A 72089-nucleotide genomic window follows, 5' to 3' on the forward strand; every position below is an offset into this window, starting at 1 on the left:
CCAATTTCTGGTCTGAAGCGGAGATACCAAAAAAGATAAAATAGGTGACAAATCCCTGGGAGAGCAAGTTGACTGTTTTATGCCTTCAAAATGCTTCCAGCTAATGTTAGCCAAATATCACAAACAAGTAGTCTGTCAGGCCAGCACAGCCTAGCAGCAAGAAAGAAATGGAGAAATTAAATTCCTTCTCTAAACAGAGAACACAGAGCAAAGCTTTAGCAAAGATGTGCCTCTGACCAACTCCTGCCAAGACATATTGCTTGGGAGAGCAAAACCCAGTAATCAAGTCTGTTCCACTGTAGGATGAAAAGAACAAATGTTGATCTAGTTTCCAATCTGAGAGAAAGCTCTCCTTCCCTGAGGGCACAGTTTAGCTTATTAAGCAACTTTTCTTAGCACAAATAGTCAGCAGTTTGGGACTTCGCACCATCAGCCTGATCAAGACAGCTGGCAAATATCACCTGTCACCTGAGTGCACAGAGTCTGATATTATGCCATCATACCTTTCCTGTGCACCTGGAATCCTGCTACACTTTCTTTCCATTTGGAGACAGAATTAAATTAATATTATTTTAAAAAAACAGCTCACTATTAAAGCTGTCAAAATCTTCCCCAGAAGAAGATGTTTCATGACAACCCAAGATGTCCTCGTGTTTCTGTTGTTTTATCTGTTGAAGTTTTTTTTCTTCTTTTCACAGACTTTCAATAGTTGGGGGATGCTTCTCATCTTTTGCAAAAATAAATTAATACATTAAATGCACTGTATTTTTCAAGCAATGTTAAAAACTCGGTAGAGATTTATCTAGCTAAACAGTAAGTGTGTGCTACAATAATATTTATAAGTTTTTACACCATAAGAAACAACATCACACGAGGCAAAGCTTTTTCTGTAACATGACAGGGAAAAGGACAGTGGCATAATTTGTGGGAACACTGCAACAGCTATGATTATAATGCACTTTCTCTTCTTTTATGGTAGCAGTCAGATTTCTAAGCATACAGATAAGAGCAGAATGGCACAGGCACACCTTGCCTTCCTTGGAGTGGATTGGAAGTGAACATCACTATGGCATAATCTAAACCCCAATAGGCATCAAGGGTTGTGCTACCACTACACACACAACCTAGCCTGACTGGGAGTGGAGGTGTTTTCTTAGGCCACGTGGTTATGTCTGAACCGTATATTTGCTGCACGAGCTACCTGAAGAAAGTAGAAGAGCTCACTCCCTAAAGGCTGATTTCCTCTGCAGTAATGCGCCTCTAACAGATATGTGTTTATTTACATCATATCTGTAGGCCTTATGAAATCTTTGTCGGTTCCAAGGAAACCATCAAGTTTATGTAATTATGACATTATACTTCAGTACTCAGTGTAAACAAGGGTCAGAGATATCCCAGATCATGAAAATATTAGCTTCCAGATCCAGACTGGATCTTGCAGGCCTTGTTCAGATGTCTGTATTGTGCCTCCAATGCTTCCCAGGTCCAGGCAGGACCATCAGCACAGATGAGGCATGGTGCAACCCTGTTTCAAGTCTGCTTCAGAAGCAGTACTGATGCCTCTTTACCCAACATAATAAGCTTTTACAGATCCCTGAGCATGGTGCAGCACATGATGAGGCATCACATTAAACTTGCTAGGCAGACTGATTGCTGAGGTTGAATGAAAGCGCCCTGCTGAATCCACAAGGGTCTGTCACCCACAGGTATTGCTCTCTCCAACACTCTTGTTCTAAGCGTGCGGTACAAATACACCTAAGTGAGCTCCCTGTGGAACAGGCTCCAAACTCGGAAAGTTAGAAAATTCTTTCATTTTATGCTAAAGAAAGCTCGTCTTATTTAGCAGCAGGTAAGCTGATCACTGTTAGACCTTTAAGCTCACATCAGCCTGAATCCACATTTTGCTGGTCCAAACAGATTACCAGTCTGCAGTCAAAGAAGAAGAATATTTTGTACTTCTGTTCTTCTTACAACTGATAAAATTACACTTCTCAGCATTTAAAAAGTCTTGCTGCGTATTTCTGGTGCAAATGCACAGAGCACTAAAAAATATCAGTATCATAAATGGTACTTGTTCAAGTAGGATATGCAGTTACAAAAACATTATTTTAAACAGCCATGGAACATTATACTTCTGAACATGTGAATAGATACTCTGTCTTTTCTATCCTCTTTCAGAGGCTCGGCTGTCTGACAATCCTCTGTGTTTAAATGGCATTTAATATCTAAACTGCTGTGTTTCAAAACTATGTTCAGCTTTTCAATAACTGCCACTCTGAAGAAACAAATATTCTCCTGAACACCTCTGGTGATGAATTAAGATCCAGCTCTAATTCACATATTGTTCTTAATACCCAGAGAGCATTTATATTTTTCAATGCTGCGAAAGATACTCCTGATGGAAATACAATTGTTCGATTTCCATGTTGACACTACAGAAGGAGAAAAAAGAAAGGACATTATGGCTACAAAACAGTGAAGTCTAAGATCTCTAAAGGTGTTACCATGCTCACAGCTGTTCTTACATGCTTTGAGGCATCTTCTATCAAATACACTAAGCGCCTAGAAAGTAGGTACCCCTGATTCAAACCACATGTTGCAACTCCTAGCTGCTCTGATGATCTCATCTCTCAACCATCATGTGCCGTTGTGGATTGTGCAATCCTCCCCTTCATTCTCAGTCCTGGCTTGTTTAATAGAGCTCATTTGAACTGTGTTTTTCCACAATACATAGGAGTATAAATATTAATTTCTCACTTTCTGTACCTATAATTGAATTTCACTTCAGAAATAATATTTGCAGAGGTGTCTCCAAAAGATAGTTAAAAAATATGTGGTTCCCCAGTTGTAATAAATTGAACTCCCTGCATGTATTGAATATAGCACCCTGTAATTTTTGTTCATTAATTCTCCATAATTGTGTCTAATTGCATCTGTTATTTATGCAAACCTCCCAAAGCCTTGCACATAAATAACTCCCATTGACTTCAAGAGAAGTTACTCATATCCTGCAGTAGGAAGAGAGTCCTGTTTACATTTCATTGCAGATTTTGCTTCATAAACTCAAGAGTGTTTGGCCGCCTTTAACACAAATCCAAGAAATTCGCTTACGTATCTGAAGAATGAAAGAACCAGAAGAACTGAAATGTAAGAATAAATTGTTTCAAGGTAGTGCTTCACGCTTTCTTTCATGCTTTCTCTCAGGCTTGGGAGGAGCACGTAGCTTCATAACTGAAAATGTGTGAAAATATGTGATGAACAATCTCAGTATTTCTCTTCAAATCCTTTCTCTCTTCTTTGCCATTTCTATAAAATGTTAAAATGAATTACCCTGATCTGGCACTGATTCTGCTGCCTATTATATTAAAAAACATCTTTCATATTCCATTTTACAATATTCCCAGGCTTTGTCTCTCTGTATCTCCCTCTCTTTTTAGAATATATTTGGGACAATTTTATTTGTTGACCAACACCTGGTCAGTGAGATACTGGACAATGAAGCACTACAGCAGTGTAAAGATACATGTGTTGACATATATGATAGAAGAGGAATAACTTAGGTTAATGTGTATGTATTACTAACAGCATGAAGCCAGGTTCTTACTCATTTTCCCTACTCATGTGGGATGCCATCTCACTCCACAAGTATGTCTGTTAATTACAATAACTGAATATTCTAAATCTGTTTTCAATAGAAAATAGAGTTTATCTGAAAATGATAAAGTAGGGAGTATCTATTATGTCTACAAATATATTTGTGGATGACGAGAGGTATGTGCATTACCTGCCTAATCACTTTGCTGACGTCTTCCATCACTTTCCTCTATCTTTATTCCATCCTCTAATCAGTTAATTCCAGAGAGAGAAATCATGTCTTTGATCAGAAAGGACCACATACATTGCCTGTGCTTTGGAAATCTCAGTAAAGAATATATATGCAGTTAGGATTCTTATTATGAACAAGAAATCATTTAGTTTTAAATAGCAATAGGTGAATATTTCCACCTACAGACAGTAAATTATGATGAATGCAGGGGAAGAGTGAAAGACAAATCTTGACTTCATATTTCCTGAACAGTTGGCAATTACAGTTTTTGAATTTTATTATTTGAGTGGGCAATCTCTTCTTAGTAATAATTCTCTTTTGATTAAATCTTCTGGTGATTAGATCTGTATGCACTAAGCTGGATACCAATTTCAAAGACAGATGTCCCTTTTCTTTCACCCACAGTGAAATTTATCCATATACAGAAGGCCAGTCTGAGGCCAATTCACCATTTAAAAGTCACTGGATTTTGCAAAACAGAGTTAAAGTACAATTTAATTAGTGCCTAGGGCTACCTCTGGCTCCTTGCAAGGGGGGAATTTCACCCATAAATCTTTATACATCTTGTTCCACTGATAAATTAATACTGAACCTGAATTTTTTAATACAAGGAACAGGTAATAGTTGAGCCTGCTGAGTGAGGCTTTTTCAGCATCTTTGGACTGGAAATAAAGTGTTCCCCAAGTGGACATAAAATACATGGCAAGTTTAACAACCTTCTTACGTTGTCTCTTAAAATTCTCCCTGGCCCAATGTAAAAATCTATTTGAGTGATTTCAGATAGCTTAAAAGAGAGCTCCAGCCTCCTACTTAATATCTGTGCTAACATCATCATCCACCATGTTCAGGAAATAATTATTTTGCAAGGGGATACTTTCTTTTTATGGATAATAAAAATATTTGCTGGCTGGGATAATAAACCTTTATTAGGAGGAAGAAGATCAAATTATTTTTTATCAAAATATTCAGTAATTCTTCCACTTAGCTTGATTCTGCTTAGTTTAAATTCAAACAACAAGATTTGTCTGAATTCAGTGATGCTGGATCAAGTCTGTGAGAACTCCTTACAAAAATGGTGTTGACTCCCTAGACAAAACACTAGCAGCATCTTAGCCAGTTACTAGTGCATATCCGGAAAATCAATTACTTGGAAGAATTTTCCTGCCCAGATCTCCGCACCATCTACCCTGGACTTATGCAGTAACTGAAAGCATAGAGTGAAAACAGTTGCTAACCATTTGCTGAGAGCTTGTTATATATACATTTTGCTGGTATATTTCCTGCTGATATCAGAGTATATCCAAAAGCTATATTATTAAATGTGTGGTATTAGAGCTCTTCTGTGAGGGAAACCTAACACTTTGTTTTGATAGGGACTGTATACAGAGTTAAAGGAAGTGATCAGCATGAAAAGTATGTCATTTAATTTGGCTACCTAGGCCCCACAATGCAAATCACTGCTTCGCCCATGTGAAATACTACCACACTTCAGAGGGTCCCCTCTCCAGCCCAGGACAGTGACTAATATAAAAATGCACTAGCAGACCAATCTACTGCTTTTATGACTTGGGTGCCCAATCCTCATGAGCGGCAGAGAGCTGCTGCAAGATACGAGTTCCTTCAAAGCTTTTTGAAGCAAAGAAGTGCTCGACAGCATCAGTCTCTAGCAAAAATTGTACAAATCAGGCAGGGTGGGATCCTGACAAAAAAAGCATAGCCCATGTAAATTCTTATTAAAATCAGCAGTATGTGGTGAGGACTTGAGAGCAAGGCTTCACCCTTGGAAGCTATAAGCAACCAATAATTAGATTTCCAGGTCTCACTGTCCCTTTATGGGATTCTCAATTTGAAAGAGTGTAACTAACCAGTAAATGATCTGCTGTGGTCTCGGAAAGCAAACTGAATCAACATGTAGAGGATTTAGACCATTCCGATAAACACATTTAAAAACAAAATCAACAGGAGTTTTCAAATAGGCCTTGAGTGAAAAAATTTTGAGGGCCTGTATAATATCTCCAGCTGATATCTTCTCCATATGTGCCTGAACTGCAAAGCGGCCAAATAGCACTCTGAAAGCTCTAGCAGCTCTGACGGAATCTCACAGCGCACAGCTCCGCTGGAGCAAGAGTGCAGCGAAAATTCCTGGCGAGGAAATACATCACTTAAAAACAGACAAGGTCCAGGAAAAAAGTCATGGAAAACATTGAAAACAGTCATATGGCATTGCTAGATGTTAGCAAATGTCATTTTTTAACCAAAAAAGCTGAAAGTCAGCATGATAGAGTGTATCGTGCTTGTTTTCATATCAGAAGTATTTTTTTCTGCCCTCTTAAGTGAAAAAGCTACATATGAATTCTCTTTTTTTTTTTAAAAAAAAAAAAAGCCTTCTTACTGTGCTCAATCAACTGAAAATTAAGCACTGAATGCACTCCCAAGACAGAACCTTACCAAGTTTGTATGTTCACCAATCAGAGAGTCATACTGAACTGGGCATATCAAAAATGAGGGAGCTTTCATTTACTTAATTGGCTTGTTAACATTCCCCACATCCCAAGATAAGAATTCATAATTACTTACGCTTACCTACAACTCAAGAGGTTCATTACTGTATACAACTTCATCCGTGGCAAACACTACATTGCTACCCTTAATAAGAACAACCTCAAAATAGACTCACAGAAAGAACCGGAGAAGTGCATATTTCACAAATAATACATTTCCCTCCCCAAGACAAGCATTTTTCTCCATTCTTTAAAGCTGCTCTGCTGTCCACAAAGTATTACTTTGGCAGTCCAAAGGAACCTTCGCTAGATATGCAACAGGGGTTAGCTAAGATGAGCCTGGGTTTGCGTCAGCAGTTGTAGGTGGCTCCTATTCTGCTCTAACTCTGGAGAAAGCCTATCTTGAAGCACATGCTTAGAAAGGCAGATGGACATGTCCATCCGGAGGATGCGGTGCAGCAGGGTGTGGTACTGCAGAAACCCTACACTACTGCTGATCCAAGCCAGTCAGCACAGCTCAGAAGCTGCTCTGCAGGTCCTGCTAGCTTGGGAGCAGTTTTAGATAAAAACAATTATACTGCTTTCAGGGCTGAACTGGCTGGCATGAACCATATTTGGAAGTGTCTACACTGCACTCCCTGGCTCTTCTACCTTGTATTGCTACTTTTCCCTTTTATTTATTTATTTGAAGTTAACATTAAATGAGAATGGGTCCAGAATTTGAGAGATTTTTACATGAGGTGCAGTGCAACAAGCCAAATTGCTACCTAGAAAACATATAAAAGGCATGATGTATTAACATACTGGTCATGCAGCTCCAAAAGCAAGTAAAGAATACTACCAAATCTCTTTTACCATCTTTTAGGCAACATGAGAGTCTCCTTTTCACTTGTTAATTCATTCTGACTATTACACTATTCAACTATATTTAAACCAGATGCAGATTGCCAATTTTTTTCCTTTTTTTCTCTTTTTGTATTTGTTGGTAATCTGCTGCGCTTGGCTAACAAGAGCTGCTTTTGTTAAGAACTGCTGCTGCAATACATTTAAAGATCAGATGTCATCTAACTCTTTATCCCCAAAATCTCTCAGGTTTATCAGGATCTCTGTTTACATTATCAGATTACAGCTAGAGTGATTTTTGAAGAAGACAGCTGTTGTAAATAATACTATGCTCCTAAAAAAGATCTGTAATGTCTTATAATATCACTGAAGGGATAGCTTAAAGCTTACATGATTTGGGAGCGTATCACTCCCTGACAGTCAGTACCTGTGCCTTCATCTAAAGGAGTGACTCAAATTAAACAGTTCTGCTGAGTTCAACCCACATCCATGACTGATCTTTAGGAAACAAATGGTCACCGCACTAGGAAGTTTCAGAAGCCAGGCTATGATGCAGGCAGGTATAGATGTGGGGTCAGGAGGCAAAAAAAAGATTTTCTTCCCCAGAACTACTCAGGATCTGCTCTAAAGAGCACTAAGATGGACACTGTGTGATGTGTCTTCATTTCTGGATATGTGCATAGAAGACCCAAACATTGATGAATTTCTCTTTACTATTCCCTGAGCCTATTCCTAACTCCACCAGTCCTTGCTCTCCTCTGCTGTCATGCTTTGAAAGGGGTAGCAGCCTAGACACATATCCTGCCCCTAAAAATCCTACTCTTCCTTCCGTAGCAGGAACACAACAAAAGCCATAAGGCTGTTGAAAAGTTTAAGAATTTTAGCAAGATGCCCACCATGTACAACTCCAAGCCATGTATTTTTTCCCCTTTAATTTGGTCCTGCAAGGCATATACTGGCATGAGAAGTTTACATTGAGAAGTCCACAGAAATATTCATCTTGACTTAGAATGGGTTTCTCCTCTGATAACCACACAAACAAGGCTACAGCTGCTAGCTGCTTTTTCATCACAGCTGTAGAACTGCTCCCACAATTCCTGTCCCTTTAAAATACTAATAGCTCCCAAATCATATAAGACACACTGTTTCCATCTGCATAGCTGCATGCTAGATTTTAATTGCATTGTGCAATCTAATTTGTTGGGGTCCTTCTGAAAGAAAGCATAGCTGTCATTCTCATGCTACATTTTGAGTTGTAAATTTTCTGGAGAAAATGAGAGAGAACGTATTCCATTCCTTCAGCATAGTGGCTCACTTCAGAGTTAGAAAAATGTAGCTGCCTACAACAGGAAAAAAATTGAGATCCTACAAAATTATTCATGAAAAACAGAAAAAAAATCAATCCCTACACTAGTCAAGAACTGAATGGTCATGGCACAGAAGATTCAAGTCTTTGTTCTGCTTATACCTCAGTGGGGATGATAAGACCGCTTAGGGACAAAAAATTTCTCAGAAAAACTTTTGTCAAAACTAGTATATCTGCACAAAAAGTTTCATTTTTGAACCTTTTCCAAAAGAGAAATGTTTTAGCAAAAATAATCAGCTTCTGCTAGTGATGATATGTGTCACAAAAGCATTACTGAGTATCTGAAAGAGAAAAAGAGCTTTTGTCAAATATCCAAGCTTTGCAAGAGTCCTTTAAATTACAGGTAGACTGCTCCAATACGAAGATAACTTACTTTCCTGCTCATTACTGACCTATGGTCTGTGTGAGCTGTTCCAAACTGAATGCCTCTTGTCTTGTCAGATAAACATGGTCATGCTGAAAATGAGACTCTGTTCCTAAAAAGAATGGAAGTCTTAAGAAAAAGAAAAAAAAAGGTCTGTTGCACTCCTATGCTAGTGTCATTGCACTCCTATGTTAGTGTCATTAAAAAGGGTTTAAGTTACAGCTGTCAAAGCCAAAGTCATAACTAGCTACATGATAACTATAGTTTGATACCATTATTTCACTGAGTTTAATTCAAGCAAAAAGATTGGCTTGTTGCCTCTGGGTAGGCCATTAAGAAAGTAAATTATAAAGGTTTTTCTTGATCCAGAACTATTATTTAGTACTAATCATAAAGATGATCAAAAGATCAGAACCATTTTGGACCATTTTGTTAGATGTGCTTTTACAAACAGCTAGGAAGTGGGATTTTATCTTATGCTGCATAAAAAGGAAAAATAGCCTAAACAGAATAAGTGTAAGAACAAAAACAGCAACAATGCTAATAAAAGTAATGGACAATTAGTCTCCTGTTCAAATGGAAGCAGTGTTTTATTTGGTAGCAGATGAATTTAGTCCCCATGAGGGAAAGACCAGCGGAGTAGATGAGGTGCACATCCATTGCTTCAGGGGTTCAGCATGCCAGCCGCAGCGCTGCTGTGCTCTTCACACGTGCATTGCCTGGTGCCTTTCTCTCTGGACACAGAGAGTAAGCCCAAATCTCTGCAGTGAGCAGATGCCGCCAGACGGCTAAGTTATCTGAGTAAAGCTGATCAGGTTTGTTCTGGATATCAACTCAAAGAGAAAACTTACTCAAGATGCCCATGCATATGGAGGTACTATGCAGTCCCACATCCAGGTAAGCACGCCTGGAAGAGCTACACAACCACAACAAGTAGGAAACCCTGAGCTTGTGGATCTGCACCTGCACTTTCAGCAGATCAGAAAGACACACAGGAAAATCCCCACAACAACCAATGAAAATTAGCCAGAAATATTTGTCATGGAAAATTCTGGGAAGAAAATTTTTCCAGTTTTGACTTTCAGGTTTATTTGGATCAGAGTATTTTTAATTACTGGTGAGATTAGGCTTTTTGATAAAAAATTTGGAAGTTGGAATTGAAAGAAAGAAATTAAAGAGTTTTCATTTCCAAGGCAAAGCCATTTTTCATCCCCAAAATATTTGACTGAACTTATGCACTTCTTTATTCCCCTTTCTCTACATGAAAGAAACAATGACTGCCTTCAGAGAGCCCTCCCTGTGATTCTGGGTTGGCCCAGGAAGAAAGGTCAGCATGGGCACGGGTATGGGTGTAGGATAAAAACAACCAAGTGAAAAAAGAGATTATTTAGGGGAGGACACTGGAGCGTATTTCAGGAAAAGTACTCTTGTGTACTTCCCTGTTGTTCCTTACGCATTATTATTGCCCACTGTCCTGGCAGGATACTGGGCAGGATGAAGCGGCCCAGGGCAGCTGTTCTCATATCCTTCATCATAATAAATGCTACCTGTACATTGATCTCCAGAAAACAACACTGACTCCACTGTAAAGCCTATGTGCATTTCTATCAGATGCTTTACCGCTCCTTCAAATGTCCCATGGAGAAACGTTGGGTGAGAGAGTCCCAGGCATCAAAGGCTTCAGCACCGAAACACACAGATGCAACTTCACTGATTTGGTGTCACAGGTACATAAAGTCATTGTCAACAGCATGGAAATGAAGCCCCCAAGCCCTTCTCCAACATCATCGTTCTTCAGTAATGCCCCATGGGAGCACCATGCTCCCTTGCTTCCTTCTTCACCTTGCCTTCTTGTCACTCCAGTATAGAAATATCAGTGGTAAAACCATGTAACAGAGGGCAGCCTAATGTTGTAGGCTAGTTCTGAGTGATGGTAGTAACTATAGATCACTCCATAGCTAATGGTGCATTAGACAAGAGACTTAGGAGGGGTCATAGGCAAGTGGTCACTACCTGTGAAATTTCACACAGTGGTAGCTTTTAACGACCATGAGTTTTCTTTATCATTTCTACTTGGTTTCTCTTTAAAAAATTCTCAGAGGTTTTTCATTTTGAGCTCCAAAGGGAACTTGTGCTTAGAGGTCCTATCTTTTTACTATTAACTGGAAAAATCTATTTAAAAATTTGTCTACACAAAATGTAATAGGAAAGTGAAGTTTATTACTGCCCTCACAGCTGACTGATGGATAAGGACCAAATGCAAACACAGTTTTCTCATCAGAAGCCACACTATTTTCCTCTGTCATGAATAAAAAAGTGTTGATTTAGTGCCACTGGTCTATGGTAAACAGTTGGTGGATAAAATACATCTTACTAGCAACTGTACTTTTATTTCCCATTGGTCTATCTCTGTCCCTGTCCAATCCCTATTACCAGTTTATCATTAAAAAAAAGTAAATTAATACACACTCCAAAAAAAGTTATTAAGTATTTCACATTATGTTTCAGACAGAGTATCTCACAACTGCTAGGAAATTGAAAGCTAAAACATGTACTATTACATATGCTGCTCTTTCACCCTAAGTCCATACCTGATCATTCCCACATGTGCTATATACCCTTACACGTGTCCCAGAAAGCAGCCTGTGCCTCCTTTGTGGCTGTGCATACTACCAGGCACTACATACATGCACGGGACTAGAGCTAGCAACGTAGTGGATAAAGGAGGGCAAAAGGAAGCAGAATGAAGGTTGTAGGGAACAAGCCAAAGAAGATGGCACTTGTTATATGGTTATTTGTGTCAGTTAAGTTGTACAAGCAGCAGATTTTTCCAGCTTAATGTAATCATACAGTTGCAGAAGGTTGGGTTTTCTATCTATTTATTCTCTGCCTTTAACACTATTAGCAGGATAGCTGCAGTGTTTATAAAGGAAATTAAGATTGAGGAATGTTACATGACTGTGGAAGTACATGACTGTTGTTCTACAACTGGAACTTGCAGAAAAGAGTTCAACAGAGGTGATTTTTACAATACCATAATTACATTCTTGGGGGAAACGTACAGGCGCCCCAGTGGAGGTATATTGCTTTGCATGAGATTGTGATGTGCCTATAATTGTTTTCTAGAGTCCTAAGATACTCTGATAACTAGGACCCTTACAAATCTTTGTCATAGAGCTCAGGTTTAGCATAATCATTATATCAGTCACTTCAGATCATATTCTAATTATTATAAATGTTTCAGAGTGCTCCAAAAGAAAAAGATAACCACTTTTTGTTCTGATATAAAAGTTTGTTTGAAGTACTTTAGGATACAAACTTAAAAAAATTCTCACCACTGGAAAGTCATTTCATTATTTCTAACTGAGTATACAGAGTAACGACAGCATCAGTAGTGGAAACTTCAAGGTATGAGCTGTCTTTTCCTAACTTAACAGTTTTTTGATGTTTTAATTAATGTATTTGAATATGATGACTGAATATAACAATTCCAACAGAAAATTCCAGCAATCACTGCCTCATTCCTCACATGAGCAACCAGATCCCATGTCCAGTTGTCACCCACTAGCTTAAGGTGGTGGGAATAGTAGCCTTGGGTGAAGTAGATAGTTTCCTCCTCTTTCTAAAACCTGTTAAATCTGTCTAAACTTTAAAGCATTGTTCCTCTGCTCCTAGAAAATTCTTTTCTTTGGAAATTCTAACGAGATGGACAACTTGCAGCATCTAAAAACTATACTATGCTGTTTTCCCTATTCACAGATGCAGATACCGTGCTGGGGGACAGAGATGAACTTGCTATGACTAACCACACTCTGTATCTTTTAAAGCTGCTATAGTATAATGCTGAGGAGGAGGAAGGCTGATTCTTACTGGCTATCATAGACTGTTTCTAAATTAAAAAAGGCTACTGTGACAATTTTAATAGAAAATGAAGCAGCACTCTGGAATAAGAAAGAAAAAATATTCCAGGAAAAGTGAACAGGCCACTAGTTAAAACACACAGAAGATATTTATGCATGTGCCCCTCCAGAGATTAGGTGAGGTGTTCTAATGAAGTGTACTTTTGAAAAACACAAATTTTCCAATAAATGGGTGGAACTGGAAAACTGTTCAGTTCAAATCTGTGCAGGCAGAGGGAAGAGAGGACCACTTTATACCAAATGAATGGAGTGCATTTTATAGTTTCTTTCTGATTTCAGCTGATAATTATAATTGGCTTGTGATGTTCAAGACAATCACAGACATCTGCAACTTGTAATTGGTCCAGATGCATATTTTCCTTGGTGTGCATTATCATTTAGACAATCTGCTTGTATCTCATCTGTATATTTCTTTCACGTGAAATGAAAGATATGCATAGATACACAGTTTACCTGTAACATCATTTTCCTAATCCCACCTGTATATTTTTACTGTAAACTTTCTCCTACATAAAGACCCCTATATCTTGCCAACCATACTTTCCTGAGGTGTTTCTTGAAGGCAAAAAACTGTTTATCTTGTGTAAATCTGTAAGCGTAGCAGTACACATGTTTTCCAGTCTGGAAAAACCTTGAAGACAGCACACTACTGTACAGGTGTAATTAAGAAGGTGTCTTTTCCTCACAATAGAAAACTGATGCTACACAAAGATTCAAAGCTCTTTTGGTTCATTTTCCAACTTTTAAAATTGCAACCCTGGGAGAAGTGGAGATTGAATAGCCTGAACAGTGGGAGTAAAAACATGATCTTTTTAGCCCTCTAAGTCATTGGTCTGAGTCCAGATCTGGCCAGTAGTAACCCAAAGCCATCTAGTAGCTATTTAGAAATCTGTGTATCATGAAGCAGTGGCCGCATGCCAGGAACTGATTAGGCATTGCTAGCCTGTGCTCTGTGAAGGACAAAGTGATGGCACATTGATGAGGTAACGTGAGAAGTTTGTTCAACTGCTGCCCAGGCTGGACCTGCTCTGTGGATAAATAGAGGACTTCACACTCAAGAACTTGAAGTTTGGATCTTCTCACAAGCAGGCATTTTTAAAGATGTAGTAGTCAATGTCAATACTTGCATTTTTACCAAGACTATCTAAATATTTCATTTTACTCTGTTATCTAGCACATGGATCAGGGTGAGTTTAAAGCATACCCTTGATCCACCAACAGCACAGATTTTCCAGCTCCATCCCAGAGCTGAATGTAACTGTAACTCTAATGTAGCTTCTGAATTAAATTAAAATGGCCTAACAGAAATGCATCTCAACTTATTTCCAGTATAAGGGTACATGCACGTGTTGCTTGACTGCCTCAGTAATGTCTGCATCAACACCACCAGCCACTCCTGGGTGAGGTGGGGCAACACCTTTATTTCCACCTTATTGACAAGAAGTTGAGGCACAAAGAAATTAAGGCCTGGACCCACAAGGACTCTGAAGTAAATAGTAGATAGGTGCCTCCTACTTTTGACACACTAATCTGAGTTTCTTTCCACACCTCCCATCCTGGCTGAAGCTGTGCTAGGTGAAGGTATTCCTGTCCCCAGCAGTTTTCCTCTTCTCCTTGCCAAAGGTTAATACCCGCTCAGGTCTGGCAGAATAACTGTACATGTAACCCTCCCCTCGCACAGTTCAAAAAACTGGAAGGGGTAGCAAAGACACACCATTTACGATGTTGAAGATCCTGGACATCAACACAGACAGCAGTTATCCCAGCAGAGCTGAGATGGTGGGAGCCCCTGACAGAGGTGAGCAGGGAGTGCAGGAGGGGAGGCACAGGAGTAATGCAGAGCAGTAAGTTTCACCCAGCACAGTTACCCCAGAAGATCATAGCCTAAACATCAGCCCTGTCTCTAGATTTAGGCAAAGCAGAGAGATGTCTATAGCACAGGGGTAAAATGGTCCCGGCCTCCACTGCCTGCTTTACCTGTGCCAAAATGTATGGAGAAAAGTGCTGAGGTGTGTGGGTGACGCACCACTGTCCCTTCTCCTCCTAGCAGCCACATGTGCAGAAGGTGCAACCCCAAAGGGCTTGTGTGCCTCCTCTCACTCTCCTCCACGTGGGTGGCGGGGATGCCCTGCCATGTCTGACTTCGCCTGTACTCCAAGGAGGTGGCAGTGAAGTGCCTTGCCCCATGGCCACAGAAGAAAATGGGGAATAAAGTTGGACTTAGCCCCATCTCTCCTGAATCCCAACCTGATGTCCTTCTTCCTGCTCTTAACAGTAAGAGGAGGTGGAGAAATCTACTGATCTGCTGTTAATCCCTGAAGAGCCTCTTCCAAACCACACAAAATTGGCTTTCACTTCAGAACAATCTTCCAGCCCAGCAAAAGTGAGTCTTCTCTGAGCACCATTTACAGTCAGAAACTGTGCGGTTTCTTGTAGGTGGAGGCATAGTCAAAGACTTGGCTCAGCACACTTCATTTCTGTTCTTCCCAAGCGTTTGCAGTAAGCGCCACAGGAAATGGAGAGCACCCGTTATTAATGATGTAACACCACTAAGAGACAGACACAAACACACAATCTTTTTTTACAGGGGTGCAGAATCCCCCTTGTAGTTTCTTATGTTTTTATTTCAAACATGGCAGCTATGATATCTCCCCCTGTTTGCAGTGGCAGAACATCAGAAGTCGCACACAGATTCTTGGACAAAAAGTGATTTTATCTTTTGCTGCCAATCTCATCAAAAACAAATAATAAGAATTCCAAGACTTTAGCAGTTCCTGCAGCCTTTCGCCAAGAGACTTGCTTTCTGTTATAGATCAAGCTAAATGTCTTGTTCAAAGGTCACAGAGGGAAGTCTGTAAAACAACTGGAATTGAAATCCAGGTCTCTGAAATCCCAAACTGGCTATATTTCTATAATTAATTTATTCTATGTAGCAAAAATGTTATGCATCTTATTTTATTATTTGGAAGTAGGTCTTTCTGGGTTTTGTATTCCATCATAAGCATCAGTTCTACAAATACTTTTTGCATGTGACTAATCCTACGCAGTGTCTCAAGTCAGACTACTAAACCACATGGCTGCAAGGCCAGGGCCTAGACTTGTTTCCAGTCAGTCTTGTAAGACATGATTTAGCCTCAGCATAGCTAAGCGACATCTCAGAAGGTTTTCAGATAATTGCCAGAACCTGGGTACGTAGCTGCCCTCTGTTCTTTGAAAAATCTCCCAACATGTTCAAGTAAAGCAATGGTTCAAGTAAAGCCTTACAACAACAGAGAGAAAAATCATCAGACACATAAATCTATGGATCAGTGATATTGCAAAGGGCTAATTAAAAAAAATGAACATTTCTTTTTACATCTGCTACTAGACTACATCATTATTATCAGCTGTTACCATTCATTATACGTGCTGGAATAGGCTTAGAAGGAAGACTGCCACTTGAGGACAAATTAACTGCAATCCAGTCAGCAGAGTGAACACACCAGCAAGCCTTGATAATAACAGTGTAAAGTTTCATTGTAAATAATAATAGTAAATTCAGTATCTTCCACAGCTACAAAACAGCAAACTGAATCAAAAATGAGACCAATTTCTAAGATGAATCAAGTTGCACATCTAGCCACCAAACAACTATTTGCAGTCCTTTACTGCCATCTACAGCTTTCAGATATTAAAGGCTGCTGTATAGCCACCCTAGCAATGGCATGATCCCTGCTGACATTAGACAGATGGTTTTTTTCCACAAATATTATCGTATTTAAAAAGTCAAAATACTCCTCTTTTACATTAGAACATTTCTTCTCTTTCCAGCTGATTTCCTTTTCTATTTTATCTCACTTTTCTGTGGTCTTTGCTAATGGAAGTTGAATGTCAGACCCAAAGTGCAACCTATCTGATATCCCAGAAAGTTGTTAATATACTGATAAAAGAAAGTGCTTTAGGAATTGCACAGAATGTCTGTGCTACATGTTGAAAATATTTTCAATTTGTGTCATTATAGTTACTGCATTAAATTTGATGCTTTAAAGAACATATTGCCTAATATCTATAGCCAGAGAAATATGACCACCTTTTCTTATATGCAAAGGTGCCTGGACTTTAAAAACATATTATAAAAATATAATATGGTCTTACAGTGGAGATACCTATCTCTATCTATATCCTGTTGCAGGCTGCAGAAGCAGACCAGCTAAAAGGGCATTGTGCTATTGTGTTAATATGAGGTACAGGCTGAAGGTAACAAAGTCCAGTGGTGTAACAAGCTACCGCGTATTACCAGTCAGCAGCCATAACTGACCATGATCCTCCACGAAGCTTCCCCCAGTCTGCAAAGGAAAACACGTAACCCCACGGGTTGTTAGAACAAGTGAGCTTAACCCCAGCGTGCTCCGGGCGATACCTCCTGGCCAGGCACCACATCTCCTCTGACATGCAGTAATTTAGTAAGCTGCAGTACCAAGTTCACACGACTGATCCCTTCAGCTCTTCTTGGAACTAATTTATCTTTGTTGATGACTGTAAAGCAGAGAATTAGCATGGTGTTTGCAGGGACAGAGTCACTGATAGACAAGGAATGCTATAGTATAATCAAAATTGTCTTTCCCCAGTTAGGGAAAAAGGTCCTGGATTAAGAAGATAAAATATGGATGAAAACATTGTTTGTAAAGAATAGACCATTTTATAGTGATAAGATAAATCCAGAATATTCACTTGCTGTCAAAGAGCAAATCAGGCACCTCAGAACATCAAGTCTGACCTTGAACACAGCAGTTCAGCTATACCATTTATTATACTCCGTCTAAGACCTGGTGTAACTCAGGTGTAAATCAGACCTGCTAGAAGCTGAGTGACTGAGGGGAGGCTTGACACTGGGTTTGCACACATTGTCACTAGGCAGTGACACATCAGTCAGCAGATATTCAGCATGGCAGAAGCGCACACTTTGCCCCGGAGAAAGTGAGTGGCTCTAACACAGCACTGGCAGCACCAAGCCGGTGGGCAACACAGATGTCCTGCCCTGCCTCTGTCTGGCTTCTTGGTATTTAAAATGTACCCACATGCTGTCTTAGGAACTCATGTTTTTTGGCACTAATCCCTCCTCTACAACTATTCAAAGCCAATTGCTTCAGTAGTGCTGGTGTAATGTATGGCTTTGGTAGGCTTTGATCTGAAATAAAAAATGAGTCTGAAAAGACCCATAATCTCAGGATGCTCATTCAGGGTGATAACCATCTTCTGCAAGATTCGGCATAGTCTCACTAGCACCCTGTGGGCCAGACACAGCCTTCCAGACACTTGCAGCTATAGTCTTATTGATGCAGTTTGGAGATAGTAACTTGGTCGGTGTTGGCTGGTACCAGCCCCAGCAGTCTCTTACAAGGCAGGGGCTGACCTAGAGATATGTCTCACACATGCATGTGGCCAGAAAAAACCGTCACATCAATGAAATCAGCAGGAAAGATTCCAAAACTGGGCTCTAGCTGCATAGCAGATAAGGTTGGGCACCATTAACTGAGCATTTGCAGTGCCCCAGATACCAATGGCAACTGAAGATATACATTAATTGTTGGAGAAAAGTCTCAGGGATTGCATGTAGAAATTTAAACTGTACCACAGGTATCAAATAAGGGAACAGGGAAAGAAAGTAGTCCATGACTTGTCTAGTAGATAGTGGGCTTACTGCACAAATTGCTTCAAGAAAATGGTTTGTAGTACTACAACTGATCTCTGCTGACAGTGTGTATCATTGCAAGTCTTAGCATAGCAAAATGGTAGCCAAAACATAAAGATCAAGGGCACAGCAATATTAAAAATCATTTTAAAAAGGGATAAATTATACTCCCTAACATTGTTTTTTATCTGCCTTGTGTGAAGGAGACACTGCAAAGAGAAAGGAGATTTATAATTATGAGGGGAAAAGCGCAGGACAAATTCTGGAAGTAAATAAAGAGATTATATTACCAGAGATATTAGAGTTAAAAATCATACTGAATCAATCTGTGTGCAGAACTGATTAAATTTTCATGTAGCCACACTGACATCTTGTGGTTTGTGCAGAACATTTAAACATGCACGTGGTGGGAATTAACTTGTGAGTTATTACGGCATGGTAAGATATAACTCCTTTTTTCTGCAGAACAATATGTGGCTCTCCCAGTATATCAGAAGTTTCAAGGATGCAATTTATATATAAGCTAACTCTCATTCCAGGTTCTGGTTTTGCATGTACTTGTTAGCCATGTCACATTTTTAAGTCTCAGTCAAATGATGGAGCTGCATTTAAAGCCACTCACAAAAAAGAACGTGTCTAATGCAGTAAAAACTGTAAAACTGGCTCAGCACTCATGAAATTCTAAAGAGTACTAGTAAAAGTGAGTCCTTGTTATTTTTCTTCTTTTTTTAATTTCAGGGTCAAAGTTTATGAAACACAAGAATTGCCCCTTTAGGGCAGGTGACAGGTCACCTTACAGCAGTATCTAGTGACCAGCAGTAACTGCTTGAAGAAGAATAGAGTACAGAATATGAGTACAGTTTTGCCCAAATAAAATCGGAAGACCTGACAAACCTTTACTTCTCCAGTCTTAAGAGGTCACAACCCTCAGTTTTAATCCATCCTGACTGCCAAAAACATATGTTCTTTTCTCTTTTTTATCCTGTAAGCAAAGAGAGAGAGGAGATAGGGGACTGGGGCGGAAGGGGCAAGAAAAGATCTCCAAGAGGAAGGCTGGATAAAAAAGTGTGTACAGGGAGAACTGTGGGCACATCCGCGCTGTGCCATGGTAGCTGGCTCAGTGGGCACCCAAGCAACCAAGGCAGCTGCACAAAAAGCCACCAAACCCTGCAGTGCACGTGCTGCCTTGCAGGGCTGATGAGCTCAAGGGCTGCACCATGCTCGTCCAGCTACGCTGCTTTGGGCTTTGAGCTAGCAGCTCTGCAGAGTGCCAGCTGCCATCACATGGGCTCCATATGAGCTCTGAGATCTTCCTACCACCCTCCATTTCACTGTGTAGGCTTAGTCCAAGTCATCATTACATCAGGTTGCAGATGTCAAGTCCAGTAGATCTCTTCAAGGACAAGGGGCGAAGAAGATAAAGTAGAAAATGCTGTGGGTTGAAATAAAGGTGAAAAGGGAAGGCAGGGGAGAAAAAAACCTGCCTTAAGAGAGGTATTTCTGAGGGCAGAATGGGGCCACAATGCCCAAGCAGATCAAATGACTTTGGCTGAAGTGGCAGGGGAGAAGCAGCCGGAGCAGGATTTGAGCAATAGATTCAACTGAATCTCTCCCACACAGCTCTGCTCATGTACTTCAGACACAGCCTGAATGCAATGTCCTCGCTGTCCCAGCTGGGATCTGCTTTTCATCAACAGCTGACATTCACACCAAATTGTAGAGTTTAACATTTATCCCTAAACACATAAAGCCTGCTAATAAAAATGGACTGGGAACTATTTGGTTACAATTACTAGCGCACCAATAGGCAAGAGTAAATATCTTTGAGCTTCAGGCTGTTCCTGTCCTCCCTGACGCACTGTTCTCAAGCCATTTCACCTCTAGGCTTCTCAGCACTTCAGACAAACTCCCAACAGCCTCTGTCTCTAAAATGTCTAAAATTCTTTTGCAGAAAAGACAAAGGGTGGGACAGATGCTCTGTCAACCCATTCCCTTCTTTTTTTTCACAAGGTGATTCTACCTTCAGGCCTCGAAAGGGGAGAAATATTTAAAAGCAGGTTATATAAGAGCAGGTGGGAAGGGTTGCAGGGCCAGGAGGGTTTCCTTGCTGGGTAAGCTCTCCCAGCCCTGCCCCTAGACTTTCCATGGTCATCTCAAGCGAGACAGAGTACTGCATCTGAGACCTTCACAGCTAGGCATTTGTTTACCCACTGCCTTTATAAACAAGTATAATGGAGGGATGAAGACAAGCTAATTCAGTTTCTTATTTCCCACTTGTCTTGATAATAGACCCTTAAAATATAAGCATTATCTAAAGACTTAGAGATTTGCCTGCCTTTATTGCTAGGCAGCAGGCTGTGTTTGCAATACAGACGCCTGCATAGATGGGAAGTACTCAGTCTTCCAGTCTGTCAAGTCAACACACTTCATGGCTGGTAACAATCACATAAAATAATTATGAGCTGTGACAATGTAATTAATAATTAATTTCAGGACCACTTCATTCCGAAAATGACAGCTGGCACTCAGGTATGTAATTACACAAATCCTCCCTGTAGGCCTTCAAAACTCACCATAACCAGAGGTATCAAATAACTGTAAGCGACATCAGCTTATTGTTAACCATCACTGCTAGAAATTCTTGAGGCATTAACCAACCAGTATGGATTAAGATCTCTAAACTTCTTAAAATCAGACCAGCCATCCTGGCCACAGCTGTTAGAACTGTCATTTCTGAAGCAGAGATCAGGTCACACACACACAGTTTTCATCCATACTAGGTTTTGGAGCACACAGATCAGTTTAAAATGGGATAAATACTTCTGAAATATATAAGCAGATTATTTACTTAGGTCCTATTTCTGCTGTCTTGTATAAAAATTCTAATATCCTAACTTCTCTCTTGCTTTCTTACCAGTAACACTATTGAAGCTGCTATGAACCATGGATATAAGTACAGCAAGGTTTTTAGAGTGAGGTAGTATCTTTTATTAGACCAACTGATAAAACTGGAATAAACAGCCAAGCTACGAAGCACCCTAGCTCTTCTTTGGATTCAGTTACAGAGACCATCACAGCAGCAAGATTACTAGTTAGCTAGCAGTAGCACCACAACAACTCAAGACCTTCCTCATGTCTGAAAAAATAGACAAGTTGGCAGAAACACAAGCTCTTCTTCAGCCCATCACACTATGAAAAAGGCTTCTGCTGTTTCTTACAATGTTTTCAGCTATTGTAGTAGAGAAAAGGACCTCTCACCGCAGACCCCATCTTGCCTAACTAGGCCAGTTTGCGGTAAGGCTTTTTCTTCTCTTGCTCCCTTGATAAATATTACAGCACCCTGTGGGAGAGATCATCATTTTTAAACATCCAGACCCATATGACAATTATCTGTGAAAAGACAATGCTACTGGGATCTGGCATTGTCTGCAAAGTCAGTGTCTGTAACTTCTCCAGGAGGCAAAACTGTCTGGGGAAGCGAACAAAGCCTAGTAAATACGACTTTGGCAAACACTGACTCTCAGAGCTTCATGAAGATGCTATGATAGCATTTGCAGGCTCTGAGGAGTAAGCTTGTGGCTGCAGTTTCTAATATTTGTAATATGTGATTATTATATAGTAAATGTGCAATTGTCTAAGTAAACTATATATTTCTCTTAAGATTCCATAAACTGTACTTATCAGCCTAAAGAACAGCGTGCTGGATTTTTGAACAATTTGATAAATCTGATCAGGTGAGGCTATCCTCTTGCTTGTAGTATAAATGCATATAGATTGTCTACAGGGACTTGCAGAAGTTAAGCTCAGGTTTGCTCTGGAGAAGGGAAGAGGCAAAATTAGGATCTGCACCTTCCCGCTGCACCGAAACACTAGGTGTTTTGGGGGGAGATCCATCGGAAGTCAGAATCACCCCTGTGTAGTTGAAGGAAATCCTTTCAGGGCTGTATGCTTTACGAGCAAAGCTCCAGGGATCAGATCCCGTCTCCTCTACGCTCCCCAGGTAAGCGGCATTGGTATTTATTGGAGTAGGGTTTCAGCAGAATGCACATGGAGGTAATTAGGCAGCCCACATTACCATTAATGACAGCCAAGCACCTAATCCTCCACATGCAGCACGCTGAATATGTCACCCTATGAAACTGCAACTTCACAGTTATTGTACTTCAGTTTATGCAGTTTCCCTTATGCTGTGCTGAATGGATTTTCATTCTGTGTCCAGGAGCATTCCAGTCCCCCCAGTAGCAAACAATAAATGAATCTTAGGAGGCTCTGGTGTACTTAGGAGGCTCTGGTGAACCTATCAAAAGAGGCGATTTATTTCTGAACTTGGCTCTAAGCACGACATGCCTTGTAAATGTCAATTTGTGTATGTGTGAGCATCTGACACTACTCAGCAGCACATGGCAGGGGCCAAGAATTTGACTGATTCTGGCTGATTTGCAAGCCTAAAAATATTCTCTTTTATCAATATCCATTTTTGTGCTTATTTGCATGCTAAGAAAATTCTAAACAGGCAGTGGTTTCATGGATCAATCCGTAACAGCTTTACGGAGATGAAGCACATGATGACCTGCTATAAACTGTGTGATGACACAGTTAGAACCATTGCATAAGAAATAGCCCATATATAGGCATACTTTGATTTTCACTGTTTGTCTGTTCTAATCCTGCAGGAATCAGAGACATTTTAATCTCTTTTATTGTTTTGTATTCATTTACATGGAGTGTCCAAAGGCCTCTGGCAACCCGAGAAAGAGCTATATAAGTCAAACGTATTGTTATTACTACTGTAGTTCCTATCATGGGCCCAATTCTCTTCCCATTGACGTCAATGGCAAATCTTGCAATAACTTCAGTGGGAGCTAGATTAAGCCAAAAATCTATTATTACACCCTGTTATTTGTTATACCAACAGTTCTGTGGGCTCCAGCTGAAAATTTTAGCACTTATTACAGCATGGGAGACACAGGAGGACTGTAACAGAGGTCCCAACGATGAAGAGGTGCATTTACGCAGCAGGCTGCTCCATCTGTCATCAGAACGTGACAATGATTGTGGGTGTCAAAAAACAGCTTCAGAGATAGCAAGAAAAATACAAATTCCTAACATTTCTTAGACGATCTCAAGAAAGATATATGGATTTATAGGACTGTTTTGAACTCCAAGAATTAGCCTGATATTGCTATGCTGTGCTAAAGCAATACAGTACTCAAACTACGCTATAGATTTACAGCTTGGGTATGCTTTTTTTTTCCATTTTATCAATTCTTTTCATTTGGTGACTCTCACTATTGCCTACCCTATCACTTTCAGTTTTCACACTCCTTCATTTCTCTCTTCAGTATTTATTTCTTTCCTTACCTTCCCCAGTCCTTTTCCTAACATCCTTTTTCCTTTCTTTTTGCATCCTGTCTGCTCACAGGTTGCCTTCTGTGTTTGCCACCCCTCAGAGGCATTTCTCTCCATTACAAAGGAAATCGTAGCCACCTACTGCCATCCAGCTCCTCATACCTGATGAGCCTTTTCTTCCTATTGCCAGCTTCCTCCTCCAACACCAAAATATGCACATTGCTCGCAACTCTCACTTTGAGGACTCCTCCCTCACCCTCCATTTTCTTGATTCAGATTATGTTCCTCTTCCTCAGCACTTCAAAGTGTTCCTCCTAAATTCATTAGTTTTCGTAGTCTCCTTCTCCCACATGAAATTTCAGTCTGCCTTGTATGATGGACTCTTTGCTATCCATAGATCTATACTGACACCATTGATCTCTTTCAAAATCCAAAGGATAGATCAAAATGAGATGGGTCAAAACTGGCTGAAATGTTAAGCTCAAAGTGTGATGGTTAATTCGTGGCTCAAAATCAAATTGACAGCCAGTCACAAGTGGTATTCCTCAGAGTTCAGTATTGGGTCCAATACTTTTCAACATATTTGCAAATGATCTGGATGACAGGATCAAATGCCCTCACCAAGTCTGTGGATGACATCAAATTTGGGGAAGAGGCAGATAGGCTGGAAGGATGAGCCACCACACAGAGAGACCTAGGCAGGCTGAAAGACTGAGCCAACAAGATTGCTGTTTAATATGAGGTTAAAATGATAAATGTTTGAAGTGTAATGAAGATAAATGTGAAGTCCTGCAGCTGGGATGGAATAATCCCAAGCAGCAGGCCAGGCCGGGGACTGGCTGGCCAAGGAGCAGCTCTGCTGAAAAGGTGCTTGGGGTCTGGACAGACAGCAAGCAGAACATGAGCCAGCAGTGTGCCCTGGCAGCAAAAAAAGGCAAACTGTGTGCTGAGCAGTATCAGCAAGAGTACAGCCAGCAGATAAAGGGATGTGATTATTTCACTCTCCTTGGCACCTGTCAGGTCAGACTTGGAATACTTCATCCGGTTTTGGTTTCCCCCAGCTCAGGAGAGACATTGAAAAACTGGAGAGGGCCCAGTGGATGATAATCACCAAAATGATTAGAGTGTTGGAGAACTTAACACATAAAGAAAGGATGAAGGAGCTAGATTTGTTCAGCCTAGAGAAGAGAAGGCCCCAGAGGAATCTAATCAAAATTTTCCAACACCTGAAAGGTAGTTATAGAGAGGTAAAGAGAGGTACTCTCTTCACAAGGATGCACAAGTGGCAATGGGCACAAGTTGCTACAGGGGGTATGCCGTCTAGACATGAGAACAAAATTCTTCACTGTGAGAACAATCAAACATTGGAACTGGTTGTCCAGAGAAGTGGTGGAATGTCCTTCAGACAGGGCCCTGGGTAACCTAACCTAGGGCCCTGCTTTCGAAAGAAGGTTGGCCCAAATGAAGTCCAGGGGTCCCTTCAAGCCTAAGCTTTTCTGTGACTCTATGAAAGCATTGGGGTAGAGACGCATGTCAAATTCTGGATGTCTCCTCAGAATTAGAAATGTTCAGATGAGGCAGCCAGGTGATGTGATGGACTTAGGACAGATGCAGCAGATGGAGGTAGATGAGAAAGTACACATGAAGGGCTCTTCACTTTGGAGGGAACTTTGCAGGCTCTTCTCTCAAACAAAAGCAAAGTTGATCTCTGAAAGGAAAAGATGAAAAACAGGTGAGTTGTTTTTCATCTTATCCAAGTGCACAGGAAATTCAACTATGTAGCAAGACACTGCAGGCTAGCTATTGTACAAACAAACAAAAGTGATAGTTCCTATCTGAAAGAACTTGTCCAAGTATAAGACAGTATAAACCAAGAGGCAAATGAGACATACAGCCTTAAGGAGCGTGCTAGAGACTAATATAGTATTAGACAACTTGACAACACTGGTTGGGAACCAGTTCTGGAAAACAGCAGCTCTATAGCTCAGGGCCAGGATGGGAAGCCTTCAATCAGTAGCATATACCTCCAGATCCAAACTAAAGCCCTCTTACTCCCTGGAAGCTGTTGAGCTGGCTAACACTGACACAGGGACTAGAGCTGCTGACAGCCTTGCAGCTCTCACTGCACTGCGAAAAGCTTTCTGGAGCCCTTCATGGAGAAGCCTGGGGCTTCATGTCTGGTGGCTCCGAAACATCCCCACCACTTTACAACCTGCAAAGTCATCTTGTGGGTAACATATGGGTGCGGACTAGTATGCTCCATTTACTGGAGTTTCTGTAGCAGTGAGGTGTGTGCATAGGGAGGAGGCTCTCTCTACTTGAGAAAAAAATGGCATACTGGCTGTTTCTGAGAAATGCACACAAGCATTCAAGTTGTGTGGAAAGTTATTCTTTAAAATGTTATTTGGTATGCTTTTACTGTCAGAGTTATGTCTGATTCATCCTCTTTTTTCTTCTTTTCTTGTTTTTGGCCATGTATCCTCAGAGAAGTCAGGCAGCAATGCAGGAGAAAGGGAAATTGCAGTGTGGAGCCTCAGACATCTACTGTAGATGTCTCAGGCTCCACACTGCAGCAGGCTCTTTGGTCCCCATAATAGTCCTTTAAGGGATACACCTTAACAAGCAAACTAAGCCTACAGAAATGTTAGTTGTACCAAGAGAGTTCAAATTGCTGGTTAGAGAGGACAAGAACTATATCAAATTAATTGTGCTCAAATATACTGAGTGCAAAGTGTAGGAGACAGTCAGCAAGGTGTTTGCCAGAGTGTAGGCATTTTCCCATACCCCACTTCTCTGACAGACTGCCCTGTGTCTGCCACCAAGGAAAACTCGTATCTCTCCAGGAGAAGCTACAGGAGCCACCTTCATATGTTCTACCAAAACATCTGTAAATGTTGGCACAAGGTTTGATGGCAACCACAGCTAGTGCAAGTCAGTGTTTCAGACGTCTGGGCAGGCTGCTCCTTTCAACTTTCTGTATTACTTTTTTGTGCTGTGAAAGAGGCAATGGCTCCTCTGAAATAATCACACAACATCCACCAACACTGAACAGCATGAACTATTCACCCCCGAGGTATTTTGAAAAGCCCAGGGTTTCAGGAAACATGCCATCTGAGATATCAAGTAATCTCCCTTACTGTTAGAAATATATTTAAAATAAACCACCAAGAGTAACCTACCACACACAGGGCCACGGTGTCTTTTGAGAAGAAACATCCGTCGTCTTAAGAAAAATCATGATATGCACACAGGCTGACCTGGAAGAAAACATTTTCAGGACAAACAGCTTCAAGTCACTGTATTAATGAATTTAGCAATTTGTACATTATCATTATCATGGTTTTAATAGACTCTTCTGGAAAACTCAACAGAATAAAAATTATTTGGTATTACATAGATGTATAAGGAGATTAACAAGCCTAATTATTGCAATCCATTTTAGACATGTATTTTCTCCAGATATTACTTGGATTTGTTTTCATAACATTTCTGAGAAGCAGGCAAGTGACTCACAAAGATGTTAAGTGATTTGCTTTAGCTGAACTTACAGCAAAGGAGAGACCTAAACCCCTCTGAGCATCATACCAACCACTGGGCCATCTTACCTTACCCTCTAAAATATATGTGATGTCAACTCTACCACATGCAAGAGTTAGTTCCGGCTCTGGAACGCAGCTCTGTCAAAATGAATATTTTTATTCAATAGGTTACTGCTGATATTCAGAATCATAATACCTTTTCTTTTTTCCTGAAGTATATATTCATTCTAATTTCTATCTCTTCTAAGTACTGCAGAGCCACCTACATTAGGAGAAAATGAGTCAGATTCTGTTCTGCACCATGTATCAATATGTTTTTATGTTGTTCCAAAGGCAAGGCCATAATCATTTGTCTCTCTAGACAGCCTGGCCAAGGAATGAAAAAAATTAACTAGGGACAGAATCTGAAGAACGTCTGCTTGCATAAATGCAACGCAAGACAGTCTGGCTAGTGGAAAGTTGTGGTGATAATGAAGAAGACAAAGTGAATGCAGCTTCAAATTCAAGAATATCAGAAGTCTGTGGAGCTGGCAGGTGGACAAATATGTCTTGTAAGCGTAACAAAATTCCATAATTGCTGCTCTTACACAGACATGAGACTATATCATGCCATCTTTTCTGTGCCATCATCCAAAATATGACCTCACTGGTATAAAAGGCCTTTTGATGTGTATTTTGCACTCATTTCTTTTTTTTTTTTCCTGGTAAAAAAAGGAAAAAAGGAGAAAATATAATCTGACTGGGCATGTAAACATTTAATTTGTCCTTTCTATGCTAGGGGATAAATTCACACTTTCACAGCTGCAAGTTTCTGTCCAGACCTTTTCTTCTGCATGGCTGAGCTTTTAGGACAGCAGCACATCTGAAAGCACAGCAGAGATGGATAGTAATCATGTGCAGAGGTCGTGACAATTGCATTTGAATGGGTCATACAGTCTTCCAACTGTCACAGCAGCAGACCCACAGGAAAGTCAGAAAAATAAACAAAGATGCTAAAAAGAAGTATAAAAATCATAGGAGAATGCAAATAAGCACAATCCCCAACTCTGTATTGTCCCCGGGGCCAACTCCTCTTTCTAGGGCCCTTCAGTTTTATGTCAGTGAGGACAGGAAAGGGGTGGAAGAAACAAGTATTTATTTGTATTAACATGCACAGTATAGCAATGCTATCTATATCCTCTTTCCTTCACACCCACTTGGATGCCCACTCAAATGGTATGAAACTGGAATGTACTCACTCTTCTGTTCATGGTAATAGTATGCAGAATATAAACTGCCATCAGCAGGCTTGGTTACAGGATTTTATGGCAAATGCCCAAAGCAAGAGACATTTTGAATACTTTGCAAGTAGTCTTGGAGACATGGAGTTCCCAGGTCCCAATCCAAAGGTATAGATTCTCTGTTTCTACCAGCTAATCAAGTCATGGTATTTTCTGTAAAGGTAGCACAGCAAAATGGTACTTTATGTGGTGGGTTTCTTTGGCAAGTTACTGCAAATTGCTATTGGAAGTACCATTGTATGTACTAACAGTACCAGTAAGTTCCTGAGTCTAAAGAATCCTGAAATTATTAAGTCATATAAGCTCAGAAACCATCTATCTTTTGAGAAGAAGGAAGAGCAGTCACTGGATGCAGCCTACAGAAACTTAATGTTTTATTGTACTTTAATCAAAGCCCAATTAGTCACAAGATAAATTTAAACAGACTTCAGCAATAAAATGTATGTCTCAGGCTTGTCTTGCGCAACTGAAGAGCAAGAGAAAAATGTTTTTTTTAATGGAAAACATTTTTGTTTGAGTTAAGGAACATTTACAAAATTAACTGCCAAATCACACTATCTGCAAAGGAAAAATATTTTAATTGGCTTTTAAAGTTTCCTGATGAGGCAAATGTGTTATCTTTTCCATCCACACATGTAAAATCGTCCTCTGACTGAGAGGGGTTCTTCCGGGTACTGTGTTAGCATTGTCATTATTATTCTTAGTATAATATCTGGACTATTGTGGTAGGTTTATAAAATGTTTTCCTGATGGCACACAGATCTTGTCAGCAACTTTACTTTAGTCTGCTCTTAGCTCATGCATATTAAAGACAAATATCTAGTGAATTATACATATGACTTCATTTAATATTCTTGGTAAACTATTTATTATGTCTGTGGCTACACACTGGTCTCGTTCTTTCTCCTGCTCTTGATTTTGCACAATTTAGTGATTAATGGTTAAAAAGGACAAAGCCTTTGCCAATTTGAACAAATAGTTCTAGGGACTTGATACAGCTGGGCATGATTCCAAATTCAAGAAGGCTCCAGTAAACTAATGAAAAATGTTACTGATCTGTTCAAGCCACACCAAATCAGGATTTCATCTTGTACAAACTGAGCAGGGTCAAAAATAGTCAACATTTAGTTAGGAGTCCTCAGAGTGTTCCTAGGTGTTGGTGATTCATCAGGTTTAATTTAGCGACCCAGCTTGTTCCTAGGAAGCAGTGTGCTGGTAAGTGAGACAGCAAAGTCACTTTTTTTTTGAGTCCTCAAGGCCAATAAGGATTCCTATGGCACCTTTTTTTGTGAGACAAGCTCTGTTAAGCTGTCCTGGACAAATTCCAGCTGTGAGTAATTTATGCCAGCCTAAGTGACCTATAAAGAATTAAGTGCATATGTTTTTCTTCTTTGCTTCCAGTACTGGAGCTGGATCCAGTAGCTACGGTAAAGACTACTGAGAGTCACAGAGACTTACCAACAAGCTGCTAAATACAGTGTTTTGTGAATGAAAGCAAGAGATCTGTCCTGCAGCCTAGCTGTCTTAGTAGGCTTGCAAAGATTAGGGACTCCCACTGCTGCAGCCAACAGTACATGCAGGAATCACAGGGCTAGGGTTAAATGTTGCCATCCTTGGCCAAAAAAGCACAGTAAGGATGGTCAAAGGTATGGAACAGTTTCTGTTCCAGTAAACTGGGTCTCTTTAGTCTGGAAAAGAGATGTCTGAAAGTGAATATGATAGAGGTCTATGAAATTATGGTATGGCATGGAGAGGTTGCACAGAGATCAAGTGACTTTTTTATCTTCCAGTATAAGAACTACAGGGCACAAAAAGAAACCTGAAGGGTCTAGGTTCAAAACAAATCAGTGGAGGTGTTTCCTCATGCAATTGACAGTTAACTTGTGGACCTGCTTCCTGCAGGATGCTGTGGATGTTAAAAGTTTGCGTGACCAAAAGGCAGATACGACAAGTTCACAGAAGAGAAATCCGTGGTTACATGTTCTTAAGTGCACAGAAACCTCATACAATTCATGCAGCTAGAGGGTGGGAAAATAGAAGTACCGTATGTGTACACCCCACTTTCATATTCTTCTTTCCAGGCATCTGGTCTACACTCTGCCAGAGGCAGAAAACTGGGATAGCTGGGCTTTTGGTTTTACAGTATGGCCACTGCTACAGCTATCACTACTTCCCTGGCAAAATAAAGCACCCCTTTGCAGCTAGGTTGTCTGGTTGCAGTGACTGGCACAGGTCAGCACAAGGTTCAGACTCCTCTCTGCCACCTTACGTTGCTGATCTGAATTTAATAAAAGTAAGTAAAATAAGGAGCAGATAGTGAGGAATGGTGCTGAAAACTTCTAATGTTAATATTCATGATATTTATAATATTCATAAGATTCTTCACCTTTTTGGTTGCAGACATAATTGGATATCTAAACAATCATTGGTACAAATATCTGCTTCCCTTGATGTGCAGTTGAGGCCTCCAGTAACATCTGCCACACAGCTTTTTACGCAGCCAGGAAAACCAGACAGGCACCTACTTAGAGAAGGAGACACCTACCTCTTTAGCTAGAGAAGCTAACACACTTCTCCGTAAGACACATCTTATTATAGAGGCCTTGAGCAAACTGTGGGATTTCTTTTTTTCAATAATAGTATGATTTTAAGGAGATATTAATGAAGAATGTTATTTAATGGCATTAGGAAACTAAAAGGTACACATCTTCTGAACCAAGTTTGAGCTAGTAAATCTTGTTATAGATGCTGTAGGCATATCAAACCCTTGATTAGACATCTAAAAAATTTTTGGTTTGATTTATCCTAATACCTCCACAATACTGCAGTAAAAGTCAAACCAGAAACAAATTTTTGGAAGACAAACAACAAAGAGACAAGCTCAAATGCAATGGAAAAGAGGGCTGTGAAAAGATGTTGAAAATGAACATTGGCAATGACCTATGGAAATAGATTAATCAAAATTTATGGATGTCTTTTATTTAATGCAAAAAGGAAACCTCTCCACCTCAAAATCATCAGCAGAAGCTATTTTGAAAAGAAAAGATACCAAGGCAGACATCATTTGCTGGGGCCTCAATTCAGCAAAAAGGTTTAGGCTTTTTGTAATACAAGGGAAAGCTACTAGGCTGGGACAACCAATAAACCATCTCTTTAGTAGGACACAAGATGAGAAACAGCAGGCAAAATCTCTCTGTAGGATACTATTACACTTGTAGGATACTGTTACTGCTTTTTTTTAATCTATGTCAGATGAACATTTAATTTGCAAAAGCAAACCCTCTTCTTTTGTACAATTAAGTCAAATATGGAACTGCTTTGCAGTCTTTCATGCACTCTAAATGAGACAGGGGCCTTTGGAAAAAAAGCAAAATGTGGCCATATACTTGCAGAACTGAATCATAACTCAGAGGCATTGAGGTTGGCCAGAAAATCTTACTACTGGCACTTCCTAAATCAGGTGCTTAATTTTGCAACTTAATGTCTTAGGACTTTTGTAAATAACAGGAAATGGTTTAGGGAGCTTGATTTGGATTTGCTTGCCTTTCTCATAAGAAATATTGCTATAGGCTGCTTTCTTGTCTCCCTGCACAGATTCCTGCCTATGCAGCTACTGCTGAATTCCTGCTCCACCTAGAAATATCTTGGTTTCTAATTTTTTTCACTTACTGATCTTCAAACCATGAGTGTTTCTTCACGCTGAGCCTTGCGTTATGGAACTCAGCCTGGGGAGCTGCAGCACCCTCCCTGGGCAATTACAAGAGCAAAACACTCTTTCATACTTCTCTGGAACATGTTCAATATGTCTTAAGAAATACATACTCTCACCACATCCCTACTGAATGTTGTCTTTCTTTATGAACTGGTACCCACTTAACCTCACCACACGAAACACGCAGCTCAACACATTGTGGGAAGCAATGCAGCGCAACATGCAGGTAAAGAGAGGCAGGGAGAAAAGAGCATCATGTTCAAAGACAGGACAAAATGTAAGTGAAAAAAAAAAAACAGATGTAAGTGTGCAGTATTTCACAGAAGAAATAACTGAAAAAAAGAATGAGCAAGGGCCTTTTAAATGAGTTTAAATGCATGGAGGTGAAGGATTTTATGTTTGGAAAATCACAGTCTGAGTAATTCCTGTTCTGACTCGATGATCTGCCATTCACAGGTTATTTGTCATTCACTTGTTTTGGTGCAGGAGGACAGGGATTAACCCAAGAAGTAGAAGGCAGTTAGAAATACTTAAGGAAAAAATCAGAATAAAGGATAGGCCAGTCCAAAGAACAGGGTATGTAAGACTATGTCTACATTACCAAGTGAAGTAGCAGAGGAGGAACAGACTGACAGATGAAAGTAATTGATAGTTAGGCCCTCCTTACCCTGTTCTGTGCCATATTCCCTCTTATCCATGTAGTTTGAAGCTATCCAAGGGACAAATCTCTGGTTCAGAGCCATATGTCCACAGGAGGTGTTGAAAAACATCTGTGCAAACTTAGAGCAGGCTTCTGTTTTCATTTTGTCCAAAAATATATAGTCTGTGCACAACAAAACCGCTCTGCAAACCAAGCCAAAGCCAGGTACGTGGGCATAACTGGAGCCATTCACTTCAAAATTGTATTGCTTTTCAAACAAAACTGCTCATGTGGATGCAGCCTAGCAGTCTTTTTAGTGGGGAGAGGTGGGAAGCTAGGTGTCCATCATGTCTCCCTCCAACCTTCACACCACCAGCTCTACCCAGCCCAGCAGTCGTGATCATGTAGCTGAATTTCCCTCCTCATTCTCCCCACAGTCAGATCCGGGCTGTATCTATCCCTGTAAGGAAGGGCTATGTTGAAAAGTAGTACGTTGAAAGAGGAAAAAGAGAGGAAGTACAGACATAGTAAACGCATCCCTGTTCTTTCTTTCTTTCTTTCTTTTAAGTCACTAAAAGAATGAGCTATTTCTAGAGCCGAGAGAAAGATACAGTGGGAAGCAAGCATAACAAGCACTCACTGGAAGAAAAAACAAAACTTTGAGGCAAGCAACAGCCTCAGCTCTTTGGCTTCGCTGCATTGAAGAGAGAAACCCCACAAAGGCAATCTGGAGAAACGCTTATAAAGATGAATGACCATAGAGTCATTAAGGCCAAGGGAATTTACAGGTTTTGAGCTTCCTCTATTGTCATTCTTCTAATGTAAAGTGTCATCAGTCTTGAAAAGGAGAGTTTCAAGACTTCAGAACTTAATCTGGCCTATTATGTGTAGCAAAAGAGATGGGACTACCATGCTTTAAAAGGACTATGAGATGGCTGAGCTTTGTTAAACAGTGAAATCATTTCCTAAGCAGCATGGTCTAGAGCAGAGTCTGTGCATGATTCCTGTCAAGGAATTTTTGTGGAGGAAGTGGGGGGGCGGGGGGAGAGGCAGAGGGGGAGGTCAAACCTGCATGTGCCCTAGTTATCTAGACTGGATAGATCGGAGATGCTACTGCCACAGTCATCAACTCCATCCCCATGACTGCAAGCCTGCTCCTTTGTTTCCTTAGTTCCTGTTAGAAATTATCCAGATGGGAATATTTTGCTCTTATTCAGCTGATTTTTCTGCAAAACTCTTCCAGAGGTTTAAAAGTTTGGAAAACAAATGAAAGAACTAAATATTCAGCACAACCCAAACTAGGCCTGTTTCTGACTTTTCCATTTGGATGGTCAAACTGTACACTAAGATATAATCCCTTTAATATGGTAGGAAACACTCTTAGAACGAGGTTAGTACTCTTTGTTGTATGGCTACCCCAGTACCCATCCATGGAGGCTGAGTTCATACTCCTGTGGAAATGTAAAAGCATTAGCTCTTCTTCACTACTTGGTTCAGGAGACTATAACTTTGCCTTCTGTCTTCTCTGTGCATCTGCACTGAGATGGATGTGGGTTAGCCTTTATCAATATCTGATGAGAACCTTTTCTTTTAGCAGAAACACAAATCAGTTGTATTTAGAAATATGTGGGATTAATTACTTCAAGTGCTGTATAAACAAAAACCTTCTTCCTGCTGATTTGAGGCAGGACAACTCAGTGACATATTTTGGTAGGAATTTAAATCTTCAGTTATTTCAGGAATTCTTACAGTTCTGCCAATTAAGTCTGCAATTCAATAAATACCGAATTGTGTCTATTAATTAAAGACTACAGGTCACTCACTTTGTAACCACAATCTAAAGAGCACAATCTAAAGAGCAAAAGCATTTGCTTTGGATATCTTTCTGATGCTTGTTTTCCAAGATAAGCGATCAACTGTTAATAAATCAGAACTACATGTTTAAACAGAATTTAACATACAAAATAAACTGATTTTTACAAAATAATAGAGGGCCTGAACATAGAAAGCAAAGTCTCTACTTTAAGTAAATACAGTAATTACAATAACTAGCATAAATCCTGACTACAGAGCATTTAGAAAAAGAAGAGGAAAAGCATTATTTCACCACATCCTTTGGAGCAGGCAGGGTAACAAAGTGCTGCATCTATTTTGCAGACGAGGACAGTAATGCACAAGGCACCTCTGTGCCTTTCCAAAATCCACATGGAACCGTCAGAGCCAAGGTGAACATCCAGAGTGGCCTCACTCCTCATCTCGGGCTGAGCTTGCTTGCCTTTAAGATTCATGATACTGATAGAGGTCCTTGGGGAAAGAGCCCGTCATGGCAACTACAGGCAGAGCATTAGGAACTGCACTGCTGCCCACCAGCAGCCCATTCCTGACCACATCCCGGCACAGCACTCACTGTGCATTTAGCCAGTACAACATCTTCCAAAACCACTGCATGGCATCATAAGCATGAAGGAAAGTTGCTGATGCAAACACATCTTCTAAAAATCTTCCCCATAAATGACTAACGGATAGCAGTAGTAACTGCTATTAAATCTGTACTAATTTGGGACCTAGATATAACTTCTCCTAAGTATTAAACCTAACATCTATACATCAACAATGTGTTTCATGTGATTTCAAGGCATTTCTGTCTCTCCCACAAAAGTTACTGCTAGTTTATAACAGATTACATGTTGATGTTTATTGGGTAGCAGTGACAGTATCTGTGCTGACTTTGTTTCAGAGAAAGACCAAAATATCTTCTAATTATTGCCCTGTGACTATGTAGGGGACACATGCAAAATGTATTTCCAAAACAGTCCCTAAAATGCAGGTACACTTTTAAGAGCCTACATACATAAGGACATAGAACAACAGCACGGGGTTCAGCTACTCCAGTATCCTGTCTCCCACCATGGCCAAAAACAGATGTTTAGCAAAGAGCACTAGAATACAGGAACCACAGAGTTATTCTTCTGCCATAGATTCTCCTAATCTGCTGCAACTTGTATCCCACAAATGTCCTGATTCTTATGAAGCCTCCCAATGGCGTTCTCATACATGAACTTGTCCAGTCTCTCCTTCAGCCTGTGTAACCTTACAGCATATGCTTCAACTCAGCTAGGAAAATTGATGTAAATGAAAAATGTAAGTCAAATATGGTGTTCATATGATGTACTTGAGGCACCTAACAGAGCTGAGTGCAACCCCTGTGACAGACCATAAGACGGAAGAACAGCTCTGGGCATGTCTCCCTCTTCTTGCTTCCATTCATTACCATGCTCTAACCTCTAGCGCAGCACTGTCATTCTTCCCACCTCCTTAAACCTCCTGTGAAGCTCGGGATTCAGGGAAGAAAATGGAGAGAGGTTCTAAAAATACAAATGGTGCTGATATCTGCAATGTAGTGGGAAACAGCAGCTTATGGAAGCACTCAAATCTTAATGCCCGCTGGATAACCTGTCCTTGTAATGTAGGTACCCTTAAAAAGCCCCTGGCAGATGTGTATGTTTATCTGTAATCTTTTACTTTGATCTTCTGAACTGTATCTAAACAAGATTTCTAAAACACATGGTATGCACAGATGTCGAAATGTCAGAAACATAAAAGAATTAAAGCAGGAAGGTAAGTCAGATAGACTTCACAAATGGTTGTTTTTTGCAGGAGGAGGAGGAGGTGGAGACCTCAAGGTCAACAAAGGGAAAAATGTTCAAGGTCTTAGCTGCTTGAGTCCTTCTTTGGGTGGGTACTAATATTGCAAACAAGCTGTCCAGAAGAAAGCTGAAAAAAGTGTTCCAGTTTCGCTTTACGGTCTCATAGGTATAGCTACAGGAATTCATTGCACTGAAAGTAGGAGCCAGTGAGGCCCATATTCATGGTGCTCTGCAGGACACAGAAACACAATTGCAGCACACTAGTTTAAGCCAAAGAGCTCTTAGCTATGACTGGCTCCTCCAAGGAAGAAGCTTATAGCAGGATCAGCAAGTAGTAGCTTCGCTCTCTCGGTGCTCCTGTGCTGCTGCCAGGATGCAACCGACTACAGCACAGCCTCTGCTACGATGAGGTGTTTTCCCCTCCATTTTTGCCAGAGAACTTTTACAGTCAAAGTCCATGTTAACCTTATCACTCCTGGGCTCAAGCTGTACCAGGACCCTCACCTTCGCAGTGAACCAGGGACCACTTCCACTCCACTGCAGCTCAGACAAGTCAAAGGGCAAGCCTGTACTTCAGTTAAAATCAAGAGTATGACAGGAGCCTGTGGTAACATACCCAGTTAGCTTCCTCCTGGAAGGAGGAGGTCCTCAGAATGGTCTGGCTGTAGCACAAGACATAGGACAACCTCCAGACGGGAGTGTGCAGCCTGTACTGAGTCCTACAGAGCCACAGCTAGACTCTTTTAAAGCTAGCTGGAGTTCACAGTGACAAAAAAGTCCCCTTAAGGCAGTCATTAGTAGAGGAAGAAGAGAATCTTCCTCTGTTGGGTCTGCCTTTTGTGTGGAGACTTTAACAGGGAAGCAGTCTCCATTAGATAGGTCTAGACTATCTTCCCTTTATAGCATGAAGAGTTGGCTTGTAACAAAGGGTTGGAAAGGTTTTTGGTGACACATTAATTTTTTTCTGACTGTCCTGGTCTATGTATATTCATAGCAGAGTGATTTTGAAGGCTTTATCATATTTTGTTAAATGCATGAGTGCATTATAGATTTTAACTTATGATAACTGCAATTCAGCTTTCAAAAAATTAAGACATGATTTACTAGAAAAAGTGCAAATATATAAGTTATCCATTCTGCTTTAACAGTACATTTTTAAGACAAAGAAAGGAATCAATTTGTTTTAAATGCAGGTGATTACTTTAGCTTCTTTATAAATTCTTGGGTTTTCTTCTGAGTTTATTGAGCTTAACAGGACTTTTACAGAGCAAGTTTTTAACATGTGTTGACCATACAACCAGCAGGGTGAGTTCAAAACACTCACAAAACACTTGAACAACCTTTAATGTCCAGGTTAGAAATAAAATTACTGGACTTCTTACAGACTGTCAGCCACTTTCCTATAGCAGTGGGAAAAAAATGTATGTCAGAGAGGTATACAGAAGACTGCTGGGACTCCAAGAGGGTCATGAAGAATGTTTCTTGCACTGCTAAAATAAAATGAAACATAAATGCATACATTAAAATTAAAAATCTGCTGAAGCAGCATAACATAACAGGAGTAGGTGCAACCACTCAGCTTATAGCAATTATTGTTGGTACATTAGCACCTGAAAGCCTAATCAGAAGTTAAACCCCAAACTCCAGATAAGCATGTTTACAGTATGAGCAGAATATATCTGTGGCTTCATACTAGGAGCATGGTGGAGAAATAAATCTCCTTGGGCTTGCAGGTGTTCAAAATCAAACTAACATCCAGCTTCCAATACTTTTGTCTGGAACTCTGTAATGAGCTGAGGTTTCACATTTTTTACAGGTTAATTTGTTACTCATTTTGCAATCACTTGCTGCACGCTGCATGCAGTGTTCTGTGAAGTAAGCTAATTACAAAGTCCTGAACTAGATTCATACCCATGTTCAGCATAAAATAAACTTCCTCCTGTTCTGTTCTCTTTAAAGCGAAGTTTGGAAAGGAGAGCTGGGGTACAGTGAAACTGGATTTCTGCAAGACATCAGAAGACTTTCATGCACACATCTAGCACTTCCAGATGTGAAGGTTTTAAGTTTGCCCAGTTTTTGAGATAAAGTAATCTTAATGATGTCATCCATGTCCTCAGAGGTCATACTGCACATTGCAAAAGCACTGTCCAATGCAACATGACTGGCAGCTTATATTCAAATGAAAGTTGAATATGAGGTTTAAGGGGTGTTGGAGATCAGGATCCGACTGTGACATAAATGCATGTGCAGCTTATACAATGCCTGCATTACTCCTGGCTCTTGACTGCCTCTGACCAGTGCCATTACTTATGTCTGTTCGTACAAAACATTGCGCTTAGTTTACAAAGTCTAATGAATCTTCCTTAAAATTCTCTCTCTGGTGCTCCCTCCCTTCTTTGTTGCTGGGGCTAGAACAGACTGTAGACTCAAAGTGCCAAAACTACACTGGTCACCCGGATACCAGGATGATGAGAAATCATTTTCCAAACTAGAAGGAAGCTGGAAACACAGGCAAAACCTAACAGCTACAATATGGCAAAGATGACAGTGTGAGTGACATGGCTCTTGAGGACAGAGATCATGAGATAACTGCACAAAAACCTCTGTATCAGATGGGTTTGAAAGGAGCAAGATGACCAGGAAAAAGGGAATGCCTTGTGACTTGGCTATTGCACTCTGTCACATTTATGTTCTAAACTGTCTGCTCATTTGCCAAAAATCCATCTAAGAACAAAGACCACACTGGCTATTTTCCGTTTATGATGATCTGTCCTCTGACGGATATCTGTTGTGGGAAATGAGATGGCTCATGGAATGTGAGATCCACTTAAGGAGTGAATTGTGTGAAGAATATGCATGGCAAAGAACAAAAGGAAACTACTGTGAGCTTGGGGATGCCCTGGTCTCTACCAGTCCTGTGTCAAAAGCAGGAGAGGCGAATGCACTGTTCATATTGATGTCTATCATTTGCATAAACACAAGTCAATTTAGGCATGATCATAGTTTCAACCACTATAAGATGCTAAGGCAATGACTACACTTGTAATGATTTGGTTTGCCTGTTAGGAGACAGGAATGATTTTTCCAGTGAATTTATCATTTTACTTGTCATATTTTCTGTTCAAATGTTCTGCCAAGCAAAGAATTTTAGGATGTCTGGTGCTACACTGTGTGGGCTAGTATGCCACCTTAAAGTCCAAAGCTATTAAAGGGATAATGTCTCTATATTATCCAGCAGTATGTGGTAGTTCATTTAGGAAAATATCCATTAAATCTGGAATTCTGTGCTTTGCAATCTAGCAACCTTTGCTTCAGTTGAGAAACAACTGACTGTTGATGATGTGATCATCTCATTTTAAATTTCCTTTAAAAAAAAAAATCTTCTACGGAAGCTTGTTGGCACACTTTTTCAGTCTGTAATACACACCACGGCCAAAGATCACATTTAGAACACCAGTGCAAACGGACTCACTCTTCCTCCCTCCCTCCATCAAAACTACAAAGTAGGACTAGACCCCAAAAACACTGTTGCTTCCATTGATTCATCTGTTAAGTGCCTTTGAGGGGGTGGCAATAAATATGGCAGCATTGGATGGGCAAAAAAGCATGCATATTGAAAGAAAGAGCTGCTCTCGACTCCTCGCAAACAGGAGAGTGGGCACGCTCTTTGGCTCTGAAAATTCTTCTCCCAAGGCATGCTAAACTCTCAGGTTTTTCGAAAGTCTTTTTCCCATATCTAACTGCCATGTTACTCACCTTCCCCTCAGCTGTGTCTTCTCTGATGTTGCAGAGTACTTTTCTGACCCCAAACAGTCATTTTTCTTGCTACACCAAATTGGCAGAGGCTGGTGTTTTGCTCACCTTTCTTGCAGCTTACGGCAGATAGGACTGGGTTACAGCAAAAGGATTTTCACAGTGATGCTATAAACATGTTTGCTTGTTATAGCTTGCAGGCAGTCTTCAAAGTGAAAAACATAGAGTATTGACATTGTAATACACCACTATCAACACAGGCAATAGATCTCATGGATCCTTCTGTAAACTGGCTATAGGAGACAAAAAAAAAAAATAAAAGCATAGAGAACAGACCTTAGATTGAAGATTCTTGACTAGAAAATTAGGCGGATCAGCACAGATGAGCTAAAATGTTGAATGCTGTTTTTACAGATTGTTCTGAGCTTCCAAATGTAGAATCCTGTTTAACGTAGATGAGGTAAATTCTATGTTTAAAATAAAGTACTGTTGCAAACATAGTACTTAAAGCACTGCCTGAGATCAGGCTCTTCTTATATTCTTCTCTACTGATTCAAAGAGGAATAGTCTTAGGTGTGGCTATCAAGATCCCATTTTTCTCCCTAGAAGGAATAATGGTTTCAGTCTATTTCTGTGCTTAATTACATGGCTTTTAGCATGCCACTATTCAGTGCTTTGACAATACAGCTGGTAGTATTTCCTAAAAATATATAACTGAAGAAAATCTGATTGCTTTCTGTTTCATGGAAATGGCTGGTTTCGATCAAAGTTACTTAGGAAATACTTTCATCTTGTAGTCATGATGGAAAATCAGTATAGATTACTTTTTAAATATAATTGGTGCTGCACTAGTCATTGACAATGACCTGCACATTCTGCATCAGAACCTTCCAAGGTATTCACGTGATGGACTGAGGTTTTTAATATCTATTCACAGATATTTTTTCCTTATTCCTAGGTCTGAAGAAAAATCAATCATCATACAACTATAAGAAGGTAGGTAAAATTTTCTTTGTTAAAATGTTCTTTCATATAAAAGTAATTTCATTAAAAGCTAGCACAATTTCTGTGTTTGTTTTTTGATGAGTTTTCTTTGTGCAAAAGATAGATAGCAAGAGTGTATAGGAAGCCTAAAACAGGAGAGAAAATCAGTGAATTTAGAGAGTATGCATGTTTCCCTGATTATGTGCTGCTCTGTGATCTGAAGTGAGTTTCCTCCCTGCTTTGTCACAAACTTCTTCAGCAAGGCAAACCAAGGTCATTCAACTCTTTGGGCCTGAATTTCCCGACCATTATAATTGAGTAATAGTCCTTTCCTGCCTTATGAGTACATTGGGAAATCATACACACTAAAGATTGGGAGAGGTTAAGTACTATGTTAATGAAGACTAAGTAAGGATTTAAGAGAACGGAAGTACTTTGTATGCTTGGAATTACCCTTCCCACTCTCCACACAAAAGGAGAAGTATGCCTTGCATGTTTTACTCTTTAGTGCAGATGGATGGTAGCCCTCAGGATATTTTTTTGATTCTGATAAAAATGTGTTCTATAAGACACCATTTTTAAATAAAACAGTGACAATACAAAAAGCCAAGTTAATGTTTTCCATTTAATTGTGTATGGTTACATTTATCATTTAATTTTAAATCCCTCCGAAAAATCCTAAAGAAAAAGGCTAGAGAAGTGTATTCATGCTCTTTCATTATATCCAGAGATAATAGATGTCATGTATTTTGACTGCACAAACTGTGACACTTTCACAAGTGTTTATTAGACAGTGCCTGAAGATACTAGACATTTAGACTGTCTCTAGTTGATTATATGCAGAAACTGCAGCCCCAAAGCCACCGATTATTTTTGAAAACATTGACTTCAAAACATATCTTTGTCTTCTGTTTCCATAATGTCATTAACAAATCCTTATATATTAATTAATATTTACAATGTTTGAGAGGGGTAGGGTTTTTTAAAGCATGTATCCTTTCAATTTCTCTCGCTGACAATTAGTGCTGTAATCAATCAGGATTTGTAGAAGATATTCAAGGTATTTTGATCTCAGCTGTAAGGGACAGATCTAAGGGCAAGATTATTCCTGACCAAGTAAGTGACCTTGAGATAGATTCTGTGATGGTGCCACTCAAACAGGAAAGAAAATCAGTTTTAAAAGTGTAATTGAGTGCAAACTAAAATTATTTCACATGGTTCAGAATATATAGTTTTTAAACTCTGGGAAAAAATAGCCCAGGATTTGCTCCTTCAATGATTCTTCTGTCATTTTGCAAAGTTTGTAAGACTGCTTTGAAGTCACAAGAAAAGGAAGCTCTATCACTTTATATTTACTAAGAGATGAAAATGAAAGGAGGCAAGGTAAGCAAGTGAAATATATAGAGTAACAGTCCTATGCAGCCTAGGTAAGATACCAAAGGTCTGCCATAGATTTCTGGGCCAGATTCAGCACTGCAGTTACATGATGGAAGTCCCTGATAAAATATTATTCCAGCTGGCACTGGCCACCAGTCCAGAGAAAGTCCGGGATTTCAATACACTGGCTAAAATTTACCTATTGCTGATCTCCTCATTCAATTTTTTTTCTAAACTGTTTTGACCCATTTGTGCTGCTAATTGTGTGATTCTCTTTGGTGGCCCATTTTCAAGTCTACCTCATTCAAATGCCTTAGCTTAGAACTAAATATGATAAAAAGCCAATATAGGATCATGTTGTTAGTATAATCTCACTTTCACTTACTGATATTGCCAGAAATTCAGCAGACTTTTTCAACAAGTGGGTTAAAACATAATAGGAAGATTATCTTCTTTTTAAAATGGATTTTCTCAGAAAGGGCCACAAGTTGTTTGGAAGGCGAGCTCCATTCTGGAGGCAGATATTAAAACATCATGCAAATAATCTTCTAACTAAGCTATGTTTCTAATCAATTGCACTCAAAAAGTCACCTCCAGCCAAAAATGAAAAGTAGCTGCCAAAGTTTTCATAGGCATCTGCACTCACCATAAAATGGGCAGGTTTTCAGGCTTACTGATTCCCTGCTGCTTCACATCACTGTGGGTACTTAACCTCCCTGAAAATGAGGCTGCTTTTATTTTGGTACTTGAATTCAGATGTAGCCACCCAAACTGGTACACCTTAGTCCTAAAACTCTGGGTCCTTTCACAACTTACAATTGCATTTTTCAGTATTTTCTTACTTTTGTTACATAAGTAGTAAATTTTCATTTTATCTTGAACTTAATGTGTATCAAACTGACATACCTTCTGGCAGACTGAAGCTTCATAAAATTTCACTGCGCTTTCTTCACACAGGGAAGCATCATGAACTGTAAAAATCCATAAAAGGGACTTATTTACTACAGCAGAATAAGAGAATAAAACTAATGATAATTGCTGGTATACTCATACTAAGATGGGATTGAAAGTATAAAAGCATTTCCAGGGCATTCTCAGAATTAAAATAGCAGAGGCATCTTCCTTTGGAAAGTAACAGCTGTAATTTGTTTTATATCTTGGAGGGATGAATTGAAACTCATCCATTAATGTCTAAGGAAAATGTTAACATTTTTTAAATGTTCTGGCTAACTTGTCATGTGTTACTTATCTCTTTTTCTTCCATAAACCTCATTCTCTGAGGGCCAAGAACCATGTCCTAACCACTGGAACTAAAAGTCTCAACAACTGCTCAGTCACAAGCCTTTTTCACAATTGCGCACTTCATTTTACCTACAGACATAAAAGGGGATGGAAAGCTCCATTTTTTATTTTATTTTATTTTTTTTTTGTATAACTGAAGCAATGCTCTGATATTTATATGCTCACAGCTATCAGATACGGTGTTAAACAACTGAAAAACGGCTGAGTTTCCCTCCATCACTGTTAACTATAAAAAGCACAGCTCCTATTCCTGAAGTCAGTAGCCTTAAATTTCAGAATAGTTATAGCTGACATTCATCTATTCTGATCTCCTAGAAGAACTAAGCATAGAGGAAATTAGCTTTTTCACTCTATTTAAAAGAGAAATATTCTGCACTATCAGAGTTGTCAGAACTCTCTCCAGCATGTGGGACAAGCCAGTTGCTAGAGATACAGGACTTGTGAAAGTGAGCAAAAGCAATCATGAAGCTCTTCTGATGAAGAATTTATGGGAGGCTTGAATTTGCAGGAGAGTCAAGGTAAGGTGGAAAAGCCAGAAGTGGTTACGTTCCAGAGTCAGACCTTATGAGGATATTGGATAGTGCTTAAGGAGAAGGGCTGAACAAGTGATTAAGTCTTATGGAAAGACCTATGTGAGGCTAAGACCAGGAATAAGCTTATGGAAAACTATTATCCAATAACTTGTTGTCCCAAGCAATATTGAGGAAATCATACAAAACTTGTCTCTCATATGTACTTAGAACGTAGGCGCTATGACAATACTGGTATTGCATGCAATTATGTATATGATATTGACATTTATTTCCTTGTTCCCAGCCAAACCCCTCACACCATTTCTTATATGTAAAAACACATGCAATCCTGACAACAATAGGATATATTTATACAATTTATAAATGTTCCACTGAAGACACCCAAGAGATCAACTGAAATTGTTTGACAAATACAGCTATATATATAATTGGAATGTAATTAAAACTGGCCTTGCTTGATTAAAAGCAATAAGGTTGTGCAATCATTTGGCTCCATTGATTTTGAAATACAAGATGCTGGGCTAGATGAGGGGCAGTATGATTTTTTGTGTTCCAACCCGTCAAATGAAGGAACATCTTTTGCTGATACAAGAGCACCTTCTACTGCCTGGGTAATGACATTGTGTTATGAGTGCTAAACATTACAAAATGAAGTCCTTCAGAACCGTAAGTCCTATCAGACCTTCCCAAGAAATTATAAAGGGTGATTGCAATTATAATATGGCAAAGGCAATTACACATAGATTTCAGATTGCAACTTGCATTTTTAGAAACAAAGATTCTTGGAGCTTCAATTCAAAATGCCATATATCTCCATGCTTATACTCCCAAGGTGGGGAGAAGTGTCTATATGGATTAGAATATTTCATGGAGTCTACTTCTTCTGTTGAATTTCTTGGTACTGTTTTAGTTCATGAAGTATGTCTGTTTTGTACTATTTCTAGCTTTGCTGAGGGGGAAAAATTACATAGCTCACAAAACCACCTATTAATAAAGCAGTAATTTTAATTACAATATGTTTCCAATATTTGCACATATGAATTTTATGTTCTCAAGGGATAACCATGTGCTGTAAATCTGTGCATTAAAGGAACTCTAAATACTGTTTAGCAGAACACTACTACAACTACATGTTTTGCCATTACAAACTGATCTACCAGGGAATACTGAAACTTTTTTCTACTTTTTTTATTTGCCCTTGCAGTAGTAATACAACATAGTAGGGGATAATGCCCTGTCCTTTTGCTAAACCTGCCCAAGTTAATACTGAGAATCCTCACCTATGTATCTTTTTGAGGGAAAAGTATCCATTAATGAGCTGTATATTAGCATTGAAATGCAAATCAAGTGCAACCTGACACCAGAAAAAAATTCTGACCCTAATAAAGGTCAGGGACACCAAAAGGGAGGACTAAGCAATTGGAGGCAAAACAATAGCCTATAGAAATCATCCATTAATCCATTCGGTGGTGAGACATCTTTTGTGGCCTGCAAAAGACTTGTGCACACCATGCAATTTCTAGCCCCTCCATGAGTTAGTTAGCTGTTTGTGTTAATATCAGAGATACTTATCCCAAAAAACCTACTGCATTGTACGCACTTGTGCAAATGCTTAACTCACGCTCGCCACTCTTTCAATCACCAAATGAAGGCCATTATGGAAAAGAGAAGCTGTATCCTCTTCAAAATCTGTTTAAACTTTCTACTGTACCACTCAATCTCACCGTGATGAGTGTCTTGCTCTGCTCTCTGCATTTCCACTGCAAGAGCATGCCCCTGCACACACTCGCGCAGAGCATCTCCTCAGTTATGCTCCCATTATCCACGTTCATCTGCTACTTCAGCATCCCCTCCCCAAGTAACGCAGTGTCATATCTTCCCAGGGAAGGAGGTTAGTTTCACGCCAAAGGTCCTGACGGGGTGATTTCTCCATCTGCCCAGCCTAAGCTCCTTTCTGAGCAGGTCTGCAGAAAATTGCCAGCACTCAATACTGAGCATGAACTGTAGAAAGAATAAGGGGATGTAGATATTTTTAAAAAGAGCCTGTCCTCCTGAGTTGGTAGGAGACTTTATGGACCATCCTGAAGTTAAACTTCCAGTTATAGGAAGGAATAGTTTTAAAGATAGTGGATTCTAAATATTTCTTCAAAAAACTCTCATAATTTCAGATTCTCCTCTCTGTCAGTTTGTATGAAGTTAACTGATGCTTTTTTTAAGGATAAATATAAGAAATCTTGAAAAACCTAATCCTTTATAATCTATTCCAGGTGCTTCCTATTTCAGACACACTATGCAAAAAATAGCTTACACAAAAAGTCAAAAGCCCTAAAAACTAGTACAGTCATTCAGTGTGCATGGCCACCTGCAAACAGATAAAGAAAATAAGACATCTGCGTTCTTTTAGAATACCAGCTTTGGATCAGCACTGCAGTAGGACTGCCCGTTTCTCGTGCAATAGGACTGCCTGTTTCTCATTTAATTCTGTCATCTTTGGAGTTAAGGTTCCAGGAGCTGTGCCATGAGCATCATCTCTAATCATGTGCATAACCTTTCAGAGCTTGTTGCGTGTTGCTTCAGACCTGTTCAGTTAGGATGCAATAACATGGCCTTGTGTACGTTAGTGCCATCCCTTTGCACAACGGCCCACCAGTGCACCTAAGCACTGAATGGGAAGACTAACGAAATAAATTTCAGAGCTGAAAATTCAGCAGAACTCTTAGCATCTCATTTTTGCATAATATTTTCCTTAATCAAAATTCAGCCCAGTTTAGCTTTTCCACGTTTTCTAAGAGCGTCTGGATAATATCAAATGTTTGCAGTTCAGCTAATTCTGCTCTTGTGTGAGTGAATTCATTTTGACATCATGCTAGACTTGGAATCATTTTCGGGTACATACCACTGGGGACAGGTGGAATTTCAATAACTCTTGTTTCCTGGGTTGTGTTATAAATCTAACCTGTGGAATCCAAGTAGATGAGGCAAAAGTGTGTTGAGGTAAATTGTCTTTTATAGAGATTGAGCTTTCTATTGAAGTTTTTTATTGAGTATATATCTTAAACCCTATAGACAACACTAGTTTTACCACACTTTACATAGTGAATCATACGGAATAGTGATTTGTTTTAATAACATTTATTTCCCTTGCCAACTTTTAAAATTATTTTGTAAGAGCCTGGATATAACAAGAATTTTATAGAACATTTGTGGAATAAAAAGTTTGAGGAATTACTGCAGTTTATTTATTTCTTTAAATAAAGCTAGCTACGCTGCACTTAAAAAATATTTCCCCATATGCTCTTAATAAGTAGTGCTGCTGCACTACACTAGTATGAAATGGATGAGGATGACCATCTGGGGCCACTTCTTACACAAACGGAAATGGCTGAATAATTTAATTATTTAACATGACCGCTGTAATTAGCCAAGATGTAACACAGTCATATAATTAGTCCAAATATAGACTTTTTGAGACCTTTTGTTTATAAAAATAGTTTCATCCTCCCTCCCACAAGCAGTTTAGCAGTAAGGGCTAATGTCCATTCCATTCTGCCTATTTTTGCCCCTGTGTGTTTGTGCATTGTGTGTTGACAACTGTAGCATGTTTGTACTACAAACAGTGCTTTGAATGAGGGCTTAAATCTGTTCAAGTTTTCTAATGTCAAAGGAATGTTGGCATTGCTAGAGAGAAAAAGAATCCCTTTTAAAAATCCTCCTGCAGAAAGAAAGAAACTTTTTTTCTCCGCAGTAACTGTGATTTGAATAGAACAGAAAGACTAATTGTTTTTCTCTTGTTCTGGCACATATGTTGTGAATAGGGTGCGACCATATTTAACTGCAGCATCTATTCAAACTGGTAGCAAATAATCAGGCACTAAATAATAGTTTTATTTGTGAAGGAACCTTTGTACAGTCCTTGCTGTAGATTTTAACACGTACTCCTCAAGTGGAATACTATTCAGTGATTATATCTTAAAAGGCATTTAATCCTGAACAGATAACTCAAAAGTAAGCAGCATGAGTGACAGATATGATAAAAATCTTTCAGTACTGATTACTGCAAAGAGAAATCTTTCTTCTCTTTGTTGTTGATGGAGACAACCAGGAGGCACAGGCTTAAACAGAAATGAAAGATATTTAGGATAGGCATTTTGAAAAGCACCTTCTAATTTCAAGGAAAATGTAGAAGTGTAATAGATTGCCTAGAAAATGATGTAGTCTACTTCAGAGATCTTTAACAACAGACCACATAGATATCTGCAAGGAATGACCAAGGTGTAGCTGTCCCACTGTAGTCCATGGGGATGGACTACCTAATCGCCTCACGTCTCCGTTGTCAAAAGTGTCTGAGTGGCTTAGAAAGTGAAGGCCTTGGATTGCAGTGGATTGCAGCTCTCAATTCAACTGGGCTGAATGAATACTTTCTCCCAGATCCGTATTTTGTTCACCTGACTTCTGCATTTGCCCTGATGTGAGAGGAAAGAACGCTCAGTTGCACTCTATTATTTGCCTTTACTAACCGGGTTCTTTTATGGTGTAAATTTAGAGGGTACAGCACAAATCTTTTAGCTAGAGGCGAGTGGGAGCAATGGTAGATTTAAGCACTATTTCTATTTCCTCACCAGAGAAGGGACCAGAGAAGACCCTTAGACAGGTGCTAACACCACAGGCCTGTCCAGGACTAGAAGAGTCTCTAGGCTGTGCCAAGGGCTTCATAGAGCTTTGAACCACCTCAGAGGCCTGCTTAACCCTCCCCTCATTACACTTCTTCCTCCAAAGAGCCCCAAAGCTGTCTTCTCCTGTGCCAGGGCGAGGAAGATCCTTCTCCTCTCATCAAGAGAAGGCAAAGGCTAGTTACTGTGCTCTGGATGGATGCCGCTCAGGCCTTCAGCATCTTTGATGTAACCCTTGGACGCACAGAAAAGCTCTCCTGCAGCTCAAATCTCCAGGGAAACTACTTCTAAAGGCAAGGCAGTCCTTGCTGTCAGGCTAGTGATATATATCACTTCTCTGCAGCTATCAGCCAAATGTCCTAATTTCTCCATAGCTCTCAAGCACTCCTCTCTCTCCATGTCACTGTGGCAGGTGAAGCGTGCAAGATGCACAAAAGCAGCACATTTACCAGAAGCACTGGCACATGGAAGTAGTGGATATAAGAGGCTGTGGCAGGGACTGGGCAAAGGAGAGGTCCCTTCCAGGTTCCCCACAAGGATCTCCCTTCACAGAGGGATACAGTCTACATGTTGACCCAAAAGTTTATATCCCCATCCAGTACAGAACTACAGCTGATGAGGAGCTTCCAGTTTGGTTTCCTCTAAAGGGACTTTAGTTCACACATACCAGAACCACTCTGTAAACTGAATCAACGCGCAGTAACTGGAGACAAGCAGGTCATTTTAAAGCCACACTACAGCTCCAAAATAAATTGCTAAAGTGGGCAGCCTTCCTGCACAGAGATTCTCCTTTATTGCTTTGAATCTTTGAATGTTTCTTATCCTACTTCCGCTTTTTCCTTCCATGAACTCCTCATAGCATAGCATATTATAACATAATAAGAGTAACAGAAAATTTATGTTTGCTGTGTGGAGCAGCTTTTCAGAGGCTGGAAAACATTATCATTAACAATGAAGATCTCTAGACAAATTGCTGTTATGACAGGGGTATCCATTACTTTTATAGTGGGGGTTTGGTGATTTTAAAATATATTGATTTAGTACACCTTCTTCTTCATTTACATTTCTTTTTTTACATATAATTTTCATCATATATTTTAACTACATTAAAACAAAATTAAGATTAGAAAGCATTCAAAAGTTAAGGAATATCAAATTTAAATTCACCTAGGTAATTTTATATGTTTTACATTTGCATTATCTATTTGCATGATCATTTAATATATTTTCTCAAAGGAAAATGTGTTTTGTTAACCTCTTGAAAGGATAGTTATTCTGTCTTCTGTGTCTTCTTCCTTCAGTGTGCTTTTTAATGAAAAACATCAGTTTGCTGCCATTAAAACAAAATTATACAAAGCAATCCTTTAAACAAGGCTTTGTAGGGACTTTTGAAAATCTCAGCTGGCACTAAACTGCTTTGTCAGTACTAAATGTATGTACATGTATAGGTATCTATTACTCTGGGCTCTTAATTAACATATTCCTTTCCTGTCACAAGAGGAAAGGAAGAAAAGAAAACTGGGGTGAGATACCAAAGCCGTATATTAGATTATCTGTTTGTCTAATTAGCTCTCCATTTCTAGAAGTCTTTTCAAGCTAGCTGGTGTTAATCAATGGCTTAATATTTGAGGATGTTTGTTTCAGGCATTAGATATTAAGACATAGTTGAAAAAAACATTGCAAGAGTGACAAGCCTTGCACAATTCTTGCCTTTTAGTTAAATCATTAATGTTTACATACCTGTATTGCTGACATTTCTAAAAATATCAGTCATATACCAACATCAATGTGACATAAAAAAGAATTTTTAGGTAAACTTCATATTACTGAAATGCCCTAAGTTCAGAAAATAAATAATAGACATTTCAGATGATGTTACAGAATGGCAGGACCAATGAAGTAGTTACTTGCACATTTTCTTACCAAATTCTTTCATCTCCCTTAAAAAAAGTAAAAATCTGCATTGCAGCTGGTAATCTAGTATGGGTATCAAGCTGCCTAATATATTAAGAGAGTGTTGGGTCTGTCTGAGATGGAAAATGCATATTCCCTGCTTCATTGATTTATATACTCACTCCCCTCCTCCTTTTTCCAGTTCCACACTGACTGAGCCCTGGAAATCTTCAGCAACTTGTCCCTTGTTATGTCAACCAACTGCCACCTAGTCGGCCCTCCATCAACCACTACTATCCTTAGCAGAATTCAGCTATTTTCTGAATATGCTCCCTCTGACTGCAGGTTTTTATCCCCATCTAATCAGACCACAAGCTTGAAGGGATAAACTCCCTGCCAGTTCCTGATCTTTTTCCTTCCTTCCTCCTCTCCACCACAAGAAATTACACCTGCACTAAAAACAGACTTTTGACCAATTCCTGGATTTCTTTTTGTTTCACTTCAGTAAAATCTACTCAGACCTAGAGAAAAGTCGAATTTTTGCTTTTACTTCTGTATTATGAAAATGTTTTCATTAAAAAGTTAACTTCTTTGAAAAGACTTTCACGGATTCTTGAGTACAGCTTAAGTTGCATGCAAATACTTCAAAGGGAAGGTTTACAAAGTTATATATAGTGTGTGTAGAAAGATGACTCTTCTCCTTCTCATTAAATGTGCTTCTGCCATAACAAAAGTCCTTATAAAGAAACTGCATTTTGATGCTTTTGCTTCTCTTGGGAAAACCACTCCTTTGCTTGCTCAGTCCACATCTGCACAGAGCCAGAAATTACAGACGGAATTAAAACAGTTAGTTTTATTTCTATCCCCGCTTTTTGCTTCTCAGACTAGCACACCTCGGAATGCTAGGAAAACATTGAGATCAATTGTTTGTGGGTAAAGAAAAAAAGACTTACATCTTTCATTTGTTACCGTTTTAGCTGGTTAAAGTACAGAATCTCTAGAGCTTCTCATCCAATTTTCTTAAGCCAGAACACTGCTGGTAGGCAATGCAGGGCTGAACTAGATAGAAAACTGAAACAAGAAAATCATAAAGGATGGAAGATGTGCAATTCCAAATTAAATAAGACCCTATCTGTCACGAACACCGCTCGTGGCCAGCGGGGTGACTTGTATTTTTTCTTTTAACACTTCACTGACCAAACAGCCAGGCGGTTATCAGGTTTCAGATATTTATTAAGTACACCAGTATCCTTAAGCAAGAGAGTTTAAACAATATAGCAAGTTCCGTATTTAACAGGGTAAAAATAACACACTACACTACATACAGAGCAAGCAGGGGTAATACGACCTGTTCCATGTCGGGCGAGGGTCTCAAGTGTGCAGGATGCTATAAGGGGGGGTCCCAGACCAGCTGAGAGGGAGCTCCAAAGAGCTGTTGTTATTGTCACATTTTATATGTTTCTAAGGCGCATGTCTATTGTGATTAGGTTTCTTGGCATCCTTATCACTAGCCAGAACCTATGTCACTCTGACACACTCCTCTGGGCTCAACCCGCTGACTGGGTTTTCAAAAGGAAAGGGAAAAGAAATTAATGAAAACTTGTGACAAAGGTCTCCACCCTTCAGATTTAGAGAACTAAATAGTGGAGGCCCCCCATCATGGGTCCTCATGCCTGATTAGCATGTAGTTGTAGATATTAATTCCCCTTTTCACTTGATTTATGAGGCAGCTTTGGTGTGGGTCAGGCTCTTGACATTAGTTTAGGCCGCAAGTGGTTGGTAGCAGATAATAGCGGAGGTGGTGACAAAGGCATTGTTATCATATCCTGCACAAGCTGGGGCGTGTGTCCACGGGCAGGGAGAGACTACCCGGCCTAGGCCCGGTCCCACTCCCCATCTGTGAACAGTGATACCTTCCCCTCTTCAGCAGGCCTTTGGAGTAAACAGTGCCTTGTCTGTTCTCCACACTATCGCCTCAGCAAAATTATTTATAAGCATGCCAGTAATGACTGAGGGTTATGAAAACAGGCTTTTTTTTCCTCTTCTGAAGGGGATCTCATTCATTGCCTCTGAGTGAAGAGTAGCCAGCTTCAGAGGACCTCCTTGAAGTCCATTACTATTCCAAGTGAAATGGGGTGTTCCACAGTGAGGTGACCAATGCCACAGCTGCCCTGTGGCTGCTACCACTGGTGATGCAGGGCCGGGACATTATTCAGCCAGATGATGATAGAGGAATTAGCCAGATCTTTTTCCTGTCCCCCCTTACTGTGGAGTGCTGGTGTCGTCTGCAGCTGGGTGGAGGACGACCACCACTGCCCAGGTATGACTTCTTGCTGTGACATTAGTAGCAGGGCAAATTTCAAAATTGTCTTTACGCAGTGATCACTGTTGCACTATGTTGCACAAAATTATCCACTGGTGAGCAGTTTTGGGTAGAGGAACACCGGCCCAGGCCAACGACCATGCTTTTTCCTTTTTTAAATCAATTTATTTCTCTGTGCCTGCAGTAATTCACACAGCTGGGTACAGGTCCTGCCAGCACGTGGTATGCTCGAGTGCTTAGCCTCTTCAAACCCATGAAAGCCGTAGAGCACGGGTTTCACCATTAGATGGCACTGCTGCATATGCTCATCCTTCGCGTGGCTGCTTTTCAGGGTTAGGTTTGTCGCCTCCAGAAAAACAGCACTGATGGGTGCTGTTCCCCTCAGGACAGAAGTGCCGTGACACGTACCCAGTGTGCATAAGTAGCATAGCAAACCCATGCAGTGAAAAAACACAACAGTGTCCATCCAAGAGAATGGGTTGGACTTCTTCAAAGGAAAATGCGAACAAAGTTTAGGAACATGATCTAGGATCTGCCCACAATTTTTCATTATAAAACTTGTATTTTGTAGCTTGTCACTCTTGAGTTTCACTTGACAGAAGACCCATTCTCATTACCATGCTCCTCTTTATGGTGTACTACTATATGTAATGTTTCTTTGTCAGTATAAAATGCCATGAAGAAGACAGTCTGTAAATCAAGACTTTTCTTTTTATAAAAGATATTCCGTAGACCCTGTTTGAGGGTATATAGCTTGTTTTCTATAGGAAGTTAGTCTACATTATAATAATTGGCCTGCTTGGCCTTAAACGCTACTAATTTACAAAGAAAAATGCCTTTGCTTAAAGATATTTTATACTCATTAACTTATTTTCCTAAAGTATTCTAGGATGTCTTGCAACTCACACTCCCAGTTTGTTTGTTTTTGGAGGGAAAAGGAGGTTCGAATCCAAATCCAAATTTAACTGTAAGACCTTTGACACCATGAAGTATTTGTGTCTACGGTTTCAGTCATAATTTTAGGTTTTGCTTTTGTTGTTTGTTTGCTGTTTTTTCCAGAACCGCCTGTTCAAGCAGATCTAGAAAGGAGTATCACATTACTTCTGTTTCTCCCTATTTGTTTCTAAGTGTGTAGCCCTGCTGATGCTGTTAGTGCTAGGAATGGAAAGTTTTTTTATGTTGTCATAAGGAGCAGCACCCTTAGCACAGAGAGAGAAGGGAAAATGGTTTTCAGGAATGAACACTAACATCAGCATTAAGTAGAAAAATCTCATCATCTAATTGTAAATCTATCTGTTGCTATTAAAAAAGTTTTAGGCAAATCACATCATCTCTCTGTCTCAAAATCTCTGCCAATAAACTGTAGTTAAGTGCAAGAGTTAACTGCATGGCAGGTGGATATGGAGAGTTAATTGATGAGCAAAAATGCATTGTTCTGATTTGCACCATTTCCAATGACAGGAAGACAAATGATGCTTTGAAGAATTACATCACGGCAAAATATTATATGTGGCATTTAAATTCAAAGTTGAAAGTTTTTGTAGAAATGTCTGAACTAAATAGGCAATGCCAAACACCACATTTTTCATATTCTGCAATATTCTTCAATAATTGCTCCAAGATTCACACAGAGAAAGCAGCACACAATGAAAGCGAGGTTGTTAGTAATACTTTGACCACAGTCATATGATCTGCCTGATTTTTTGAACTTTGCAAACTGTTTTTATTTTGTTTTCTATTGTAAGAGTTCTCTACGTGAAGTAACCACTTTTATACCTTCCACAATTCCTGAGGTTTGTACATGGGTTATGTAAGTAAAAATAATCAAGGTGAAATAAATTTCCTCAGGATTAATGACTGGCTGTGAGGAGATGAAGGTCAGCAGCACAGCCAAGGCTCATTAACCCTAGCTGGTCATTAATCTCAAGAATTTACCTTGTGCCAAGGTCAGTACTGTTATTTTAAGCTGCAAATGAAAAAAACATGGCCATATGGATTTTTATTTGATACATAGTTTTAACTGCAACATCTAGTGTATTTTGTAAAAATTAATTATATTCAGGAGAATTACATTAGCTAATCAAACTACTAGCCCATCTTTCAGTATTTGATTCATCTTATTTTCTTTGACATATGTACTGGAACTGACAGACAGAAAGGACTTAAAACATTTTTCTTCCATGTGTAACTGTTATGGATCTATTAATTAATGATCTTGTTTATGTATCTATATACAAGTTTTGATTTCCAACCCAAATTTTATCTTCTAGCATTTCTTAACATCTCTCATAAATTATTTGCCTGAACATCTATTTATTAGAGTTTTTAAAGTGATGTTTCAAAAGCTTGTTGCTTGTAAAGTTGGATATAGGTGTAGACACTAGAGCATCTACAATGTCAGAGAACTTTTACTCCAGCATGATATGCAGCACCACCTTTGAAAGAAAACTATAGTACACATTTTGAGATCTAACTAATATTCACATTCGCATTTATGAGTAGTCTAGTGTTTAAATTAACACTGCTAATTGAGCTCCTTTTTGTAAATATCCATCCGATTTCTATGTCTCTACACACATGCTGGGCTTAAAAGACTTTCACTTCTCACTGGTGATTAGGAAGGATCCAGTCAACAGCACTGATGTTAGTCTCAGTGGCATGCTTAGTGAGCACAGACTCTCCCCAGTTTCTGGAAATAAGTTTTCAAAAAAACAGGTGCTGCCAGTCCTTGTCTCCAGCCACCAGTGGTACCCTAGGAGACCAAACACCCCTAAACTCCACTCTTCTGGCACACTGGCTTATAATTGATCATTGACAGATATGTGATAGTTGAAGAAAACAGGTAAAGATTCAACAAGAAGAAAACAAACTAGTATTTATATTATACAATGCAAGAAACATACAAATCTTTCTAAAGTGAGCAATTTTTTCCCTGTTTCAACGTGGAATTTGTCTTGCCTTAGAGGTGGGATTTGGGTCAGTTCGTTCTGGGTTTCAAAATCTCTCCACTGGGCCACAGTCTTCCAGCTCAGGCTTGTCCTCATGGTCAAGGAACCTCTCTCCATCTCCTCTCTTCCCCATTTCCTTTTCTTTCTCATCTTTCTGATCCTTTGCAGTCATTCTTTCTCATATTTGTCTGGCAGTTGTTTCTATATTCCTTTTAAAACATTTCCTCTTGCTCGGGAAATTTGTCCCTGAGAGCTCCCCCTGAACTTCTCAGTCTCTGTGGTTCTAAATCCCCGTTCTTTTATTTCTGTCCTTGCTCCCAGCTGGGGTTTTGGTGCTGAAAGCGACTAAATGGATCTTTGAGGTCAGTCCTCCAAGTTTACAAGCAACCGTGCAATAGATATTTAGACCCAAGGATATGTGCAGCTTTGACTACGTGCCCCAACTCACCACAGATCACAAAAGATTTTCCAGTATTTCTTACAAACTTCAGCTCTACAATAAAAGACCAAAGCCACAGTGTAACGTGCAACACAAAGAGAGCAGGAGAGACAAGGATCAATTGCAGCAGTTTTCATGCTTGGCTATATCCTGTTTCCAGCTGAGGTCAATCTGCAGTGCTTTGGAGCATGGCTCACCAACCAGACACCTTAAAGATTTTAATACAATTCTAAATCACCTCATTTATTCTTACTGACATATGTTATGCCTCTACTTGTAACATATTTTTAGTATTTCCTTTAAAATATACTAACAGGTGTGCATGTGAAAAGATGGAGAGCTTTAAGAGATTGTTGTTGCTGGACAAAGACTCAATCTGAGTGCAATCCAATGAAAATGTTACATTATATAGCCTTACAAGCCAAAAAAAAATTCCCCCAAATCCCACATTCTGATTCTATGGCAGGCTAACCGATCCAGAAAGAAGCTAATTTTCAGTCTCCTTCCCAAAATATATTTAGTTTCTTCTGTCATTCTCTTCTCCATCTTTTCTTTTCACTTTTCTTTAAAAAGAATAGGAAACGTATTCAAAGAAAAGTCTTGATGTAAGGTTATTTGAAAACCTGCAAAACCCACAAAATATAGGGTTGGTTCATTCTTTGTTAAGTGGAAGCAGATGTGGACTCTCATCTATAGTGCGTAGCCTAAGTTAGGGTATACTGATGACAGTCTTGACTTGTACTGTGATAAAGTCCTTCATTATGGGCCTAATTCTGCCATTCTTTGTTAGATTGAATAATACATGATTTCACAAGTGATTCTACTAAAATGGACTTACTTGAATACCTATAATCTGAATTTTTACAATGTTTACTCATTAAGCACCTATGCTATGTACAGCTATAGAGACAACATGTATTTTGCACAGCATTGCTGTCCTTTTTCTATGGTCTGTCAAGATGCTTTAATACACAACCCTCAAGAAAAACTTTCCTCAAAAGCTCCTGATAAAATGTTCCATCTAGTACCTACTAAGCTTGCTACATCAACATCCAATATTTTGGTAGACAGTTGCCTAACTCCCCACTTCTGAAGCATCAGTATACTGGAATATCAAATATCATTACGAAAGACATCTCAACGTTGTTTTGAAAAGAAAATCCTTTTTAATGTCTCTTTATTAGGTTTTCATAACAAAATACACTCAGAGACAACTGCCACCCAAAACATAATTACATGCAGGTTTTGCTTAGTTTCATAATACTCACACTTCCCTTCATTGACTATCTGAACACAAACAATTTTCCAGAAAATAGTAGGGATAAGAATGTGCTGGCAAAATGTTCACAATATATCCAAGCAAGCAAAAAGAGAAAAAGAGGCATAACACTTACGACTGCAAGAACCATAGCCTGTCTAATCTAGTATGGCAGCGGCAGCCAGAAGAAGGTACAAGAAACCTCCTACGGGTAGGTAATTTCCCTGACATTTTTACAAGCATTTTATTTAATAAAGTAGTCTCAAACAAGTTTGCAGAGGACACCAAACTGGGAGAACCAGTCCTGCAGTGGAAAGATGAGAGACAAGTGGACACAGGTTGAAACAAGAGAGGTTCAGGCTGGATATAAGGAAAAATGTTCTCACCCTGAGGACAGGCAGGCAGTGGAGCAGGTTGCCCAGCGGAGCTGTGCAGGCTCCGTCCTTGGAGGTTTTCAGGACCCACCTGGACCCAGCCCTGAGCAGGCTAGTCTGGTCCCAGAGCTGGCCCTGCTTCGGGCAGGAGGTTGGGCTGGTGACCTCCTAGGTGCCCTTCCTGCCTGAGTGACTTTGTGACTCTATCATTAGAGGCTTCTCAGTAGAAATAAGATAAAAAAAATCAGCTCAAACTTTCTCATAACATTTGGTTGTTCTTAGACTTCTTCCTTAAAGATGACTCAATTCAAACAATGAGTTATTTTCCTTAGTGAGTTTCTCCCAGTGTTCCTGGTGTAACCTGCTTCACAGAATCAATAAAAAAACACATTTTTTTCTAGCAACAACTCTCAATAGTCATTGTTAATGTAGAGTAACCTCATCAGAATAAAAACCTACTGCACAATGTTGCACTAACCTGACTGTTAAATAAATCGTACTCTGAATGCCCATTTGAGAGTGGTTGCTTTTTGCTTGAGGCATAAGGGTTATTGTCTTTTATTGTCTGTTCCTTAAATTGCTCCAGGCTGTTGGCCTCATTTTGAAAACGAGTTCTATTATTTAATTATATACTGTGAAAAAAGTGTATTTCTTACTTATAAGTTTTAAGGGTTCCTGAGAACTCACTTTGGCTCACTTAAAGTTTCAGTAAGCTTCTACTATATTTTATTCTTACTTTTCCCTTCTCTAGCATTCTAATTTGCTATCCAGAAAGCCAGAGTCTCTCTCTAGCTCTAATGGTTTTCCATCACCCATTTATGCGCTTCTCTATGAAAACAGCCAATAACCAAAATAATGCTCTATATATACATCATGTAATATAGATCATATATATAAAATACCATTTATACACATATTCACATCAATACTTTTACATATATATACAAAAATGGGATTATAATATTTCTGATTTTATTTTCTTTCTCTTTCTTTATACAGGCTGACCTCTTGTGTTTGTTGAACAGATTTTCATTGATCTGCTCATAATGACATTCAGATTTATATTCGAGGGATTGACAACTGATTCAGAACTCTGGAGTGTATACGGACAGTTATAATTGTTCTGTCCAGTTTTTCTATCTGTTAACACTAGAGCAGCTACAAAATCTGCTGACGTCAATAAAGTTTTAGTAATTTAGAACTGATAAAAATTTAATCTGCTAGGATTATACCTACTCAGAAACCTATAAATCAAGACTAGAATTCATCACAGTCTTTAATACTGAATAATTTGAATAACTATCTGTAGTGTTGCTACTCCTCTACATAGTCCTGTACAATGTCAGAACTGTTTCAGATAATTTGGGTAACTGCCATTCTGCTTTCATGCTGGAAACTGAGCACATATTCTTTGATTTCTTTCTGTTAAACCTTCTCAGAGTGAAAAAGGAAGGCTTTCTCTCTAACTTATAAACTTTAATATTCTATGTTTTTCAAATGAGGAAAAAGAGATTTAGTAACCAAACAGCTTTCTTAAAGAATTGCAGGTGAAATACCGTCTTCCTTGGTAGAACTTCTCAATTTATTCAGTTGCTTCTGCTTAGCTGTTCAGTAAGTTTTGTTTCACTCCAGTTCCAGTAGACTGACATCTACAGAAATCATCCATTACTCATGTGATGAAAATATCTGTTCAGTCCAAGTTGTAAAATAGGAGAGTTTTTAAATCCGTTTTAGAATGTGTTTGCTGAGCGTGTAGTTTAAAAGATTTTCTCTGTCAGGTAAAGCCTTGGAAGAAATGCCCTTCTACACAGTACATTTTTCTCCTGTGTCACACTGCTCCCTACAGATGTATAAAATTTATTAATAATGTAATTAAATAAAAATACAAGTCTCTATATTATGTGTGTGTACATTCAAAATAGCTTTTTTTTGATAAATTCCTTGCCATGATTCTAGTAAGTCTGACTGCATTACAGTTTTGCTATTTGTAAGAGTTTCCAAATGAATCCCTAACATTTTTCCATAGGTGATTGCTTTGATTAAAATGTACAAAGAATACAACTACTTTTTAAACTATTGTGACTGCTGCTGACTAAGTTTTACACTTAACCCTTCTTAAGTGTAATCCCTGTTATTCTTAACCTTTTTAGAAAGCTTTTCTATTCTTTTATAAACGTCAGGAAGGAATATGAGCATTTTGCCATATGACTGTACATTATTTTCCTGTTTTAGCTCTTTATCTATGATCTCTCCCTTCAAAGTCATTTGACTTTGAGACAAAATAAGAAAGCAGTCTCAAAACTAGCAGTCATTACAGAGTGCTTCACTATTCAGCAGGCAGGCAGGCAGGAAGGGAATTTTTTGTGTTACTAGTTTGCCTGTCGGAAACCAATGCTACAAAATATATTTTTTAGTCTTATATTCCTTTCAAAATTAGCAGTTGAAAATGGTAAGGAAAAGCAGAGATACCCCTGGAAGCAGTTAAGGAGCCAGTCTGCCTGCAGGCACATTACTGTAATTTCTTGTGGAAATCAGACATTATTCCTAAACACTGAAGGAAGCAATGTACGCAATTCAGTTGTAAAATAAAACTCCACTGTGACTCTGCTGCTTGAAGTGTAGTCATTTAAGATGCAATGTAAATCCAAGGACTCGGTCATTTGTGACTTAAAAATCCCAAGGCAATTTTTTTGCATTAGCAGTAGGTTTTTCCTAGGTTTCTGGCCTAAATCCAGTTCAAGCAATTGTATATGACCACTTACCGAACATTCTCTTTCTGTTCAGATGATTATGGTATTATTCATTTTCTCTCCTGAAGTGTTAAAATACTTCTGTGCACTATTAAAAAGTTCCTTGCCTTCTCCCCAAGGTAGCTGCATTTCAAGGATGAGTGATGTGATTCCTTGAATATAATAGCTTGTAATTGGTTTGTAAAGTTTAGCATGCACTCTGGGGTCTTTGGAGGAAGGGCTATAGAGAAGTATCAATCATTTTTATTCTCTAATACATCATCTCTGGACTTTTTCTTAGCAGGTTTGGAAATACCATAGCCATGATTAAACATTACCATGACACAGTGTATTGAAGCGATGTCATGATGAGAGGGCAAGTATTTTCATCAGTCAGTAGAGAAGCAAGGAAATGAAAAAAGTATTAATCTATTCACTTTATAATGAATGAAAGATGCTCATTACCTAAAATATACAATAGAGAGCAAAAAAGAAAGAACAGTATGTAAAAGCAGCATCTACTCACTGGACAATCTTTGTGGAGAATGGAGGTGGAATAAACTCCAAGGTTTGGCTCTTGATATGGTTAGAGAACTCAGTAATATTATTGGAAAGATAAATGTAATTGGGAAATGTGACATTTGGAAACAAAATTAATTATTCAAAGACTGGAAAGGAAATGTCTCTAATGACGGTAAAGCCTAAATATTCCTGACATGAACAATAGCAAAATTCTTCACCTAATAATCAGGGAAAGCAGCAGCAGAACATGCTGCTTTTGACTTCATTAAGTTATGAGAATATTACTTCAGGGACATCAAGGAAAACAACCTTGGATGAGTGACCAAGAAATAATTATTAACATAATTAAACAAAAGCATAAACAAAAGTAGGTCTTCTGGTAACTAAAAGTTACTATTCTAAAAGGACAAATTCAGTAATTAAGAGACTAACTGAATGAAATAAATCAGACTACATATAGGATTTCAGGATATCAACATGGAAGAGGTTTTCCATTGCTTGAAGTCAAAGGGGGTGAAATATTTGACACTGGTCAAAGGGGGAAGAAGGGAGTGAATGCACAGGAAAAGGCTTCAGACCTAACTGGTTAAATAACCGTCTCAAGCAATATATTATGAATAGACAGAATGTCAACAAGTGAAAGAAAAAAGACCGATCAATAAAAACTCTATGTCTTAGAAGTCAGAAAATATAATGTAAAATGACATTTGCTAAAATCAGTTTGAATTAGTCTTTATGGGGATACTAAAACATAGAGCAAAAACTTTTGCACACATCTTCAAAAAGACAAGGAAAGGAGCAGGACCTCTATACAGTTAAGCTAGGACAGCAATTAAAAGTAACAGAAGGATGATGATTTTGGCCATGACGGCTAAGGCAGTACATCTTGCCAGATCACTACAGTGTCTTTCTCCAACTAGTTAATGATATTTGAACAGAAAAAATGAAGCATAGTGAATCTAATTAGACTGTCATTCAGCTTTTGATGTGGTTTTATGTGGAAAACTAAAAACTAAGCTGGAGATAATGCAATTGGTACAGGAAACATGAAGTGAACAAAGAATTGAACAAAGGTTCAGCCTTTCAGTGGAAATACTGAGGGCAAGAAAGATTACTTTTATGAAGGCATTTGCTCAGTTTAAGAAAGAGATTGTAGTGATGTGGTTGACTGCCAGGCTCCATAGGTAAGGAGGTTTCTTCAAGATCTTGCATACCCTAGTAGTACTGTCCTTGCAGGGATCCTGGGGGCTCCACTTCCTCACACGTTCACTTTTCCACTCCAGGCCTAGATCTCCTCTGGGAAGTGGAGTGCCAAATACAGGCCGTGTTTGAGAAGTTTATGATGGAGACCTCTGCGGGCTGACAGGCAGCTAGGAAGTTACGGGTTAAGTATCTCTGAGATGAACGGCACTGAATTCCCAATGTGATAGGGCCATACAGCTTACTTAGTGTAAACAAATGCTTATGATTCCTGTCAAGATCAACTTTTCATTTCTATAAAGCCTATTTTAATAACATGGCCAAGGCACCATTAAAATGGGATATTAACTTTCCAACAATTTCCAAAGATTGAAATAGAATCTGTTTTGGCAAAAACAGTGAAGTCATCTACCAAGAAAAACATTTTAGGCAGTTATATAAGCAATAAAAATAAATGTTTTATAAAATTCACCCAGAAGGACTTGTAAGTATTTGAGAAAACAATAATAATTAACCAGATTTCATAAGGTGTAAAGTAGCCAAAAATAACAACTAGTACAGCTGAAGATGGTGAAGTCATTTCTCCTACTGCACTCCAAAGCCTGACCACCTGTACAGATTAAAAAAAAAATCCAAAGAATTAATTGTCCTAATACGGACAGAGTGCCAAATTCTGTCTCTTACATGACTTCATGTTGCCCAAGTAATTGGAATTTTATACAAACTTAATATGTTTTACAAGTATTTGTTCCTCTGGCACAGAACGAAATCATTGGGAAGACAGAAGAAAAAAAGGAATATCTATTGTATTTTCCTTTGCATTAAAAAACTGATACTGTCTCTTTCCAGTTAGGCTCCTGCTCTCTTTTGTCCCCTAAGACAGCCATCTTTCCCCACTGACCATCAGGAGAATTTATGAAGAGCAGATGAAGTTAACATTTGTTAGTACCTTCATTATGACATAGATGTGATAAATTTACTTTGTATTGGGCACGGTATTTTCAGTAAAGAAAAGCATTAGTAAACAGGATAAGATCTCATAAAATATTATATGCAGTTTAGGATACCTAAGTTGAAAGAAAGAATAACCCATACTAGAACAGGTTCATAAAAGAGCATGATTTGGAGATAAATGAGGAGGTGACAGGAGTTTGTTCTGTCAGCAAAATGAAGGTTGAGATGGATTGTGACAATATTTTATAAATACATTTGGGGGAATAAATTAAGAGAAAAGAACATTTTAAATCAAAAGGTAATACTAGTACAAGATCACGTCCACCCAAATTGTTTGTGAATAAATTTAGCCTGGAAATTGAAGTTTTCTGAACCTCTGAGGTACTAAAACTGCTCCAAGCTAGATACTGGAGCAAGGAACCTAAACTGTTTTAAGATAAAGCTTGATGATTTTATTTCCAGGCTTCTATGATAGGAGAAAAATAATCCTTCAGTAAAAATCTAAGTTTGGATCTCTGATTATTAATCTTTGGATAGCTGATTGCTTTGATATCTCCCCCCAAGAGTGTATTTACAGGAGACTCATTTGCTGCCTGTTGATATTAATTTGCATGTATTTCTGATATATTAATTGTGATTCTCCGAAACATCTGTTGGCTACTTGAAAAAGCATTTGCTTTTACACAAAGGATTACAGTGTTCATTTTACTTGGAAGTACTGAAGGTGGGCCACAGCTAAAGGCAAATGTAAGGCAGGGTGCGCTCATAGTGAAATCTTAGCTAAGTCTTCCAGATGTTTGGTCGGTGAGCTTGTATTATACACTTGGATTAGATAAAACCAATCTCCCCATCTGTATTAAGAAAGAAATTTTCCTTTGTGTAAAACTCTCACAGATTTTTCAGATTTGGGTTTTTTTTTTTGCCTGTAGTGTGGGCAGCATAGTCCTTTCTCTACAATTACCTGAGAATTTCTCCTAATAAATTTCTTGTTACTTTAGGGACTGAGTATTTTAATGACACCCTTTTTTTCTCATGTGGGTATGTGGACTAGATGTTCTCTGAACTTTCAGGACTAAGTACCTATATTGCTATGCAAAGTTGGCCTATGATGGATACAGCAATAAGTAAAATAGAACTGGCTTCTAAATGAGCTGAGTTTATGAACTATGAGTTGCTTAAAAATCACAAAATATTCTTCTGCAGGAATGGATGACATCCTCTGTTTTACAGAGGATATTGTTTATCTATTAGAAATACTTATAGGAAATCAACAATAGGGGTTCTTAACTTTCAGGGCCCAGGGTTCCAGAGAGAGGTAAACAGAGTTGCCTTTTTAAAAATGAGATTGATTAGTTATCTTCCCCCAGCTCGAGAGACAAAAATGGAGACTGACAAACTGGACACACTTCAGTGTCCTTAAGTCAATGCCTTAAGCCAACAAATAATAATCTAATGGATTAATCATGTACTTTTTGGCAAAAGCTGATGTGCTTTGAAATGATTATTAAAATACCATTTTAAGATGCTGGCCTATTCACTAGCTTCACCTTTTTCTTTCTTCACTCTACACATTTATTCCACTCTCAGATTTTGGGTGCCCAGTGCATTAGTAACTAAACACACATCCTGGGAACTAGAACTCCTCCCCCTCTTTCTCCTTGTCCTGTGGATCAGAACTTCTTTGTTCATTTGTGCTTTGCTACGTAGAGCAAAATATTAACCTCCTGTTCTTTGCCTTGGAATTTCCCTTCGGTTCTCAGTTTTGGAGTCTTTATGTTCTTTCGAATGTTGGAGTTCCCTAGAGTTGGACCTAAGGTTCTTGTCAACTGACACTGGCGAAGAATTAAGAAAAGAAACATTTTCTCTCATTACTGAAAAAGGCACTTTATCTACAAATTTAGAAAAACTCTATCACTGTAAATCTTTCCTCTGTGTGCTTCACTGTAGAATTTCTGTCTAGAAACTGTGTCAGCCCCTCTTTAGTTTGACTTCCTGCTAAATTTTCATGAAAAAGTACTTCTCAGTGAAGAGCAAGGAGTTAATTTCAGAAGCTGATGCAAAAATAGTATGCGAGAGTAACAAGCTAAGTTAATACTCTTTTCATGCGAATTTTTAGGGATGACTAGGTCAACTATAGTTGGGATAGCTATGCATTTGAATTGGCTTTTCCTGATGAGCCAAGACTTTTAGCGTGGATTAATTAAATCGATATGACCAAACATAAGTATGAAAATTCCACACAAGTATTTACTGAAAGCAGCTATTTGGGGGTCACACACCCCACCAAGCTCCCCACATCATGCGCACCCCCACCTTCCCCACCTTTCCTCTGGAACTGTGAAACCGGGAGCGGCGGCACGGGGGCACCGCAGCCGTTGACCGTGACCAACGGCCGTTGGACTCGAGTTAGGTGAGGGGCGGGGCGCGGCGGAGGCAGCTGCCTTCCAATTGGCGGCGTCGGGGGCGCGCGTGCACCCACGCGCTCTCGTCCCCGCCCCAGCTGCGGCAAGAAGGGCCCGCGAGCGCGCCAACGCACGAGGGAGGGCGCATGCACCCGGCAGGGAGCCCCGCCCCGTTCCCCAGGCTCGAGCCGCACTACGAGCGCTCCCTCTCGCGGCACTAGCGCCTGCGCGCAGGCGCGTCACGAGATGCCCTTGGCCCCGCCCCCTTTCTCCACTTCCTGCGTGGGTGGGGGAAGCGCCTGGTTGGGGGGCCGGCGTATGCGCGCGCCGCGCGGGAGCGATGGCGGTGCCCGCGCTGCCCACCCCGCGGTACGACCACGTGGGGCCGCACGGGCCGTTCCGGGAGGTGTACAAGCCGGCCGAGGACACCTTCCTGCTGCTGGATGCTCTGGAGCAGGACGCGGCCCAGCTCCAAGAAGCTCGGTACGCGCGGGAGGAGGGGGGAAGTGCCTCTGGGGGGAGGCAGCCAATAGGAGGGGCGGGGCGCGGCTTCGAGGCAGTGTGAGCACGTGCGGCCAGGAGCGTCGCAGGGCTGCGGGGCGCGGTGGCAGTTGGCCCTAATGGCGGGAGGTCGGGCGCTAACGGCTTCTCCCGCTGGGGGGGAGGGCGAGTTGCGCCGTTCGTCGGTCTTGGGGCGTTTTATATGCTGGGGGAGGTAGTGGTACACCCCACGGCGGTTTTGCCATGTAGCGTGGGTTTACTGAGTGCGAGGTGGCAGGTTGGAAAGTAAGCGGTTGATCTGTTGTGCAGCCTCCGCTGCAAGGAGAGCGGATTGTTACTTTAGTGGCAGCAGCAAGCATCTGAATGCGGTAAAAATGTTGTTAGCTGTCTGTGTCTTAGCCTTGGAGGAGCTGCAGAGGTGATGTAGCTGCTCAGGTAACTGCCCAATCCTGAGAAACATTACATGAATTTTCCTGCTAGAAGTATGTTTTAAAGGGTTGGTAGAAATGTTTTAATTTGAGCCCAAGTGGTGTGTGATCATTTGGTTCTGTGGCTTTGATCTTCACTGCTAAAATACTTCTATGTAACTGTAATAAATGCTATAGAAATCGGGCAAGGAATTACTCATATAAGTGCTTATTTTGAAATAACTTGTTGCTACTCTTTGTCCAGGGTTCGTCCAAACTCTCCTGAGTCAGTAGGTATTTTGGCATGTTTGGGTGAAGGGCACTTTAGAAGAAAGTTACGTAGTACTGCGTTGACTAATCCTGTGTCTGTTTGGTGGATGTGCTGTTATGTGTTACAAAAAAATGTGTCCAGAGCTTTCTCTGTTTAAATTTAGAGTTGAGATCTGCCTTGAAATAGGATCTGGCTCTGGTGTGGTTTCAACATTTGTGGCTTCCATTATTGGATCCAGTGCACTCTACATGTAAGTATAATAGCACTTTAACTGTTGCATTCAATAATAATGAATATTTAGCACTACCAATATATATTTTTCACTTTCACGTTTTTAAAACTACCTTTTTCACAGAGGAATATTAGCCTGATTTTCCAGGATGTCGAAATCGAAGCAGAGAGGATCTAAACTACTTACTTAAGGTTCTGCAATGATTAAGTAGTGGTATGACTAGAATCCAGTTTTCCCACTTCCTAGACAAATTGCCCAGCTTAGACTTGTTTGCTGAGTTGAATCCTGAATTTTAGTCAATGACTAGTCTTATTGAGTTTTGATGGCATGACATTAATTGGTTGCTTGGGTGTTGGCAGGAAGCATGTTTAATTTTATTAGAGACTTCTGCAGAGCTAGTACTGAGAAGGAAATCTTATAAATGTGTCAGATTTTCACATACTTCAACTTTCAGACAGTCATGTTTAAGATGAGTTTCTAGTGTGTGGTCTGTTTTGTTTGAATGCAGAAAAAATCTGATTTGGCCTCATTTAGGATAAAACACAAAATTTTGATACAACATTGGATATGTAAAACAACATGTGATTAATTAAATATTTCTGTTGTTCATCTACAGATACAAATACAGCTCTGTATGTATGTGCAACTTAACTATATCAATCTTAATGTTCACTTTTCATAATGTTTATATGAATGTGGTTACAAGAATGTGCAGACAGAACCACAGTGATATGTTCTTTTCAGAGTTTGGATGATGGTTATTTATTTAAATTTACTAGTACGTATTCTAAATTTACAAGGATTATTTTAGAAAGTAGACCCGGGTTGTCAGGTAACTTGATGTCAGAGTCCATCAGACAGCAATTTGAACTTCATTCTTTTTCTCAGATTTCACAAAATATTGTCATCTAGGTTTTGAATAGTAGAATTTGGGGAATATTGTTTTGCAAAGCATACACATAGATGGGTTATAATCATTTACTCAGAGTTAATGACTGCTCTCTTCCTTACCCTCAGAAATGGATTTTAAGTTTTGTTCAATTTCCATTGTATTTGAATTATTTGAATTGAAAATTGTTCATTAAATAAACTTGAGTACTCGTTTGGTAAATTAGCGTTTCCTCTTATTCATACTAAACTTCCCAAAGTAGCCACTGTAGGTGGAATGGGAGTTCATGTACATTTTTTCTTCATAGATTTATTATATTGGGAATAGGAGAGGAAGAAAGAACTTCTTTCATTAAGTACTTTCAATGTAGTGTTAAGTGGTTTAGCTGCTGATACACTGTGTGTGTTTTTACAGCATATTTTTTGTTGTTTACTTGCAAAGTAAAGGATATTGGAAAATGTTATTTGCGTTGAAGAGTACTCATCAGTTAGCATACAGTTTCCATTGTTAAACTTCCACATACAGCAGTCAATAACATTTTGCTTTCAGATGTACAGATGTCAACCCTATGGCAGCTTACTGTACACTGGAGACAGCTCTGCTGAACAATGTTCACCTTCAGCCAATAATTACTGACTTGGTAAGATACATGTTTCTGTAATACTATTTTCTTTTGTATTTTTTCTAATAGTTATTAGAGATTTGCCTGTAATCATCTCAAATATTTACAGGAATATGTTAATGAGGCCCAGTAATATTTTGTGTATTATGCCAGTATTTATAAAACATGGCATTCTTCCAGGGGTATTCCTTTAATCCATAAGCATACATACATTAACATCAAAAGTAACTATAAAGTCTAGAAGAACAACAGTTCCTTCCTTAAGTGTCAAAGATTCAAATTCAGTCTTAATCCAGTGTTACTGGACACATGTAGCATAGATAAATAGCTTGCTTTCTAGAATGGTAATATAGTTGTATTATAGAAGACTGGTGAATTTATCCAGCTTAGTAGTTTATTTTCTCATCTGAGACAATCTGTAACTATTAATGAATAATTTATTTAAAATTTGGATTAATTTCTTGTTATCCTCTACAGGTCTGAATTTTTCATTCTTATCTGATTAATCTTTAACGGTTGCTAACTTAATGCCACAGACTTTGCTTTTTGTGGGTATGTTTATTTTTGTTTTTTTAAGTTGATCTTTGGCTGTTTAAGTTCATAAGCAAATATCTAGTGTTATATAACTGTATTGTTACAAAATATTTGTCTTCTGTATATATTAAAGAAAATAACCAAAGAATCATCAATTTCATCTGTAGGTCAAAGGATTGTCACCAAGATTAAATGGGAAGGTTGATCTCCTGCTGTTTAATCCACCATATGTGGTAACACCTTCTGAAGAGGTAGGAAAAAATAGACTTGAAATGTGAAATAAAATGGGGTTTCTGCTGTTGGAGGATACAGCAAATAAAATCTTAGTGAAAATGATTTTTTAGAGTTGCTTATAAAGACTAGATAGGAACAAGGATCACTAGCTGCTGCTTCTCAAAACATAATTTTTCCATGAAGTATGAACAATGTAATTTTTATTAATAAGACTTGGTAAGGTACTCATATAGAAGATTTTTCAATGGAAAATGCAATTTTTCTGCAAAATAAATATCCTCTACTTTCACAGATTTCTGACACTTTCAGAACTTGACCTACAAAACACACAAAGGGTTTACTGGCCACCTTCCATTTAGCAAATGAGTTCACAAAACATTACAAGGAAATGTATATAATGCACGTGACATTGCAGCTCTTTCAGTTAGAACTCAGAAGTAGCATGTTCATCTTGCAGAAAGAAGTTTGGAAGTAATTTTGCTGCATAAACTAATCTTCTGAATTAAAATTATCAGATTTCTAATGGCAGACTCCTAAGGACAGAGATTATGGTAATGTTTCTCTTATAATTACCACCGACATTTCTGTCATTCTGTATTAAGTAAGACAGTCTTTGCTCTAACTCTTCCTAGGTGGAAAGTCATGGAATAGAGGCATCCTGGGCTGGTGGCAAAAATGGCAGAGAAGTAATGGACAGGATTTTTCCATTAGTAGCAGACCTACTTTCAACAGCTGGATTATTCTACTTGGTCACAATTAAAGAAAATAATCCAGGTGATCGTCTTCCCAGAATTCTTAAATGTACCAAACTAGATTTAATCTAGTCTATAGGTTATCAGACTGACTGGTGAACTCAAAGAAGTATGTAACATCACTTTAATCTAATATGTGGTAATAGCAATGATTTAAGACCGACAACTTGTATTAAAATTCATGTAGAAGCTGTTCTGTGTAATTTTTCAGGAGTGCTACAGATAGCTAGTGTTTATTGGCATGCTTCATATAAACTATATTCACCCTCATAGAGCCTCATGCTTCTCTTCTTTCAAGTTATTTAGGATGACTGATATACAGCAGGACTTTTGCATAACCTGATGCCTCTTGGAATCCTTTTTCTGAATGTAGGGCCTATGCATTCAGCGTATGGTGCACTAAATGAAGGTATAAAATTCACTGACATTAAGAGCTCTCTAATCTAGTTTGGAGGAAACAGTAATAGGTAGGTCCTGACCCCAACAGCTCTGCAAGACTTAAATTCCAAGTCTGAAACCTGGCTATATATCTTCTTCTGAGCTAGGCAGCTAAGCCAGGGCAATCCTCTCACTAAAAAGGAGTGTTGGGGATGGGGGGAAAGATGTTGTATAGCTGAAGGCAAATGCCTTTATTAGGAAATGAGATCTGTTTCCTTTTTGACCTCTGTAGAGAAAAGGTTCAGTAAATGAGCTACAGACTCACTCCTGATATAATGCTTAATAGATACACATTGAATGAGTAATCTTGAAGTTATTTTACACAGCTGACTAAGCAGCTTTTGAGAGATGTGATCAATTTCAGTTTCTCCTAGAAATTAGCTTCATAACTGAACTATTTGCTGCTAGATAACACCACCAATTGAAACACCACCAGTGCACAAATACCAAAATACAGTACTTTAGAAAGTAAAGTTTATTTTTTCTTGGTAAAGATTACTTTGCACAAAAATACTCTGAAAGAGTAAGATGATATTATCTTTGCCATGCAGCTTATGTTTGGCAAATATTTTAGCACTGCCTTTTATAGGTGATTCGAATGCAAGCTTGGTTGTAACACTGCACATTTAATTACAGATGAAATTCTGGAAACAATGAAGAAACATGGCTTAGAAGGCACAAGAGTACTTTCCAGGCAAGCGGGAAGAGAGATGCTTACTATTCTCAAATTCAGGAAGTCTTGCTGTTCTTAATCTTCTATGTATTGGGTATGCAAAAAGCTGAACATTGTCAAACCAATTTTTTAAGCGAGAATTTTCACACTAAATTGTACCCTCACTTCCCAGCTACTGATCAGTCAAACTGATTATAGACTTAGTATTGTATTGTAT

General features: G+C 39.3%; 1 protein-coding gene and 1 long non-coding RNA gene across 6 annotated transcripts in view; one reads left to right on the plus strand and one right to left on the minus strand.

Annotated features, from left to right (window-relative positions):
- Positions 1–15754: 15754 nt before the first annotated feature.
- Positions 15755–58621, minus strand: LOC112985170 (uncharacterized). Of its 5 annotated transcripts, XR_010392392.1 has the most exons (7): positions 58525–58621; positions 52124–52241; positions 43679–43743; positions 40748–40853; positions 40415–40616; positions 27020–27097; positions 15755–25548 (listed from the first exon to the last, which is right to left on the minus strand). It is a non-coding gene; the product is annotated as an uncharacterized LOC112985170 (long non-coding RNA). The 5 variants fall into 5 exon arrangements; XR_003259675.2 differs by lacking the exon at positions 40748–40853 and having other exon boundaries at positions 40520–40704; XR_003259674.2 differs by lacking the exon at positions 40748–40853 and having other exon boundaries at positions 40415–40704.
- Positions 58622–66556: 7935 nt separating this feature from the next.
- Positions 66557–72089, plus strand: part of N6AMT1 (N-6 adenine-specific DNA methyltransferase 1) — a 5738-nt gene continuing 205 nt past the window's right edge. Inside the window, exons 1-6 of the mRNA XM_026103614.2 lie at positions 66557–66802; positions 67662–67748; positions 69169–69259; positions 69943–70026; positions 70642–70783; positions 71836–72089. The exon at positions 71836–72089 is cut by the window's right edge and continues 205 nt beyond it. Coding sequence (XP_025959399.2) covers positions 66660–66802; positions 67662–67748; positions 69169–69259; positions 69943–70026; positions 70642–70783; positions 71836–71951 — 663 coding nt within the window. The 5' untranslated portion in view covers positions 66557–66659 and the 3' untranslated portion in view covers positions 71952–72089. The remainder of the gene's footprint in view (positions 66803–67661; positions 67749–69168; positions 69260–69942; positions 70027–70641; positions 70784–71835) is intronic.

The sequence above is a fragment of the Dromaius novaehollandiae genome, chromosome 1 (genome assembly GCF_036370855.1).
Source record: "Dromaius novaehollandiae isolate bDroNov1 chromosome 1, bDroNov1.hap1, whole genome shotgun sequence".
Taxonomy (NCBI): domain Eukaryota; kingdom Metazoa; phylum Chordata; class Aves; order Casuariiformes; family Dromaiidae; genus Dromaius; species Dromaius novaehollandiae.